Consider the following 72089-nt stretch of genomic DNA (forward strand, 5'->3'; position numbering starts at 1 on the left):
GAATGAGGAGAATCAGTGGGACGCGGTGATTCCTGGATATAAGTTATATCGGAAGGATAGGGAGGGAAGGGTTGGCTCTGTATGTCAGAGAGGGTATACAGTCCAGTAAGACTGAGGTCAGAGAATTAGATGTAAAAGTGATTTCATCGCTTGGGAGCAGTAACCATAATGTTATTGATTTCACCATTTATATAAATAGGGAGTTGCCCCAAAAGACCAGCACAACTAGGTTTAACTTTAAAAGGGGTAAATTCTCTGAGATGAGGAGGCATGTGAAGAGGAAACTGAAAGGAAAGGTAAATACAGTCAAAACCTTTGGGGAAGCTTGGAGGCTATTTAAAACTACAATCCGAGGAATAAACAATTTTTATTAGTAACATATGGCAGCAAAACTATATCTACATCTTATAAAGACTTAAAATAAGATAAATTCTTCTACCCCATATCTTACTTCCCCCCCTCTCCCCATTACTTGACCCCCGCCAGAGTTATTTACTTAAAAAGAACAAATATTAAAGGTACCTTTAACTATTAAAAAACCAAAAAATTATACTTATGATTTTAAAAAAAATAAAAAGAACTTAATCATTATCAAAAATTGTCCAATGTCCTTTTATTTTCCACTCTTTTTCTACATATCTTCTTAACGTCTTCCACTCCAACTTAAAAAGCTCCAAATCATAGTCTCTTAATTTTCTTGTTAATTTATCCATTTCACTCCATGACATAACTTTTACAATCCAGTCCCATTTCTCTGGTATTTTTTCTTGCTTCCACAGCTGCGCATACAATGTCCTAGCAGCTGAGAGCAAGTACCATATTGAAGTTCTATCTTCTTTTGGAATTTTTTCCATTTGTAATCCCAGCAGAAAAGTCTCTGCAACTTTGTTAGATTCATGTCCCAAAATCTTAGAAATCTCTTGCTGAATTGTTTGCCAAAACATTTTAGCTCTTTCACAAGTCCACCACATATGGTAGAAAGAACCTTCATGCTTTTTACATTTCCAACACCTGTCTGGCATCTTGTTATTCATCTTTGCTAATTTTTTTGGAGTCATGTACCACCTATACATCATCTTAAAACAATTTTCTTTAATACTGTAACATGTTGCGAGTTTCATAGAATTCTTCCACGAATATTCCCAAGATTCCATCTTAATTTCTTTATTTACATTAATTGCCCATTTTATCATTTGAGATTTCACTACTTCGTCTTCTGTAGACCATTGTAAAAGTAATTTGTATACTTTTGAAATTAATTTCTCATTATCTCCGAGCAGAACTCTTTCCATTTCTGTTTGTTCTTTCCTTATTCCTTCGGTTTTAATATCATTCTCCACCAAACTTTTTATTTGTTGCATTTGAAACCAATAATATTTATAACTCAATTCTTCAGCAGTTTTCAGTTCTATTTTTCCACTTTGTATTTTTAATAACTGATTGTATGATAGCCATTTTTCTTCGGCTGTTTTAGCCATTATCTTTATCACTTCAGCTGGCACTATCCATAAAGGTCTCCTCTCATCACCATATTTCTTATACTTTATCCATGTATTTAGTAGATTACTTCATATATAATGGTGAGAGAAAAGACCATCCATCTTCTTTTTTCCATAATACAAGTATGCATACCAGCCAAATTTATTTCCATGGCCTTCCAACACTAAAAGTTTTTTGTTTAACAACGTTATCCATTCTCTCATCCATACTAAACAAACTGCTTCATGATACAATTTTAGATCTGGTAATTGGAATCCACCTCTCTCTTTTGCATCTGTCAAAATTTTCATTTTAATCCTTGGCTTCTTCCCAGCCCACACAAATTCTGAAATTTTCCTTCACCATTTATCAAACTGTTTAGCATCCTTCACAATAGGAATAGTTTGGAACAGATACATTATCCTTGGTAGAATATTCATTTTTATTGCAGCTATTCTACCCAGCAATGACAAATTGAGCTTGTTCCATTTTAACATATCTTCCTCCATTTTAACATATCTTCCTCCATTTTATGCCATAACTTCTCATAATTATTCTTAAACAAATCAATATTTTTCATTGTTATCTCCACCCCTAGGTACTTTACCTTGGAAGTGACTTCACAGCCCGCTAGTCTTTGTAATTCTACAATCCTAGAAGCTAAGATAAAATATATACCACAAGTTAGGAAAGGCACAGACAGGTATAAGAAAAGGTCTGCATGGTTAACAAACAAAGTAATGGAAGCTGTAAAAGATAAGAAGGACTCCTTTAAGTGGTGGAAAGCTAGTCCAAGTGAGATTAATAAAAGGGAACACAGGCAGTAGCAAATCAAATGCAAGACTGTGATCAGGCAGACAAAAAGGGACCATGAGGAGCATATTGCAAAAAACATAAAGACCAACAATAAAAATTTCTTCAAATATATTAAAGCAGGAAACCAGCCAGGGAGGCAGTGGGGCCCTTGGATGACTAAGGGGTCAAAGGATTACTTAAGAAGAATAGGGAAATGGCTGAGAAGCTGAATGCGCTTTTTGCCTCAGTCTTCCCTGTGGAAGATGAGAAGTGTTTGCCCGCTGCAGAACCACTAATTTTGGAAGGGATGTTGAAAGACCTGAGTCAGATTGAGGTAACAAGAGAGGAGGTCCTACAACTGATGGATGAATTAAAAACTAATAAGTCACCAGGGCCAGATGGCATGCATCCAAGAGTTCTGAAAGAACTCAAAGTTGAACTTGTGGCTCTCCTGACAAAAATATGTAATCTTTCATTGAAATCTGCCTCCATTCCTGAGGACTGAAACATAGCAAATGTCACCCTCATCTTTAAAAAGGGTTCCAGAGGAGATCTGGGAAATTACAGGCCAGTCAGTCTGACTTTAATAATGGAAAAGTTGATGGAAACCATTACCAAGAACAGAATGAGTAGGCACATTGATGAACACGGGTTATTGAGAAAGACTCAGCATGGGTTTTGTAAGGAAAGATCTTGCCTCACTAACCTGTTACAGTTCTTTGGGGGGGTGAACAAACATGTGGACAAATGGGACCCAATAGATGTTTACCTTGACTTCCAGAAAGCTTTTGATAAAGTTCCTCATCAAAGGCTCCTTAGTAAGCTCGAGAGTCATGGTGTAAAAGGACAGGTCCTCTTGTGGATCAAAAAGTGGCTAATTAATAGGAAGCAGAGAGTGAGTATAACTGGGCAGTCTTCGCAGTGGAGGACGGTAAGCATTGGGGTGCCACAGGGCTCAGTATTGGGTCCCATGCTCTTTAATTTGTTCATTAATGATTTGGAGTTGGGAGTAACCAATGAAGTGGCCAAGTTTGCAGATGACGCTAAATTGTGCAGGGGGTGAGAACCAGAGAGGATTGTGAGGCACTCCAAAGGGATCTGTTGAGACTGGGTGAGCGGGCGTCAACGTGGCAGATAAGATTCAATGTGGCCAAGTGCAAAGTAATGCACATTGAGGCCAAGAATCCCAGCTACAAATACAAGTTGATGGGGTGTGAACTGGCAGAGACTGACCAAGAGAGAGATCTTGGGGGTTGTGGTAGATAACTCACTGAAAATGTCAAAACAGTGTGCGATTGCAATAAAAAAGGCCAAAGCCATGCTGGGAATTATTAGAAAGGGAATTGAAAACAAATCAGCCAGTATCATAATGCCCTTGTATAAATCAATGGTGCGGTCTCATTTGGAATACTGTGTACAATTCTGGTCACCACACCTCAAAAAGGATATTATAGCATTGGAAAAAGTGCAGAAAAGGGCAACTAGAATGATTAAAGGGTTGGAACACCTCCCCTATGAAGAAAGGTTAAAACGCTTGGGGCTCTTCAGCTTAGAGAAACGTCGACTGCGGGGTGACATGATAGAGGTTTACAAGATTATGCATGGGATGAAGGAAGTAGAGAAAGAAATACTCGTTGGCATTCAATGAAATTGCTGAGCACTCAGGTTAAAATGGATAAAACGAAATACTTCTTCATCCAAAGGGTGATCAACATGTGGAATTCACTGCCACAGGAGGTGGTGGCAGCTACAAGCATAGCCAGCTTCAAGAGGGGATTGGATAAAAATATGGAGCAGAGGTCCATCAGTGGCTATTAGCCACAGTGTGTATGTGTGTGTATATATATATATATATATATATACATACATATATATATATATATATATATATATATATATATATATATATATATATATATATATATATATATAGGCCCCTTGTGACACAGAGTGTTGGACTGGATGGGCCATTGGCCTGATCCAACATAGCTTCTCTTATGTTCTTATGTTCTTACTGAAGTTGTAGCAAATAATAGAGAGGGGTTTTAACTCCAGTACCTTTCCCAATAAATACCACCATTAAATCCTAGCTTTTATGCGGTCTTCTCTCAAGTGGTCTCTCTGCAAAAATATGGGGAGCAGAGCTGTCTGAAGAAAAATGTCGAAAGATCAAGGAAAGCATTCACAAATGTGCACTGCTATTAACTGGATGCTTTATCTGACACATAACACCTCAAAACTAGTTAACCTTTCATCCAAAAAAGTGGAACTAGTTGCTTTTTGGAAAGATTCCATTGATTTCATTGAGATGATAAAGAACTCTGCATAGAGTAAATAAAAATAAATGCAACACATAGCTGAAAGCACTTTTGGCAATCAATTTTGAAAGTACTCTGTGGAGATTGAAGAGTGGACTGAGCAGTGATTGTTTGTTGTAGTGCTTTCTTACAAATTAAAACAACTAATGCTACAGGCCTTTAAAAATATATGCTAATGCTTTTTATGGACTCAACTTTGTTTCTGAATACTATATTTTCTATATTTTCCATAGACATAGCCTGAACCATTGTGGAGCAGCTAAATGAATGTGGAACCATCTCACGGTCTCACGATCTCTAGGCACATTCCTGAACAAAATTTAAGTCCATTGTCTACAGCCAGGCTCTGTGTTACAACTGCATCTGTTTCAGTCCTACAGACAGAGATTCTCATCTGAGGGATCTACAACAAACCTTTTTGGGACAAAATATCCACCTTATGAATCAAGAAACAGATTAACAAAGCCAGAACGATATACAGAGAAAGCTTGTTAGAAGACAAGTCGAAAAGAGACAATAACAGAACACAACTGGTAGGCACATACATCTCTCATCAAAGACTTACAGCCTCTAGTATAAGGATACATTTACACATGAATCTCACATTTTGATATATTTGTTTGCTTCACTATGAGTATAAGCTACTGGAAATTGATAATCAATTTAATAGCAAATTCAGCACTTACATCACTATCCTCAAATAGCTTAAAACACATGAAGCTGTCTTCTACTGGTGCAGACCACTGTTCTGTATTGTCCCTTCTGTCTAGCACCAACTCTTCATGGTCTTATGTAGAGTCTTTCATATATTCCATTACTGAATCCTTTTTAAACTGGAAACACTGGGACTGATCATGGAGCTTTCTGCATGGAAATCAGATGCTCTACCACTGAGCCCTGACAAAGCAAAATCTCCAAGACACTCTTAACCTTACCAAGGGGGAAAAAACCCTATACCAACTATACTACTTTGGCACTCATGCCAAAGTGACCCCTCATTACTGTAAAAAAGCAATGGGAACCTGATAGCCCTTTCAGTCATGCTACAAGAAAAAAAATCAAGAAACTTCCTTCAGAAATAAGAACATAAGAGAAGCCATGTTGGATCAGGCCAATGGCCCATCCAGTCCAACACTCTGTGTCACACAGTAGCCAATATATATATATATATATATATATATATTGGCTACTGTATATATATATATATTGGCTACTACTATTGTATATATATATATTGGCTATATATATATATATTGGCTACTGTGTATATATATATATACACACACACATACATACATACATACACACACACACACACTGTGGCTAATAGCCACTGATGAACCTTTGCTCCATATTTTTATCTAACCCCCTCTTAAAGTTGGCTATGCTTGTAGCCGCCACCTCCTGTGGCAGTGAATTCCACTTGTTAATCACCCTTTGGGTGAAGAAGTACTTCCTTTTATCCGTTTTAACCTGACTGCTCAGCAAGTTCTTGTATTGTGAGAAAGGGAGAAAAGTACTTCTTTCTCTACTTTCTCCATCCCATGCATTATCTTGTAAACCTCTATCATGTCACCCCGCAGTCGACATTTCTCCAAGCTGAAGAGCCCCAAGCGTTTTAACCTTTCTTCATAGGAAAAGTGTTCCAACCCTTTAATCATTCTAGTTGCCCTTTTCTGGACTTTTTCCAATTCTATAATATCCTTTTTGAGGTGCGATAACCAGAATTGCCCACAGTATTCCAAATGAGACCGCACCATCGATTTATGCAGGGACATTATGATACAGGGGCATTATAATAAATGCAAGACAAAGGAGAGTAAAATTTAGAATTGTGGTAAAAAAAACCCCTCACTGAAAACGTTAAAACTCCACAAATGTGTAAATAGAGTCAAATTGACCCTACCATTTTAAAAGCAGACACTGTTGGGAATCTGTAAAACTGTTTATATTTAAGAAAACAAGCATTTTTAACTGTACAACATTGAAACTTTACATGACAATAGTAGAACAACAAATAAAAACAAAGGGAAACAATTAGCTCAGAAAGCAGGTGGCCAGAGGATCACAGGTGAACAGTTCAGTGCAAGGTGGCTATGAGTCATCTAGAGTAACTTCCCCCTGTAAAGTTGAGGTCACATCAGAGGTTTGGAAAATTTGAAGGTGAACAGTTCAGTGAAAAACCAGCTCAGTGGAAAGGTGGCTGGTGTCATCTGAAGTACTTCCCCCACCCCTGATATGTAAAGTTGAGAAGATCATTCTGAGGCTTGCAAAATTTGAAGGACAAGGGGAAGCAATTAGCTGAGGAAACAAGTGGCCAGGGGTCATTTAGAGTTCCAGGCTTCATTGCTCCTTCAAGACTGGAAAATGTGAGTTTCAGAGAATGCCTTCAAACATGTCCAGGCTTATCCTGCTGGGGGATAGAACCACCCCATCCCCAAAAGTGCAGTACAGTTCAATGTGAGCTTTTTCATGCGGCTTTGGGCATGAGGGAAGCTTTGACAGAGCACAAACAAAGGACTTTTATCTGCTCCTACTGTATACTCAACAATTTAGGTTGCAAAGACTGCTTTCCCTTGGGGGTCATTGCAACCCTCGATTCCAAAAGTGGTGTGTAGTGTAGTGAAGAATTGTGAGTTCAGCCTTGGGTAGATGCAACTCTATTTTATTTCGAACCAGGACTGGGGAAACATACAGATAGGCAGGGAATATATACTGTGGGAACACAAAAAAACACATCCACAACATGCCCATGTAGTCAGTGGGAAATAACCTTATTGGTCTCTCCAGGATCCTATGTTTTGCATAAAGTATTTACATGCCTGGCACCCCAATTTGCCGGTTCAATCTGAACGACCAATCTTGGTGAAGGCATTAGGATCCTGGAGGGTAGGAGCAAGCTCAGTTACAAAAACATATGTGAATACATAACATGGTGTAAAACCTCAAAGCCCCCCAAAAGTCTATAAATATAAATTGTGATCATTTGTTGCTGTTGTTTTCACAGCTTGCTCCACTTTTCAATAAAATTGAGATATTAGATGTTGGCCTATCTATTTAAACATGGGAACATTTTTCATCCTAGTATTTGTTGGGGAAAATAGAAACCCCATTAATGATTATGCATTGTGCTTTCATTTTCAAGCCAAGTCTATTGGGGGCAGATGGACCCCATTTACTATTTTGATTAGGGTTCCCAAGTCCAACCCCCAAAATATCTGGGGACTTTGGGGGTGGAGCCAGGAGACAATGGGGTGGAGCTAGGGGGAGGGGGGGAAACGGCGAGCTGCCCCTGCGCAGCTGATGCCTCTTCTCTGCTCGCCATGGTTGCTCCTCCGAGATGGGCTCAGGCTGAGCCCATCTCGGAGGAGCAGCCACGGCAAGCGGAGAAGAGGCCGCCGCGCCGCTGCCGCCTCGCCCGCTCCACCTCTGGGGTGAAAGCGGAGGGGGGGGGGGTGGAGGCAGGCCGGGGGTGTGGCAAGCCACGAGTCCGGGTCCTAGAAGGGCCCGGATTCGCGGCTCGCCATGCTCCTGGCCTGCCTCGCCCTCCCCTGCGCTGCTGCCGCCTCTTGGCTGCTCCTCTGAGATGGGCTCAGCCTGGGCTCATCTCGGAGGAGCAGCTGCGGTGGGAGGGGAGGGGGCAGCAGTGGCGCGGTGCGGTGGCCTCGCCGGCTCCAGGATGCGGTGGCTGGCCATGCTCCCCGGCGCCGTTTCCACCCCCTCCCCCCGCTTCCGAGTTTTGGGGGAGCGGGGGAAGAGGGTGGAAATCCTGGGGTCCCCCGCCAGGGCGGGAGGGTTGGGAAGCCTAATTTTGATGAAACTAAAAATTTAAAAAAGAAAGGCAATGGGGAGGGGAGAGAGAGGCTTTGGGGCAGTGTGGTTCATTGAGGAGAAGGCTCAATAGGAGTTTGGTGCCTGTTGAAAGCTTTAAATGGGTAAACCATTTTTTCCCCATGACTTCATGGATCAAAAAACAAAAACCAGATTGCTTGGATGGGTTAATTAAAGGGTGTTGCAAAAATGTTCACTGATGCTCTGACAGGTATACAAGAAAAACAGATTCCAGAACTGGGAGATGCCATCTGTGCTATGAGATATTCTTGGTTAACTTTAGAAGTCATGCTAGGTGACCTAGAAGCTGAAGTAGCCCTTTAAATAAACCCAGGTTAACCCATAGAGATTGGATGTAGGCCAGTTTTATAAGTTACTTCAGTGGAAGGCAGGTATATATATACAAATTAAGCTTCTATCAGTCTGTGGTAATTTGGGTTCACTGACAGCTAAATAGCTTATACATTTATAAATGTAATGGGTCAAAATGTATACATAAAAACCAAACCAAACCAGGGCTTTGCAACTGATCCTCCAACAAACTGGGATGGAGTTGAAGTTTAAACATGTGATCTGACATACTTACGGACAGAGCTCTTTTTTTTTTTTTTTTAAGCAGGGACACAGTTCCAACTGGCTTGGTGCTAGGGGGTGTGGCCTAAGAGGCAAATAAGTTCCTGCTGGGCTTTTTTTTTTACAAAAAAGCCCTGTGTGGAGCAATGGTGATGTCAGGGGGTGTGACCTAATATGCACATGAGTTCCTGCTGGGCCTTTTAAACAAAAAAAGCCCTGCTTATGGGTTTGGTGAGTCACAAGTTGTACAGGCCTGTACTTTTTAAACATTTTATAGTTCAAGAAGGATGAAGTCAAAGCGAATGGTGGTAGATTATGTGGATGCAAATGTTCTGGCACAGCGCTTGTGCATATATTTAGCAAAGCAAAGGTGTATCTATTAGTATGCTAAGCAGCAAAAATGAAATGTGTGACTCAAATAATGCATGGCCTTCATTTGCTATCAACATCCCATTGCTCTTTCCCCAGACTTGGCTTCTATCATTGCCATGTTTCATTTGATTTCTTCTGTTAACTGAGTGTGTAAATTGAAAATAGAGAACATTAAAAAACACAGGTTTGTACAATAAATAAATCTTTTTTCCCCTAGCACTTATGCTAACATATGCAAGAGTATGCAAAAAACGCACAAAAATTCAAATAAACTAGCAAAATAATTTCAGATAGTTTAATGAAAAAGAATGAATACTATAGAGTATTGTAGAACAGTCTATAACAAATTAAGTGCCAATTTATTCTGCACACTTGTTTAAAGATTAGCATAATGGATTTTCAATGTGAAATTACATTAAATGATACTGGCATGGAGTAGGCAGGTGTGGTTGATGAATTCTAAGATACATTAGGGGGTCTCTGAAACCTGTCCCTTTATTTCCATGGAATGCTCACAAGGATCTATGAAATGTCTGTGAAGTGTTTTAGGCAACCTTGCTTTCCCAAAATACTTTGGTGAAGTTCTTGTTTCTCCCTCACACTTGGGGAAAACAACAACTGCATTCAAATGAGTGTACAATATAGCCCAAGCATGGTGACATTTTACAAGCACAAATACATGTACAACATTGCACAACTGTTTCTGTTAGAATCATAGAGTTAGAAGGGAACTCCAGGGTCTGTTCCATTTTGCTGCCTTGGCATGCATGCACAGTTTGAGAAGGAGAGAAAAAAGAAGCGGATGTATGAACATTTGCTTTTCGACCACTGGACAACATCAGTGATAGGCTAAACATTATTATTCTGCTTCTTTAGGTTGCTCTCTGGGCTTTGTTCATCTATATCCTGACCCAGATTTAATTGCACTTAATTAGTTGCATTTGTTTTGGATGGGGTTGGACACTGAGGTTGTTACATAGCAGTGCTGACAGATACCTGCTCCTCAATGTGCATTTCTTTTTTTTAAAAAATAACCATTTTTAATTTAACATTTAATTCAATTAGGTTTAATTTAATGTTTCTATTAATACCCCACCCTATCCCGCAAGTGGGCTCAGGGTGGCTGATAGTACAACATTAATGTAATTATATGGTAGTTCTAAACAATGGACATTCATACACATCTGTAAAAAGTTCAGAGACGTTTGAAAAAGAAATGATTAATCCAGTCCATATAAAGGTGCAAGCACCTGTCGTTTTCAACTCTGGGGTGACGTTGCTTTCACAGCATTTTCATGGCAGACTTTTTATGGGGTGGTTTGCCATTGCCTTCCCCAGTCACACCCTTACAAATCAGAGAGGCTTTTACTCATGCATAGCCTACTGCTATTTTATGTCATTTAACTTTTGCTGGTTTTTTAAGGTTTTATTATATTCTATAGTGTCACTGTTGGTTTTAAAGTATACTGTATTCTTGTATTCATGCCAATAAAGGTCTATGGTATGGCCTTCCCCAGTCATCTACACTTCCCCCCCCCCACCTCAGCAAGCTGAGTACTCATTTTACCGACCTCAGAAGGATGGAAGGCTGAGTCAATCTGGAGCCGGCTACCTGAACCAGCTTCCGCTGGGATCGAACAGGTCATAAGCAGAGAGCTCCAACTGCAGTACTGCAGCTTTACCACTCTGTGCCACAGGGCTCTTGTCAATCCATATTCTGAGAACCCATTAAAGTCCTATGATCTAAACAAACACGGGAATCTGGGGCCTGCCTGACATGATGCTGACCCTATTAACTGGCTCTGCGGTGTTTGAGGGGGCGGGGGCACCCAATGGCTATTTACCTGTCCATGCTTATGTTAATTAGCTACCACAATAATTTGCATCACAATTACATTACTTATTACCTTGTTAAACTTACTGAGGAGGAGAGAAGAAGAAGAAGAAGAAGAAGAAGAAGAAGAAGAAGAAGAAGAAGAAGAAGAAGAAGAAGAAGAAGAAGAAGAAGAAGAATTGCAGATTTATACCCTGCTCTTCTCTCTGAATCAGAGACTCAGAGCAGCTTACAATATCCTTTATCTTCTCCCCCCACAACAGACACCCTGTGAGGTGAGTGGGGCTGAGAGGGCTCTCACAGCAGCTGCCCTTTCAAGGACAACTCCTATGCAAGCTATGACTGACCCAAGGCCATTCCAGCAGCTGTAAGTGGAGGAGTGGGGAATCAAACTCAGTTCTCCCAGATAAGAGTCTGCGCACTTAACCACTTCACCAAACTGACTAAGAGATGCAAAGCTACTGACTTCAGTGACAGCCACAACTCCCATTTAGGTGGGCACCATTAATGGGTGGGGGAAACTTGCAACTTGTGTTTGATTCCAGTTTTATCCATTTTATCTTTCTACCTGGGAAAGAGAGGAGACACAGGGCTACTGAGTTCAACAGCAGTACCATGTCCTGTAAGAAGTTTTGTTCAGTCTCACCAAATAGGAAAGGATCAAGCCAACACGATGATTGGAATTATACTGAATATTAGTAGAGAAAAGCAGCACAGTGTTACCAGTTTCAGCCCCAACAAGACACCCCTATTTTTTGTTTGTTTCATTCTTTAACTTCAGAACACCAAGTCTTGTGTTTCAGCCTTCCGGCCCCTGGGCTGTTGGTCGTCTCATGCCAGGTTTAATTTTGTGATCATTATTCATGTTCAAGATTTTACTGCACAAAGGGCCAACCTCTCTATTTTTTCATTTCTGCTGTACTGATTTTATTCTGATACAAACCCCAAATCTATTCAAATCCAGTATAGCTATTTATGACATACAGTGGGAGTGAGAGCAGAAGAACTTGTTGGTGCTTTCTCTATTATAATACTCTTCACAGAATCAAAGCATTTATAGTAATGTAAATGTAAAAATCTCACATCCTTATAATATGCTAAATACATTAATAACCTATTATCTTAAATAAAATTTAGTTAACTGTCAAGATTTGCAATAAATAGCATTCTGGTAATTAGATGCTAATATTATCACACTTTCAGCTCTCTCTCTCTCTCTCCCCCGTTTCCAGACTCTGCACTTGAACAATCACAGGTTTTCCTATGCTAATAACTTGCTTCTCAGCATGAATTCAGCAGAGTGCATGGAGTCAGAGCCTTAAACAAGTCCATGGGTTGTACTGAAACAAATGCTTGCTGCAGCACAAAGGTGATTTAATTTAAAACCAACCTCAGAAACCAACTTGCCTGAGTAAGTCCAATGCAAATGCCATTTGACAGGTTAAAAATAAGGCAGTTTTATTTGTCCCTAAAACTGTGGAAAGTGTTACTGAAAGTCCAATAGCTAACCATAACAGGAGAGTTCCATTTGTCCTGTTACTGGCTGGATCCAGCCTTCTTCTTCTTCACTCCAACTCACCCAGTTCCTCTCATTACAGCAGCTCAATCTCCATGGCTCTTGTCCATACAAGTCCCATAATTCCCAGCATAGCCATTTTTGTGGTCAAAGGGGACTTTTTCCTACCTTTTTCACCAGTTGAAAAGCTGCCTGGGTCCAACCCACTGTAAACTAGCATGGTGGTTAATTAAATCTTCAAATAAGAAGAAGATATTGGATTTATATCCTGCCCTCCACTCTGAAGAGTCTCAGAGCGGCTCACAATCTCCTTTACCTTCCTCCCCCACAACAGACACCCTGTGAGGTGGGTGGGGCTGGAGAGGGCTTTCACAGCAGCTGCCCTTTCAAGGACAACCTCTGCCAGAGCTATGGCTGACCCAAGGCCATGCTAGCAGGTGCAAGTGGAGGAGTGGGGAATCAAACCCAGTTCTCCCAGATAAGAGTCTGAAGATTTAACCACTACACCAAACTGGCTCTCCCAAGGATGTCCTGATATGCTATTCATTTGTAAAGGCTGGGTTATTTAAGAAAACAGCTATTGCATTATGGATCACAGCCCAGTCTATTCAATCCAGTATTTTGCCATCAAAAGTGGACATAATTTAATAGTCATGCCTTGCTTGCCTATAACCAGGGATCATTTTGTAAAAAAATAGATGGTGGATCTCATCCAGGGATTGTTATGCAGCTGCACCTACTATTCAATGGACAAGGAGGTGGAACTCTCAGAAGGAGGAGATGGAACTCTCATAAAGGTTCAGGGCTTTCCTATAACTGTCCAAAGTCTGAGGTACATGTTGTCTCTAATCACAGATGCTCTATTTGAATAGTTCTGGTTAGTAGATCTATTGGTAGACTATAACTATCTTCCATAAAAATTATCTTAAACCAGGGGTGGCAAACTTGCTTAGCATAAGAGACACATAATATAAATACCAAATATTTGAGAGCCACAAGACAGAAAGGGAGGGAGGGAGGAGGTGGTATTGGAAGAGGAGGAGACTGGATTTATACCCCACTCTTCACTACCCTTCCTTTCCCTTCCCCTCCCCACAACAGCCACCCTGTGAAGTAGGTAGGGCTGAGGGAGCTCTGACAGAAACTGCTTCTGGCAGAGTTATGACTGACAAGATCACTCCAGCAGTTGCATGTGGGGGATCAAACCCAGTTGTCCCAGATAAGAGTCCATGCACTTAGCCACTACACCAAACTGTCAGGAAGGAAGGAAGGGAGGGAGGCAGGAAATAGATAGGGCAGGAGGGAGTTAGAGGTGGAAAGCAACTTTAACTTTAAATGCATTCTCCAAGCTGCCAGCTGGATTGGCTTGGAGAAGTGCTTTAAAGCAGAGGTCCCCAACCCCCGAGTCGTAGACCAATACTAGTCCATGACCTGTTAGCAACCAGGCCATGAGTTGTATAATTATTTCATTATATATTACAATGTAGTAATAATGAGAAGAAGAAGACGATGACATTGGATTTATATCCTGCCCTCCACTCCGAATTTCAGAGTCTCAGAATGGTCACAATCTTCTTTACCTTCCTCCCCCCCACAACAGACACCCTGTGAGGTGGGTTGGGCTGAGAGAGCTCTTACAGCCACTGCCCTTTCAAGGACAACTCTTTATGAGAGCTATGGCTGATCCAAGGCCATTCCAGCAGCTGCGAGTGGAGGAGTGGGGAATCAAACCCGGTTTTCCCAGATAAGAGTCTGCACACTTAACCACCACACCAAACGAATAGAAATAAAGTACACAATTGTTTAACCTGAAACCATTGCACCCTCCCACCCTGGTCTGTGGAAAAATTGTCTTCCACAAAAAAAAAAAAAAAAAAGGTTGGGGACCACTGCTTTAAAGAGACAAATGCCTTCTCCAAGCCGGCCAGTGGGGTGGGGGTGGGGGGCTTTGAGAGCCACACAATATGTGTGAAAGACCTACATGTGACTCCTAAGCTGCAGTTTGGCCACTCCTGTCTTAAACTATTTAAGCTAGTGGTCACCACCACATCTTGTGGTAATGGATTTCATGTGAATTGTACACAGTATGACGAAGCATTTCATCCATCCAACTGAGTTCATGGGGTGCCCCAATTTCTAATGTTGTGATTGAGAAAATGAAAAAGTACCTTATTTATTCTCTCTACACCTTTCATAATTATATACACTCATCTTTCATTAGTCATCTCTCTCTGTCTTTTAAAAAGTGAAAAACCTACTTAGTTTAGCTTTTCCTTTTAGGAAAAAAAATGAAAGGGCCAGGGAAGCTCCATGTGCACGTTATGATTTAAGGAACATAATGCAAAAATGAATGCTATAACCCAGGTTCAGAAGGCCATTGATAAGTGTGAACAACACTGTTTTAAGGCACTGGCATGCTGTACTATGAATAATAACAAAACAAAGTTGGAATCCAGTAGCATCTATAAGACCAACAAAATTTTATCTGAATAAAATATTCTGGGTCTTAAAGGTGCTATTGGACTCCAACTTTGTTCTATTGCTTCGGACCAACACGGCTGCCCACCTGGGTCTACCTATATGAAATATAAGAGCAATAGTAGAAAAATAAAACTCCCATTCAAACATGGCAGCCATTCCCACAGAGCCCTTATCAATCAAGATACTACCACCCAATAAGGACATCACTCCTGTTGATACTCCGACCGCTTTGCATAGAAGGCCTCCAGACAATCTGCAATGCAAAATCCCCCTTGGCTGGAGGAAGTCTCTTTAATGATACTGCCCAATCTACCAGGTAACAGTTTCAAAGGGTAGTTGTGTCAGTCAACGTTAGAAAAAAAACGAGTCTAGTTACGCCTTAGAGATCAATAAGATTCTGGATGTATAAGTGTTCTGGGGTCAAGATTCCCTTCATCAGATTTCTGTATCTGATGAAGGTAGCTTTGAGTCTCAAACGTTTATACCCCTCAAATCTTGTTGGTTACTAAGGTGCTACTGGACTCAATTCCAGCTGTCGTGTAGCAGTGGCACTCAGTCAAGTGCAGCAACAGTCCCTAGACTGTCTGGCATCCTAGGCGAGGCTAACTTCTGGCACCTCCACACACTGGTAACATAACTGAGTCACATGGGGAGCACCCAATTTTGTGCCCCCAGAAGGCTGGTACCCTAGGCAATCACCTAGTTTGCCTAGTGGCAGGGCCAGCCCTGGTTGATGTTCACCAATCCAGGCAGGAAGCATCTAGAGCCTACATGCAGCTTTTCAAAAGTTATAAAAAACATCCTGTTTGTTAAGGATGAGATAAATATCAATCAGATTACAATGCTCGGGTACTTCAGCAGTAGGGTTGCCAAGTCCTCTTCAAGCCCCAGTGGGGGACTTGAAAGGTAAAACTCTATGGTACCTATTGTACCATAGAGTTTTACCTCCCAATGGCAAGAGCATCCAGGAAAACCATATAGTTTTCCCAGAAACACCTAGAGCGGCCTGCGGGCGAGCTGCCATTTTGATGATGTCACTTCCGGGGGAGGTAATTGCACCAACGACACGGGGAGGTTCCCCCTGCCAGCCCAATGTGGGCTGGCGGGTTGGGAGCCTCCCGGGTGGCCTATTCAGCAGGCATATATGGGTGAAGTATGGAGGAAGAATGTACACTCCTTAAGAGAAGAAGGGATCAAGTCCTGCTGTGGAACTAATGAAACATACAGAAAAGCAAGGATTAAGAATCCACTACAGCAATCAATAGTGTGAGCTATCTAGTTTCAGAGGGTAGCTGTGCTGGTCTGCAGTACCACAGTTAGACTCAAATCCCTTCGAGACCAACTTGATTTTTTGTACTATAAGTTTTCAAGAGTCAAAGATGCTGTTTATCTCTAAGGTGCTACTGGATTCAAATCCAAGTGTGAGCTATCTAGTAGTTCAGTGTGTGAGGAAATAGGAGACATAGTAATATAGTAATATGCCTCTACAGGTAAAGCTACATCTTGAAAGGCTAATTAGTAATAGTGGCCTATGTCCTACCACTCCGCAAAGCGGTTTGAAGTCTTCCTCCAGACATTGTCTAATGAAAAAGCCCCTTTGGCTGGAGGAACTCTCTTGAATGATACTGTTCAATATTTAAAAATATACCAGAGATATTGGAAGTATAGGATCCCAATGCCCACTCCACCAAACAATACTTATAGAAACTCTTGAGTTCGATGAGATTACATCACACGTTTCAGTAGACATCACAGGGGAACAAAAGGAAGAGGTGTAGTCAGCATCAGCCACAGTAGCAGAAGTTTCTGCATTGTTGAGCAGATGGATAAATGTGGAAGAAAATGTTCAATCAGCAGTAACATCAGTTCCAAATGGATGGATTCTATTGTGTTATTGATATAATATCTCCCTTCTTATGTTTTAGGATTCCAAATGAGAGTATTATACCCAAAACATACATTTTCTAAAATACACTAAAGTACAACTGAGTTAAGCTAATATCTTGCAAGAATTTGCCATATATTACGTTTTGGATTTGCTATTCACTCGGGCATGCTTTCAAGACTGGTGTGAATGCTCCCAAAAGGAACATCCTCAATTTATATACACATTGCTAAAAGTATCTATTTGGCTAGCACTATTGGCTTTATCACTTAAAATTTAAAGTAGAACACATAATGAGAATTCAAACCATCCATGTTTGCTTTTTAAAAACTGATTTCCTGCATGAACTATTAATTTATTATAGTACCCTTAACTATCCAAGTTCATAATAGAGATGGTAAGAACCACCCAGTTCCCATCTGCAGAGTTTGGGGAGGGAACAGTAGAGTGAATTAATTTTGCTCCACCTGAAGAGTGAAACATAAATGCTGAAGTGGCTTCTGCAATTGACATGTGAGACAGTGGTAGTGGTATATTATTTGTGACCTTGCTGCATCCATATTAGGTTCAGTAGTTCTCTTTGCATGTTCGAAGTCTCTGGTGACTGCTAGCACTCCACAGCCCAATACATATACAGTTAACTGTTGATTAAATATAGCCTGTATGCAGAGGTGTGGGAGGTGGGGTGAGAGTGGAAAAAATAGCATACCATGAAGTTCTATGCAGGGTTGCATGTCCCCTGCTTGCTCCCTGCCCTGAGCAAACTTGACAGCCGAGAACAAGATGGTGACAAAGGCTAATGCAGAATTGGTCAGAGTCTTCAAAGACAGTTCTAACCACACCAAAACAGATTTCTGCACTCTACAAAACTAACTTCCTCTTTGACTGCGTAGGGAAATTCCCCTCTCACTTTAAAATCTATCCCCTTTCTTTGGCCTGAAATTCTAACTATCCATTCATCCTTGCCAACTTTCCACAATTCTCCTGTCTGTTTTAAACTGCTTTCAGTCAAGGCTGAAATCAGACTGAATCCCCCTCAGCATCTTTCTCTGGTCAGATTGCTTGGAACAGTTAGTCACTCTAGGCTCCCTGGCTCTGTGAAGAATTAACCCTTCACAGTCCTTTATCTGTTACCACCACACTTGTAAGCTTTTATAAACACAGTCTGTCACAGCTGTCTTGTATTGACAAGCATTTTTAGTGTTCTCTTAACATTTGACAGGAACAGCTGTGAAAGATGCATCAACACTGAACTCCTCTTACATTGCAGGTAATTTAAGTCTCATTAATTTAGTGTTGTCAGTGGTATACCTAACCTATTTGGTTCCTTGGGTGGATAATTTTTAACATCCCTCCTCTATTGTTTTCATTGTCACAGCTGACTTATGGCAACCCTGTAGGATTTTAAAGGCAAGAGAAGTTCAGAGGTGATTTGCCATTGTCTTCCTCCACATCAGTCCTGCATAGCTTCTGAGATCTGGTGAGATCAGGCTAGGCTAGGGCAATCCAGGTGAGGGTCCCTCCTCTATATAACACAAGTACTTTTCTTCCTTTCTCACAATACAAAAACTTTTGGGCTTTCAATGAAATTGCTGAACAGTCAGTTTAGAATGGATAAAAAGAAGTATTTCTTCAGCAAAAAGGTGATTAACACATGGAATTCACTGCCACAGGAAGTGGTGGCAGCTGGAAGCATAGACGGCTTCAAGAGGGGATTGGATAAACATATGGAGCAGAGGTCCCTCAGTGGCTGTTAGCCTCAAGGTATAAACTGAACACTGTCTGGGCCAAGTGATCTGCTGTATTCTTAGTGCTGGGGGAGCAACAGTGGGAGGATTTCTAGTGTCCTGGCCCCACTGATGGATCTCCTAATGGTACCTGCTTTTTTACCACTGTGTGACAGAGTGTTGGACTGGATGGGCCATTGGCCTGATCCAACATGGCTTCTCTTATGTTCTTAATGTAGGGCTTTTTTTGTAGAAAAAGCCTTGCAGGGACTCATTTGCATATTAGACCACACCCCTGATGGCACCATTGTTCCCCACAGGGCTTTTCTGTAGAAAAGGCCCAGCTGAGAGTCATTTGCATATCTGGCCACACCCCCTGATGCGAAGCCAGCCAGAACTGTGTTCCTGTGCGTTCCTGCTCAAAAAAAGCCCTGGTTTTCAGTAATAACCATGAAATAAAATGAATAATACTAATGGCTGTGTTGATCTGAAGCAGCAAAACAAAGTTTGGTCTTAAAGGTGACACTGGACCAAGACTTTGTTTTGATGGCCAGAAGAGAAACATAGTAAAAAAAAAAAGAGAGAGAGAGAAACATAGTAAAAAAAAATCATGCCAGTTCAAAAAAAAAAAAAAATCAAATTCCAACATGCTATTCTATCACGAGAGTCAGTGCAGTATAGTGCTTAAGGTATTGGACTAGGATCTGGGAAATGTATGTTTGAACATGTGCTAGTCAGCTTAGCCCTGACCCGGATAGCCTGATCTCATCAGATCTCAGAAGCTAAGCAGGCTGACAGGAGGCAGGCAATGGCAAACCACCTCCACATGTCTCTTGCCTTGAACACCCTACAGGGTCACCATAGGTCAGCTGTGACCTGATAGCAAAAAAACAAAGAATAAAAAAAATCCATCACATCCCTGGTGTTCTGAGCAGGGAGGGACTTGTTCTCTGTTTTGAAGCCCATGAGCTAATGATATTGATGATGATAAATTTATATCCCGCCCTATACTCTGAATTTCAGTTTAAGAATGGTCACAATCTCCTTTACCTCCTCCCTCCCACAACAGACACCCTGTGAGGTGGGTGGGGCTGTGAGAGCTCTCACAGCAGCTGTCCTTTCAAGGACAATTCCTACGAGAGCTATGGCTGACCCAAGGCCATTCCAGCAGCTGCAGGTGGAGGAGTGGGGAATCAAACCCGGTTCTCCCAGATGAGAGTCCGTGCACTTAACCACTGCACCAAACTGGCTCATCCCAAACAGCTAGGCGTCTGCCTTTGTATTAATGTTTACTAACTAACACTAGCCAAAGCATCACACAATAGTGTTTGCAAACTTCACCAGACTGGATATTTAGAAACAAAATACCCTGCAAAGAAGGTGTGCCTCCTATTTTTTTCCAAAGGATGAAAGTCAGGTGTGGAGGTGTTTTTGCAAGCCATGCTGTTTCCCAGTTAAAACAAGCAAGAATGTGTTTTATTTATTTATTTACTTTTTAAAAAATCAAAATGTTGTTGTTTTTCAGGTTTGGGGCAAGGTGAGCAGTGGTGAGCTTTAAGGGAAATTGAGGAAGGAGCAGAGGGCTCTGGGATGACAAAATGCTGGGAAAACAAAAACAAATCATTAGGAAATGATCTGGAAAGAAGCCTTGCATCCCCCCTCCTCCCCCCCCCAAAAATAGACTGATGTTGAGATGTCCAACCTGAACAATTTGCTTCAGTAGGAAAATCATTTGCAGCGTTCATCCAGTTTGGTGAATACCTAGTCCGAGATCCCTTACGAAGCAACAAATGGATTCATTTTTGATATTTCTGCAAATAAAGTCTGGGCATGGCCAGAGGCGTGAGGAGGAGAAATGAGTAGTCATCTAAACCAGCAGAATATGATCTGGCCTGACCATTCATCCCTCCCATGCTGGATGTCAAAAAGAAAATGTCAGACAGTTCCATGAACCAAAATGGCTGACATACAATGAACTAATTTTGTTTGAAGAGCAGGACCGTTTAAGGAACTCTTAAATGCTATGCAAGAGCTGAAGCCACATGGATTAAAAAGATCAGCCGGTTCTCATTACTCCCTGGACTTCCTTTAACAAAGTGTCTTTGTTTTTCTTTGAGAACATTTCCTGAATGGAAGTGAAAGGAGAGGGCAAGTGTTATTTCTTGACTTTATTATGAAGAGAGTCTGGTGCAATATGTACTTGACAGATTAAATAGGTTCTTGACTAATAGCCATAAACTGTAAAATCTCCCATTTCAGAGCATAAGGCAGCTTGTTTCTATTACAATGAAAATTAGACATTCTTCTATTACACTGTTTGTAGTATTTTATGCTCAGCTAGAGAAATGTAAAGTATGTTAATTGGTGCCAACTGATGATCAGAAATTTGGGAAATAAAGGAATGCTAATTGTACAGTTATTTAAAAGTTTGCTCTGTAACAGAGAAAAAGAAAACAACAGAGATTACAAATGGAAAACATGTGCTTGTGCATTTTTATATCTCATGCTTCTTCCAAAGAACATGTGGCTATGGATGACATGGGAATTTCTTTAGACTGAAGGGCAGGATTTCCACCTATTACCTTCTTCTGCAGACCTTCATGTTAGAAGAACGGACTGGTGATGTCTCTTGCTCAGTCCTCCAAGACTACAAACACCATAGAGCAAGAGGGAATGCCACTGCTTTCCTTTCCTGAATCTACTACGCAAGGAATCTACTAGATTCAGAATGTGGAAGAATGATTCCTTATATTATCTATATCCTTCAAAATCTGTTCATTTTTTTTTCCAGGTCAGTTCTTCAGGTAAGTAAAACTTTGAATGTAGCAAAACTGAGAAAATTTGCCAAAAAGAAGTTCCTCTGGGGGAAAAAAAGAGACCTCTAAAACCTGCACTCAACATGACTAATTAGTGTTGTTAGCTTTTAAGCTCCCCCTCCATGAGCACAAACCCTATTTCCAAACATTCACTGTTGTAGACTGCTCACACGCCAGGTAGGCTCTGAAACATCTAAAGTCTTTTCAGCCTACTCCTCTAAGCTAAAGCCCTTTCTAATTTAAGATGACAGTGTAACTAATTTTTTTCTCTCTCACTCCCCTCTCCCATTTGGCATCTTCAGCCATCCATTGGCCCTGCTAGCTGCTTGGCACACACACACACCAAACAAGTTAGGGTTGCCAATCCCCAGGTGGGGGCAGGGGATCCCCCGGTTTGGAGGCCCTCCTCCCACTCCAGGGTTGTCAGAAAGCGGGGGGGGAGGGGAGGGAAGTGTAGCTGGGAACTCTGTTATTCCCTATGGAGATTTATTCCCATAGAAAATCATGGAGAATTGATCCGCGGGTATCTGGGGCTCTGGGGGGGGGCTGTTTTTTGGGGTAGAGGCACCAAATTTTCTGTACAGCATCTAGTGCCTCTCCCCAAAATACCCCCCAAGTTTCAAAAAGATTGGACCAGGGGGTCCAATTCTATGAGCCCCAAAAGAAGGTGCCCCTATCCTTCATTATTTCTTATGGAAGGAAGGAATTGAAAAAGTGTGCTGTCCCTTTAAATGTGAGGGCCAGAACTCCCTTTGGAGTTCAATTATGCTTGTCACAGCCTTGATCTTGGCTCCACCCCTAATATCTCCTGGCTCCACCCCCAAAGTCTCCTGGCTCCACCCCCGAAGTCCCCAGATATTTCTTGAATTGGACTTGGCAACCCTAAAACAAGTATAAAGAGTGGCTAACAGAAAGGGGCACGACTTTTGCCCATCGATCAAACCACCAATACTCCCAGAACATTCAGAAAATAACCAAATATTTTAGAAGATAACCATTAGTTTCCTCTTACCCAGATACAAAGTTTCTGTCAGTTAATTCATCTTTCTAGGAAAGCAGCAAGCATAATCAATTTGATCACACTTTACTCGGTAATGTCTGTTGACTGAAGGTTTCGCAAAGCAGTCCAACTGGAGGTCTAATTTACCAGTGTCTCACCATGTATCCTTTTCAAAGAAAATCCTTTCTCAGGAAACTCTGGATGTCTCAGAGTTTGTCTTCTATGAAAAAGCAGGCTAACATAGTGAATGCTTTAGGAAGAGACTGTAGCTGTCTCAGGGCCCACTTTCTGGGGGAATCTGGTTAAAGATTTGTTTCAGAGGATAGCCATGTTGTGTCTGCATTAGAAGGATTAGATCTGAGTCCAGTAGCCTTTGGGAGACCAACAAAATGTGAGCTTTTGAGAGTCCAAGCTCTCTCCATATCTGACAAAGGGACCTTATACCTCGGAAATCTTGTTGGACTTGAATGTAGCTCTGGCTGAAGATTTGTTCATTGGAGGAGCTCACATTTACACAGAGTATCCTGAGATTGAGGGAAGTCCGATATTCACCTCAAGAATAAAAGCTTGGCTGCTAACTGTTCTCTGTACTCTGGTGTTGCCAATTGAGACCTTATAACTTAATGAGTCCGTCAAAAGTTGTATATACTTCTAAGCCTTTTTACTAAATATTCATTTTTCCCTACCTCTTGTAATGAATAAATTACTTTAAAAACTGTTTCCCTTAGTGTCTCATATGAAACAACTATATTTAGAAGCCCACTTTAGTTCAGCCTGTTCGGGCTGGGGTAGAGGCCACTCTGGTCAAAATGCATAGCACATAACACACTACCTGTTCTTAAACAGCAGTTAAACCCCCAATCTTCACAATGATATCCTACCTTAAGATGTAAATTCCTCCAACCTGAGGAGACAAGTGGATCTTCCACTGGAGGAAGAGGTGCTTAAAAAACAGACCACTGCTTAGTAGGGAGGGAGGCTTCACACTGTGATTTGTGGAGTGTGCTGATCTAGGTCAGCATCTCTCTATCACCAGTGAGGAGCGATGAACAGATAATCGTTTGCCCAGGATTGTACAGAAACTTTGTGGCTGACTGGAAATATCATCAAGGGAATTCCTAATGAACAGCTTATGACAATTGTGGCATATCATTCAGTGATTATGAGAATGAAATTGTGCAGCAATGCTAATGAGATTGTGAAGGTCAATTTCCATTTCCCGTCTACCTCAAAAGAGCAAGATAATTAGACATATTGTATTTATATACTACTTTTTAACACGAGTGTTCTCTAAAGTTTCCTTTTAAATAATTAAAATCATAAAACCAAAAAATAAGGGATCCTCAGACAGAGCTTAGTCCAGGCACAATGGAGAGATACCCACTGGTGACCGCTGTTGCTAATTAATGTGACAAAATCAGAAGACCCCAGGTTCAATTCCCAGCATCTCCAGCTATGGGGATCAGATAGTAAGTGATGTGAAAGACCTTTGCCTGAGACACTGGAGAGCCACCGCCAGTCTGAGTAGACAGGACTTTTTTGTAGAAAAAGACCAGTAAGAACTCATTTGCATATTAAACCACACCCCCTGATGTCACCATTGTTTCATACAGGGCTTTTTTGTTTTAAAAAAAGCCAAGCAGGAACTCATTCGCATATTAGGCCACACTCCCTGATGCCAAGCCAGCCGGAACTGTGTTCCTGCCCCCCCCCCCCAAAAAAACCCTGTGAGTAGACAATGCTGAACTTGATGGACCACTGGTCTGATTCAATGTAAGGGAGCTTCATGAGTTCAATAGTCATTGAGAACAGTTCGAAGCTGGAGGAGTAGACTTGAGTGCAAGCTTAATGGAGGGGGCTGGTGATGCCTCCTGTTGTTTTGTTGGTTTATCCATGTGCACTACATGACTGTATGATGATATGCCTTACAGTACATACTGCATCGTATACATCAGGGGTGGCCAACGGTAGCTCTCCAGATATTTTTGCCTACAACTCCCATCAGCCCCAGCCATTGGCCATGCTGGCTGGGGCTGATGGGAGTTGTAGGCAAAAACATCTGGAGAGCTACCGTTGGCCACCCCTGGTATACATGATTCTTCTATATACATATGAGATTTCCAATTAGCAATTGTGTAGCTCACCTCTTATTAACCTTACCTTGGAGTTTTGTGGAGTTGCAATTTACTTGACGCAAGTGAGCCACAGAACACATGCCACTCTCCTGTAGGCTAAGGAATCTTGAATAGCAGTTATATAGAAGAAGGTGTTTTGCTAAATGCAGCTTTCCTCATCTCTGCAGCAACAGACAGTATACCTGCTGATTTATTTTTTTTGGGGGGTGGGGATGGAATGGGATCTAGAAACCAGACAAACTGGAGTGCTTAAATCAAATTGACTTACCAGGCTTGCAATCTGAACTGACACCAAGGGCAGCCTCATATTTTCCATGGTATTCTGATTGCTGATCACTAAATAATGTTCCCAAGATCCATCTGCATGACATGAGAGATTACACCAGGGCTTTTTTTGAGCAGGAATGCACAGGAACACAGCTTTGGCTGGCTTGGTGTCAGGGGGTGTGGCCTCATATGCAAAGTAGTCCTCCTGGGCTTTGTCTACAAAAAAAAAAGCCCTGGATAACACCAAAGTCTGCACTCATTCAGCATCTCGTTATGCTTGCCTTCAAAATGGAGTGAGCACTATAGCCACCCAGTTACTTTCTGATTTAGATCTGAGCCAGGGGGAAAAAATCCCTATCCATCTCTTCCTCCTCCACTCTTTGCAAGATACCTGTCATAGTGGTGGAGTTTCAATGGCAAGAGTCACCAGGCTGGGCAGCTGGCCTGCCATGTGACATGCTACCACAGGTACATTGGGGTAGGCATTGGGTTAGGGCATACAGAACCTCCTGGTGTTCTGCTGATATCATTGAAAGTGATGTGATGTTCTATATGGTATTCTGTTTGGAACTGAACTCAAATTTACCTGAGCTATTCACCAAGTTATCAGTAAATAGTACAGTGTGTCTGTACATGGTTCTGGAAAAAAAAATTGTGTGTGTGTGAAAGAGAGAGAGACAGAGAGAGCTTGCATGTCACCACATGCCACATCCACTGTTTTATGCTACAGTTCCTCAGTGATTACATGACTGGGGATTTTTAAAGATAAGCAAACTGCAGAGATGAAAAACAAACAGGAATTTCCAGAACTTCATACATTTCCAAGAATTTGGGATTCTAATTGCAGGCTGTCTGGAGTGCTGAGTTAGCAAAGGGAGAATAGGAAAGCTTATTAATTCACCATTAGCTGCCCTCTTATTAATATCGAGGCAAATTATTTCATTTGTACAGTAATGGGCATAATACGAAGGAACTCCATTTTTCTTTGCCAATAATTCATGGCTTGTTGGAATAAACTATTCAGCCCACAATTTCTCAGTTTATCCACTTGGGAACCAATTATTGACTCGTAAAATGGAGCACACCTCCTAATATGGTTTAAATAATTCAGTCTCTAAAGCCATGCATATTCATCTAACCACAAACTTATGCATCAATATTAATGCATTGTAAAAGACTGCTGTTCTCTGTGATATCCCCCCCTTATCAAAACGCTCAGTCATTTCGGTTCTTTTTCTAACTCCCCTATATACACATATGGAGATTGTTGGAAGTTGCAATGACAATATACATAAGCATGTACTTTTTTTATAAAAAAAATGACACATTCATTTTTAATGTACACAACATGTACACAACCTATTTTATTTTGATTGCAGTCTTATCTGTGAGTAAGGCCATTGAATACAGTCAAACTTATTTCTGAACACTGTAAAAGATTCAATGGTTTATGCACAGCAGGATGGGACTGCAAAACAATTATGTAAATGTTTTTTGAAAAAAGGTCTTTTGGATTAATAAACAGAACTGTCATTTTGTGAATATGATAAATTCCGGAGAGGAGGTGAGTCTGAATTCTGAAAACATTCACACATCCTGATGATCATGACAAATCTTAGAATATGCTTTGATTATTCACTTGGCATGCATGCGCAGCAACTAAAGGCTGCAATTATCGATAAAAGATTTTATACCTGCTTCAACTGTTTCCAGCACGAACTGGGAGGCTTTTTAAAGAAACAACATTTTACTTGGGGCTGGTGAGGTCTCATGAATAAGACAATCTGCCTAGAAGTGTGCTGTTTACCACATCTATGCTTGACCCTTGTCCTTTGTGGCTGATAATATCAAGCCAGGTTGGACTGATCAAGTGGACCTAAAAGGTAATGAATGTCTTCGACAGGAGCAGTTATGATAGCCTTTCTGAAGGAAGTGTTTCTCAGTGCAAAGAACCTAAGGCAGGGATATTAAATATGTGGCCCGGCGGCCAAATCAGGGCCTTGGAGGGCGCCTATCAGGCCCCTGAGCAAGTGGCTGCATCTGCTTCCTTCTCCCTATATCTTGCTTACTTCTGCATAACAGCTTGGTTTGCAAGGCTTGTTCAATTGCACAGGAGCTACAGAACAAGGTCGCTATTTTCTCCATTGGCTGAGGCTCCTCCTTTGGGAAGGAAGAGGGCAGGTAGAGCTTGCTTTGCCAGGCTTTCTCGATAGCCCAGCAGAGCTACTGAGTCAAGCTTCTCTTCTTTCTATTGGCTGAGGCTCTTCCCTCTCCAGGGCCCTGTGGAGGAAGGAAAGAGACACCTTTAAAACTGAGTACTAATGTTTTAAGCATGTTTTAAGTGCTCATGTTTTAAGCATGTTTTTATTTTAAGTTTTTTTAAAAAAAAATCTTTGTGTTTGTGTCCTTTATAAAGTTTATATCTCTGCTACCTAATCTTAAACAGGAACACACACGGCCCGCCCTGACATGGCTCAGCCCAACAAGGTCTCATTTATTATGTCAGATCTGGCCCTCATTACAAATGTGTTTGACACCCCTGTCCTAAGGGTGGTCTGCCTTCCTGGCAAGATACTTGAGCAGGTGATAGCTCTGCATCTTTAGGCAGTCATGAAGACAAATGATCTACAATTGGGATTTAGCACTGAGTTTGGGATGGGCTTGGTTGCTGTCTCTGCTGTGAGAATGACAAAGGAAGTGTGTCTGCTGTTGTTTTGCCTATATCTCTTGGCTGTTTTCAATGCTATCAAACAGGGGTCATTTTGTAGAAAAATAGATGGTGGAGCACATTAGCATAACTCATTAGCATATGCCACCTCTCTCCCAGCCAAAAGCAACCCAATGCAAGAAAATAGAGCCCTGGGCGAGCGAGGCCTGTTGGGCTGGCTAGAGATCACTCACTGGGGCTCACCTGGGCCACCCCCACAGTCAAAAGGCCAGCAAGCCACACACCACCCCAAATCACATAAGAAGTGGAGAAAGGGTGATGCGGGCTTCTCCAAGTTAATGGCTGCTGGGGGTGTGGCAAAGCCCCTGGTGGCTGGCTGGCTGTTCTCCTAATCCAGGGATTGTTATGCAGCTGCATCTACTATTTAATGGACAAGGTAGGTGGGGAGCAGGAGGGGGAACCATCAGAAAGGTTCAGGAGCTGTGCTCCTGTGAGCTCCTGCTGAATATGAGGCCTGCTATCAAGTACGGTATCAGCCAGGAGAGGTCATCTGGGTTGACAGTGAGGACACTGGTTTCATTCTTACTTGACCAGCCAATTCCAGAAAGTGGTACTGGGGGACTAGAGATCCAGTCAGCCAAAGCAGGCCTCGCTCACCGGGGCTCTCCTGGGCCACCACCCAGTCAAAAGGCCAGCAAGCCACACACCACCCAAAATCACATAAGAAGTGGAGAAAGGGTGATGTGGGCTTCTCCAAATTAATGGCTGCTGGGGGTTTGGCAAAGCCCCTGGTGGCTGGCTGGCTGGCTGTTCTCCTAATCCATGGATTGTTATGCAGCTGCATCTACTATTTAATGGACAAGGTAGGTGGGGAGCAGGAGGGGGAACCATCAGAAAGGGTCAGGAGCTGTGCTCCTGTGAGCTCCTGCTGAATATGAGGCCTTCTATCAAGGAGAGACCATCTGGGTTGACAGTGAGGACACTGGTTTCATTCTTACTTGACCAGCCAATTCCAGAAAGTGGTACTGGGGGACTGCTGCTTGGCCCTCTGGCAATTGTGCTGTGCTTAGGCTTCCCAATCCCCAGGTCCCAGTGGGGGATCCCCTGTTTTTACAGGCTTCCCCCCACCCCCAGCCAGCTGGCCGATGGGGGAAGCCCCGCCCCCACAGTCACCATTTAGTTTTAGAGCTTCTGCAGGTTTAGAAACCTGCAAACAGGTCCATTTTTAAAATGTGTGCCTTTAAGGCTGAGCAGGAAGCAGGAAACAGGAATGGCTTCATGGGAAAGGATCAGTAACAGTTTCCTCAGAGAAAGGCCCCTCCCTTTGTTTTGCTTTCGTTTTCAGAGCAAGCAAAGTTCTGCAGGAACAAGACCCAGTAAGTATTTGTGTGAGAGAGGGAGGGGGCAGGGGATTCCCCAGTTTGGAGGCCCTCTCCCCTCTTTAGAAAGCGTGGGGGGGGGAACGTCTACTGGGCACTCTATTATTCCCTATGGAGAATGATTCCCATAGGGAATAATGGGGAATTGATCTGCAGGTATTGGCGGCTCTGGGGGGGGGGTATTTTTTTAAGTTAGAGGCACCAAAGTTTTAGTTTAGCATCTAGTGCCTCTCCCCAAAATACCCCCCAAGTTTCAAAACGATTGGACCAGGGGGTCCAGTTCTATGAGCCAAAAGATGGTGCCCCTATCCTTCATTATTTCCTATGGAAGAAAGGCATTTAAAAAGGTGTGCTGTTCCTTTAAATGTGATGGCCAGAACTCCCTTGGAGTTCAATTATGCTTGTCACACCCCTGTTCCCAGCTCCACCCCCAAAGTCTCCTGGCTCCTCCCCCAAAGTCCCCAGATATTTCTTGAATTGGACTTGGCAACCCTAGCTGTGCTAGGTGTAGCCAGTTTGGTGTAGTGGTTAAGTGTGCGGACTCTTATCTGGAAGAACCGGGTTTGATTCCCCACTCCTCCACTTGCACCTGCTAGCATGGCCTTGGGTCAGCCATAGCTCTGGCAGAGGTTGTCCTTGAAAGGGCAGCTGCTGCGAGAGCCCTCTCCAGCCCCACCCACCTCACAGGGTGTCTGTTGTGGGGGAGGAAGGTAAAGGAGATTGTGAGCCGCTCTGAGACTCTTCGGAGTGGAGGGCGGGATAGAAATCCAATATCTTCTTCTTCTTCTATCTCCCGGGAGTTTATTTTGCCCCCAGAGCCATTCAACTTCTATGTGAAATTTCTAAGACAAATGGAAGCCAATCAACTGAAGCTGTCCAGATAAGACTGAGGCTGTTGAGCAATAAAACAATGGAATGGAACTTCAAGCCTCTCATTCCAACTGAGTCTACTGATCACTTTGAAATGTAGCTCCTGCAACTGAAGGAAAGAATAAATGGAAACTGCCCATGTCCTTTTAATGCAAAATGGAGTCTGGATTTCACCCTTTGTTTTAAATAAATGCTTGTCTAGGGATGGACATGAACTGACATTTTATGGCTTGTGAACTGGGCATGCCATGAGCCAAAGTGTGCTTTCTCAGTTCGAATTGCTCTATACATGCCTTGGAGCATAGGTGTCTTTGAGAGCCAACTGTGAGCATGCAACGGCAGCAGTGGCTGTTTAATATGAAGATGAATGACCAGTGGTGATGATGATGATGATGATGATGATGATGATGATGATGATGATGATGATGATGATGATGATGATGATGATGATGATGATGATGGATTTATATCCCGCCCTCCACTCCGAATCTCAGAGTCTCAGAGCTGCTCACAACCTCCTTTACCTTCCTCCCCCACAACAGACACCCTGTGAGGGGGGTGGAGCAGAGAGGACTCTCACAGCAGCTGCCTTTTCAAGGACAACCTCTGCCAGAGCTATGCCTAACCCAAGCCCATTCCAGCAGGTGCAACTGGAGGAGTGAGGAATCCAACCCAGTCCTCCCAGATAAGAGTCCTCACACTTAACCACTACACCAAACTGGCTCTCTCATAGTCACGTAGACTTTATGGTTGCAGAAGCAGTACATAAACTTAAAATACATTTAGTTTTAAGTTGCATAAAAATACAGACACACACACAAATTTTGGAGTATGGAGAATTAATTTTGAAGAAAAATGAGCCCTAAAAGCTAGGAAAATTAGATTTTTGAGCGCAATGTTTGCAGGCTTCACAGAAACTTTGTCTAAACTGAGTTTAGGCTTATTTTCCTTTGTATAGTCTGTTACCAATTCCAGGCATGTATTCAGAGATACCTCACCTGAAACTGATGCAAACTGAGAAACAGCTAGGGGTCCTGGACTTTCTGATGATACTGTTTTACATACATCTGGACAATCTCACCCAGTGGTGTCATATAGATGGTAAAAAACATGGAATACAAAATGGAACCCAGAGGCAATACATGGTGTACAGGGACATGGGCTCTGTAGGTATTCTGCCACTGAACTACACCTCATTGCCCAGCTATCACTTCCCATACAAGCAAATTTTATGTCTTATCTTTTACTGTTATCATGCATCATTTTAAGTCTGTAATAAACTCCTGACCTTACTACAAATCATACCTATTTACATCCTTGTCCTCCTGTTTAATCACTAGGGATTCAGACATCATCACAAGTTATAGGCTACTTAGTATGCATTGCATCCCTTCAGTCATAATAATCTTGTTAATTCCCTCTTGCTTGCTACCTTACTTATTAATTTCTACTATTTTAAACTTTTCATGAATCACAGTAAAATACACTCACTTCCTTCCATGCCTTAATTCAAAGCTCCTATATATTGCCATGTATTCTCATAAGAAATACATACTCAGTGTTCCGATTGTTTTTCAGATGACGTATTCTAAAACTTCTGGAGTTCTTCTTTCATCAAAGACGGCTGATAAAAATGAAAAGTCATGGGAAAATTGGGGAAAAGATACAGACACTCATTTTAATCAAATAATGAAGCCAAGATAGGCAGAGGAAGTGAGTTGAAAGAATGAATCATCAGACAGGAATAGGGGGAAAGAAAGATGAGAGAGATTAATGCTGCAAGACCATAAAAAACTAAATGAAGAATATAAATACAAAAATATCAGGAAGACCTATGCCACAGCTTAACCCTCTAGTTCCTCTATACTTTATTTATTATTTTATATCTCATCATCGTTGGCATCATCATCATCATTTTCACCATCACCATCTCCTTATTTTATACCCTGCTTTTTCCTCCAGTAGATACCCAAAGTGACTTATTCTCTTTATTTTATTCTCCCAGCAAATCCATGAGGTTGGCTATGCTTAAGTGTGTGCAACTGGCCCAATCAAGCTTCCAAGGCAGAATGGGGATTCAGACCTGAGTCTCCCACATCCTGGTCTGATACTTTAATGGCTGCTTGATATGGTTTAACCCATGTTATCTTAACAACATTTCTGTAATGTCAGACAATATGACTGATTTCACACTAGGGTTTGTTCCGAGTGGAGAGCCCTTTGAATCCTGGCACTTCTCTCCACTTTCGCACAAGTTGCCCCAGAGCTGCGAGTTGGTGTGCCATTCTCCTGTAGCAAGCAGAAACCACTTGGAAGAGGAACCTGCTTGTGGAAGAGCACAGCGCCGACTCACAGCTCTGGGGCAACTTGTGTGAAAACGGAGAGAAGCTCCAGGAGTAAAAGGGCTCTCCACCCAGAACAAGCCTTCTATGAAACTGGCCTATGACTACCCCACGGTTACCCACTGGTTTTCATAGTGAATAGGGATTCCTATCTGGTCTACATCCAACACTGCGGTTACTACACCACACTGTCTCAGTGCCGTATCAGTTCTATTTTGACCTTTGTAGTAGGGGCACCCTGAAACACTGATGAAGTAGGAAATCATTCTAGTGACAGAAGGGGTTGGATTCAGCCAACTTTTCCTCTAGTGAAAAAGACTGGCGGTGTCTCATCTGACCTTCCAATAAGGCTATGCTGAGGATCATGGGTGCTACATGGACTCCCCCCCCCCCCAATCAATGTGCTGAATGCCATATGAACTGAATGTCTCCTCTCCACTTAATTCCTACGTTATGTGGAAATATATTACTTGCTTCCAGAAGTCTCCCATACTTCAGAGCTCATCAGTTTAACTACTACATTATGGAGATCTGTTAAGAAGTGAGGGGCGTAAACAAGCACAGAACAATTTAATATCAGTGTAATGGATAAAAGCAGAATACATCAGATAAAGTAAAGGGAAGGACCATTATTAATGTATTTGGCTGAGACAAAATTAGGAAGCCCTGATAGCTTGGAATACAGCTTTAAGTGCCTTTGACATTTGCTAGAACTTATCAGTTTAAGCAGGGACCTGAAGGCGGGAGTGTCCACAAGAATTCACTGATTAAAAGAACCACAATCTTCCAGCTTCAGAAATAAGCAGTTTTGATCAGTTAGCTGAAATTGCATGAAATCCTGCCAGCATTTAATAACCTTGGAGTGGAAAGGCGTACAGGACCAAGAAAAGAACAACCATGATAGAGCACCGGCAAAGGTATCAGAGCTTTGCATTCTGATTTTCAGCACAAATGGTACAACCAACACAGTCTTAGAAAACTCATACTTACCCTACTCTCAGGGAATGCTTTCTTTTGAGGTCAATGCCTCATGGGATTATGATGATCATTGGGTTGCAATTTAAAGCAAGCAATGGTGGTTGTATCTATGAGCAGCTAATGGCATTCAACATGGTGACCGGTCATGTAGCCCCTACTGGCACATTTCACAAATTACTGGACTGCTGTATTTAGCATGTTCAGGCTCATCATGAAAAGCATTTAAACCAGCTACATTTTAAGAGCGTCGGTTGCTTTTGTCCTGGTACAGTTCACAACATTAATCAATCGACTGCGTTCATTAAGGGAACGGTTGTGGCTCAATTGCAAAGGCCACAGGTTCAATTCCCAGCATCTCCAGTTAAAAGGATCAGGCAGCAGATGGTGTGAAAGCCTTCTACCTGAGGCACACTGGAGAGCCACTGCCAGTCTGAGTAGACAATACTGGCCTTGATGGATTAAGGTCTGATTCTGTATAAGACATCTTCATGTTGTCATACGCTCAGATTTTTATTGGATCAAAAGCGTACCTGTGGGACCGCCTTTTCTCATATATTCCCCAAAGAGCACTACAGTCAAGTTCACAACATCGTTTGTCTCTGGACCGAAAGGTGTAAGGCTGGCCTCGACTAGAACCAGGCTTTTTCATCGCTGGCCCCAACTGTGAAATGAAGTGCCGGAGGAGATCAGGGCCCTGTGGGACTTGTTTGCAGTTCTGCAGGGCCTGTAAAACTGAGCTTTTCCGGGTGGCTTTGGTTAACGTCTCAAGGCCACTGCCTAGAGTGATCTAGCTCTTCTGCTGGTGATATGGCTAACAAGAAACCATCTATGCTAAGTTACGTTATGCTACTGCTGACTGTAGCCTGTAGAGTACTGATGCCTCTTTATTTGTTATGTTATATGATTTTGTCATGTGTGTTATTGTATTTATTGTATTTATTGTATTGCATTATTATTTTGATGTTTTAACACGTTTTGTTGGAAGCCCTCCTGAGCTGTTTGTGGGAGAGGTGGGGTATAAATCAACAGAAATAAACAATTTGTAATCGCATTTGGAACACACAGTTAACACACTGGGTTTTGAGAGTCAGGCAGATGTGGGTGAGGCAGAAGACTAGAGACACAAGCCACAAATCTTCTTGCTCCTACTCCACCACTTCGGGACAACCAAGGAAACAGCTCTTTCCATCCTACTTTTGTATCTCTCTTTGTTTGACGCAGATAGTAGAGGGAGAGGGGAAGGAAGTAACCACAGGAAGGCAAAAATCCTACCAGCCCAAGACATTTGTAATGTGATTAGCCAATTTCAAGTGCTCAATAAAAAGTCAAGCATTTTTTAGAGTGTTTAAGAGAAACACATACACGGGAGAAACATCCAGTAGAATTGAGAAAAGGTGAATATTCGCACAACCTGTGTTATCGGTATGAAAAATCATTTCCACCAAAATTGCCAGCTTTTACTAACTTGTCTGAAATAAATACTACAGAAGATTTAGCACAAGTCTATTCCTCAACTCTGTTGAACTTTGGCATGCATTTATGCGCAAACCTGTAGATAGAATGAGCAAAAACAGATTTTGCTGATGCTGCTAAGCAAGAGCTAAAACATCTTTTGCAATTAATTGGAATGTCATAGGTGGCGCGGAGTGTTAAAGCTGCAGTACTGCAGTCCTAAGCTCTGCTCACGACCTGAGTTCGATCCCTGGCGGTAGCTGGTTTTTCAGGTAGCTGACTGGAGGTTGACTCAGCCTTCCATCCTTCCAAGGTCAGTAAAGTGAGTACCCAGCTTGCTGGGGGGAAAGTGTAGATGACTGGGGAAGGCAATGGCAAACCACCCTGTAAAAAGTCTGCTGTGAAAACGTTGTGAAAGTAATGTCACCCCAGAGTTGGAAATGACTGGTGCTTGCACAGGGGACCTTTCCTTTCCATAGGTGTTAGATTATGGTAGGGTGAGCACATGCTAAGAAGGAGGGACTCATGCACCTTAATGATTGTTCAGTAGAGAATAGTATAGCATAGGTGTCTCCGTTCTATTGCTTGTGTGAGTGATGAAAATTCTTAAATGAAGATTTTAAGTCATCAGGTACAATATATAAATCCAGTTTGTTTTAGCATGAGTTGCTTACAGTGTCTACACTGCAGCACAAAAAAATAAAAAAAATGTTTAAAATCCAAGAATTTTAAATATTGTTCTTTTTTTTACTACTTTGAGTTGTACAGTTTGAATGAAATGATCTTTGATACTTTATTATGCAATGCTATAGATGTGTTTTGCAGTGTGTTACCAACGATGGGCCAAACGACAAGAAAATAAGAACCCTTACTGGATCAGACCAATGATCTATTTACAGTGCAATTCTGAGAACACTTTCCCAGGAGCAAGTTCCATTGAATAGACTTGGAGTAGGACAAGTCTCTACATCTAATAACCTGTTTCACGCAGTGGACCACCAGTTGTTCTTGCGGGGGGGGGGGGGGCAAAAATAGGGTGAAGGAGAAGAACCATAGATTTATACCCCACCCTTCTCTCTGAATCAGAGCCTCAGAGCCGCTTACAATCTCCTTTATCTTCTTCCCCCACAACAGACACCCTGTGAGGTAGATGGGGCTGAGACAGCTTTCCCAGAAGCTGCCCTTTCAAGAACATCCTCTTCAAGAGCTATGGCTGACCCAAGGCCATTCCAGCAGCTGCAAGTGGAGGAGTGGGGAATCAAACCCAGTTCTCCCAGATAAGAGTCTGCACACTTAACCACTACGCCAAACTGGCTCTCGCGTCTTGCCTCCTAGTACTGGTATTCAGAGGTCTGCTGCCTCTGAATGTGGGGTTCCCTTTAGTCACAATGGCTACAAGCCATTGATGGACCTATCCTCCATGAATCTCTCTAACCAACTTTTAAAGACATCCAGGCTAGTGGCAATGACTATACCCACCATAGTTGAATTGCTCATTCAATAAAGAAATGTTTCCTTTAACATTCCTAATCTTTCCTTCCTAATCTGGGTGCTCCTGATTTGTAATATTATGGCAGAGAAAGAAAGAAATCTCAACTTCATTCATAATTTTATAAACCTCTGATATTTTGACCTTCAGTTATCTTTCCCCCTATCTTTTTCCCAGTCTGTCAATCTTTTATCATAGGCAAAGTGTTTCAGCTTCATAATCATCATAGGGTGTTCCAGGGGCAGGCTAGAATGAGAATGAAGTATTTCATGAAGCCTCTTGAGGCATTTCTGAAACGTAGAAGTTTGTTGTTCTTGAGGAACATGTAGGACCCATAATCAACACAAGAGTACTTCAGTTTGGTAAATTCTGCTTCACAAGCCACTTCCCACATGAAGTGTCTCTAGTGTGCAGAGTTCTCTACGCAGCACACTATACCAGCACTACTGAGTAAACAACATAGGTTTTCAGTCTTCCAAGTGATAGACTTCTGTGAACTCCAGCACCTGCATTTCCTGTTTCCTGAAATTCACAGAGCAGTCATCAAACTAGTAGAGGGATGGTGACATTCAGTCATCATCATGTCCATTTCTTTCACTTATAAATAGATTTCATGCCACAGTCCTGGCAAACTGCCACACAACTACATTCATGAGTAAAAAAAGAAGAACAACATGACTCTAACCAACATATTGATTTATTTCTATCACGGCATTCAAGGTAGCTTGCAATTCAAAAGAACACCTGCAATATAATTCATACTATTCAGTAGGACAAAATGAAATAGGAGCAAATTCAGATACTATTCTTAAATAAGTTGTAGAATTGATCCAGAACAAGCAGGTGGTATGCAGAAGCAGGAGAAGAGTTGTGTTGTTGTTGATTTTAATTGTTAAATTGTTTTTTTTTAATTAATTGGGATATATTTATTCAGGGCCTTTTTTGCAGAAAAAGCCCAGCAGGGACTCATTTGCATATCAGGCCACATCCCCTGACAGCATCATTGTTTCACACAGGGCTTTTTTGTAGAAAAAGCCCAGCAGGAGCTCATTTGCATATTAGGCCAAACCCCCTGACACCAAGCCAGCCAGAACTGCGTTCCTGTGCTTTCCTGCTCAAAAAAAGCCCTATGTTTATTTAAAATGTTGCCAACGACCCTGAGCCATTTCAGAGGGAGGTTGGTCTAAAAATCAAAATTAATAAATAAATAAATACCTCATTTTTCTCTACCTTAAGGAATGTCAAGAAACTGACCTTCTCTACTGGTCATTTTGTCTTTAAATGTTTGGTCTTGTGTTGAAAGTGCTGCAGCCTTTTCACATGTAATATGACAGCATCCCACAGTTAAGTATTTACTGGGTTGTAACCAAGGTATCTAAGGCAATTGGTAACATCAGATGTTAGCAGTTGTTTCTATGTGTCCTTGCAAGTAAGATACCCCTGACAACTGTCAAGTAAACTGGGTTTGACAGTAACCCAGTAGACCTAGCGACAGTTGGTCATCTAGATTCATCTTGTTGAAAGATCTAGATTAGATGGGATTGGGTAGCTAACTAGAACATGACAGCTGGGATACTATGCGTACTTTCACACAAGAGATTTGGCCTGACCTAGCCCTGCCTCCCATTCAGATTAAAAGTGCATGATCACACAAGCACATCTGCCCTCTGAGCCACACCCATTCTCACCCTGTCCCCGGATGCCTCCTATCCACATTAAAAAGCTACCTGGATTTTCCTGGTAGCTTCCCCCTGATTTGGATGTAGGTCGCATAATCGGCTGCTGTCTGAATGCCCTGGTACAACTCATGAGTGGAAGAGCTGTGTGATCATGTGAAGCTGTTTCCAGCACCCCTGGGTGGTTTTTTTTCCCTAACCCCTCTCCAAGGTGCTGTTGTACGCTTCTCTGTGTGAGCACATACACGGGGGACATTTTTTTAAAAAAAATCATCCTTTCCATGAGGGTCCATGGTTGAGCCACACTAGCAGTGTGATCCCGGAGGGCTGCCAGGATCCCCCTGCTTCAATGGTGGCTGTCTGATCCCTCTAAAACAGACCTGACTGAATTGGGGTTTTTTTGCCTTGAGATATTATTGCGTCAATTTCCCAGTGTGATAGCACCCTATAAGTGAAGCCCAGGTTTAAGCTCAGTAGAGATATCAGTCCAGGAGGCTAGGTTATAGCTATGCATGATGTCTGAAGATGCCTTGAGGAAGACACCTTTAGAGGTCTTCAGGACTTCCACTCTGCTACACTGCTGAAGATGGTGCCTATTGCGCTTCTCCTGCTATTTGAAGCTGTATGCTGGCAGGAGTAAGTTACTGGTGAGCTAGTTACTTTTGAACATATGAAGCTGCCTTATACTGAATCAGACCTTTGGTCCATCACCACTTTTCTTTGTTTTATAATTTTTGTTTTGGTCTTCTGTACACCCTCATTGCCTAACTTCTATGTTTTTATCTTTGTTGTTTGTTGTCAATAAATTCCTTTATTATTATTTTAAATTGGAGTGAGCCCCTGGACTGAACCCAGGTGTTTAGTGCCTTTTCTATGCTACCAGAAAGAGAACCTTCATTTTAATTGGCACTGTTACTTTTTCAAACACACTTGGCCAAAACAGATATCAGTTCAACTTCTAGGACTGATATCTTGACAGGAGTCTCAAGGCAGTTTACAATTGCCTTTCCCTTCCACTCCCCAAAACAGGCACCTTGTTAAGTAAGTAAGTGGTGAAAGTTCTGAGAGAACTGTGACTGGATCAAGGTCACCAACAGGATTCATGTGGAAAAGGGGGGAATCAAACCCAGTTTTCCAGATTAGAATCTATTGGTCTTAATCTCTATACTGCTCTAGCTCTTTGTAGAACAGAGTTCTTGCAAGGGAGTAGGAAAATGGCAGTTGGTCCCAGGCAGCATGATGGATGAGAAATTTTGAAGGACAATTATGGTTACCTCCAGGCTAGATTATTGTAACTCGCTCTGTGTAGGGCTTCCCTTGAAGCTGATCTGAAAAATGCAACTGGTCCAGAATGCAGGGGTGAGGGTCCCTACAGGTACACCATTTAAAGCACATATCCAAGGCCAGTGTTTAGAAGTAGGCCAGGTAGATAGCTGCCTAGGGTGCCACCTGGCCTACTGGGGTGCCAGGTGCCCCCCTCCCTCTGAGTGTGCACTCTTTCAGAGTACATGTGCTGCCCTGCTGCTCTTACCTTCCTGGGACTGCACAGACCTAGGAAGGTGAAAGCGGTGGCGCAGAACATGCCTGTGCTCTTTGGAGTCTGCCTTCCCTTGCAGGTGCCAAAGACCAGAGGCCCCACACTGACACTTTTGCCTTCCTGAAGGCGAAAGCATTGAGGACGGGTGTGCCTGCACTCCCACTCTCTCGTGTTAGGAGGGGCGTAGGGTGCCAGAACCCCTGGTGCTGGCCCTGCACATATCCAACCAATGCTCTAAGAGCTGCCCTGGTTCCATATCTAGGAACAGATCAAATTCATGGTTCTGGTCTTGACCTTTAAAGCTTTTAATGGTCAGGGAACAGCATACCTTCAGCATTGATTTTCCTGGTATGTCCCCCATACAGCACTTCACTTGAGTAACCAAAATCTGCTGTTGGTTCCCAGCCCAAAGAGTGTCCATCTGTCCTCAATCAGGGCCGGATGGAACGTTCTTCCAGGAGAGCTCAGGGCCCTGCAGGATTTGGTACAATTCCGCAGGGCCTGCAAAACAGAGCTGTTTCACCAGGCCCATGGTTAAGGGCAGTATTGGATGCCTAGTTGAGAGGTGCAGCACATTTTTGCCTCCCCCGCCTTCCCTTCCCTTCCCCCCTTTCTTCCCTTCTCCAGATGTTTTATGCTGCCCCCTCCATTTGAGTACGCCAGGTTAAATTGTAAATCGTATATTATTGTTTTATTGATTTTATTGCTATCGATTAACTTATGCTGTATTTTAGGTTTATTGTATAATTTGAATTGTTACCCGCACTGAGCTGGTTCTGGGAGAGTGAGCTAGAAATTAAATGAAACAAACAATAAAATAAATAACAAACATTTCAAGCACTGTGTACGCTTTCCATGAAAACGTGATGCATGGTGTGTTTTATAAGCCTCAGTATCTCCAGGCCATATTTTCAGTAGAACTTTGTTCCATGTAAGTAGGCAGAGACTCACTGCCAATGTTTTGCAAAGTGTTAGACAGTAAATTCTTCCTTTATGAAACCAACAATGACCAAAAAAAACCCCCAACAACAACCATACAAGCCCATGTAGACATTCTTGGGCAAAAAAGTGAGCTAAACAGTGATAGCAATTTTGAACAAGACTCAGGGGATGTTTAAAAATAAATTAAAATTACAATATCTGCAGATGAAACCGGAGAAACCGAATGTGCTACAATCTCACGACAAGCACTCAGCAAATTAAAGTCATAAAGGGCTGCTGCAGATACCGACGCAGCTTAGATTAGGAGGATTTCAGCAGTAAGCATAAGAGTTTGTTTGTTTCTATAAAAGAAAATGTAATTTTTTGAAACGGGAAGTCGGTACAAGCTGTACGAAATGATGGACTGCAAATTTGATTGCCGGTAATAAAGAAAGCAAGTCTGTGAGAGGGCTATATTTTTAGCACCTTACACAAGCAGCACGGGGGCAGGACGCAATTCACTGGAGCTGTAATAGTTCCCCTCTTCCCCTTTCTCAACCATGAGTTTATATGCTGCATACCAAAAACACAGCTATTGCTTTCAAGATATGTCCTCTGGTTGTTCTCCATGAGAGAGATTAAATATAAGCAATCAAGACAGGTATTGCATCATGAAACAGTAGAATGTTGTTTTGCAGCTCACATTCCAGCTAATTAGAATCTCATTTGATTCCCAATGATTATGGACCTCACTCTCCACTCAGAGATGAAATCACTCTTCAGGCCTGCAAAGGAAAACCGTGAGTTGATTCATTCAGATGGTGCCAGACAAGACATCCTCAAAGGATTGGCAGGAGGCTTCCTAGCAAATACTGTCTCAGCAGGGAACAGCAGGCCCAATTGCCATCACCAGGGCCTTTTTTTTTTTAGCAGGAAAGCCCAGGAACGCAGTTCCGGCTGACTTGGCATCAGAGGTATGGCCTAATATGCAAATGAGTTCCTGCTGGGCTTTCCCCACAAAAAGCCCTGTGTGGAAAACAATGGTGACACCAGGGGTGTGTGGCCTAATATGCAAATGAGTTCCTGCTGGACTTTCCCCACAAAAAAGCCCTGTGTGGAAACAATGGTGACATCAAAGAATGTGGCCGATATGCAAATGAGTTCCTGATGGGCTTTTTCTACCAAAAAAACAACCCCTGGCCATCACAATTATTTTCACAGTGGTAAAGTCAGTTGGTTATTCCATTGGACCATTGCCACTTAACTGTTGATTCCTTCCCTAAGTCTCAGGGGGTAACAAAAGAAAGGAACCCATGCATTTATTAGGGTACTTTGAGGATCATATGAAGTTTTATAGACTAGTGCTGGCATTAACCAGTGGGGCTAGTGCGGTATAGGTCAAGGCGCTCTACAGCAGATGAAGCTTGAGGTAGCCATAGATAGAGCCAAGAGTATGAAGAGCCAACTAATTCTAGTTTTGTCCCCATTTTGCCTTGCAACACTGCAAAAAATGATGCTGCCTTTACAATAAATTGCATGAACATTTCTCTAATTGTATAAGAGGAAAATTCAGATCCTTACCCAATCTCTCTTCTTGCTACTGTGGTTGCAATGATGGTAAAAATAGCAAATGCTGGGGAGAAACTGTAACACATCCTCTTCTTTCCTACAGTTTACTACTCAGAACACTAATGGGGGGAAAAGTAAGGTTTATGAGACAAAGAAGCGAGCTTTATGAGCACTGTAGGTCTGAATCTGGTTCAGAATTCATGGAAACTCTGGAACATGAAGAGAAGAGGTGATCAGAGAGGTAGGGAGACGGAGGGAAGTGTGTATGTGAGAGAGAGAGAAAGAGAGTGAGAGTGAGAGAGAGCTTTTCTTTTGCCCAGCTGATCAGTGGAAAAGCATGAGAGAGGAAAAATGAAGAATGGACATGTTCTTCTCTTGCATGGATGTACCGGCCAAGCCAGAGACAAATTTAGACTCATAATCCTCACATTCGTATTGAATGTCAGCAGCCCTTCTAGTAATAATCTAATAATTGCAATGCTATATTAGCCCAAGATCAAACACAAAAGCTTGCCTATCGGCAAATGAAACCTGCAGGTTTGCAAAGAACAGGGTATGTCTTCCTTTCTTGATCGCCTGTCTCTGAACACAAGAAGCAGGTAATTATCTGGTGGAGCATTTTGTCATCTTTTAAAGAGACCCCTGTATGTTAACAAGATGCCACAGAGCCATTTTTTAATATATATACCAAGGAAGTTTAACAAGATGTTTTCAAGGGATCCTGAGACAAACTGGGCAGGCATTGTACAGGGCCTTTGCGGTCTAGCTTTGTCATTATTCATCCTCATTACCGGAAAGGTCATTGTTTTGCCATTGATTTCACATACCGAAGGGCCAGCCTTGCAAGTTGAGCTAGCATTTGTACCAAAATAGTCCCAATGAAGTTAATGACACTGCTCCTGTGCAGGCAGCTTTTTGTATCCTTGATTGGTTCTAATGTAACGATTAACAAGAGTAGAACTCCCAATGCAAACAAGTGCTAAATATGCAACAGGGGGAAAGCTGTGCACTTGATTGGAGGTAGCCGCTTCAAAACCCTGAAACAGATTCTTCTGATAATATGCCAGCAGAAGGAGCTCTGTTTCCCAAGTATAGCTCAGAGTAACCACCTGATTAAAAAGGCGCTTGCAGAAAGTTGAATTCCTTAGATTATTTGTTGATTCATTTATTAGCCACTTCTCAGCTTCAGAATCTCCCAGAGTGACTTAAAAAGAGGCAGGATCTGTGTTAATCAGCTGTGAAGTCTATCACCCAAGAGGCAGGGGTGGAATTCTAGCAGGAGATCCTTTGCATATTACACACCCCTGATGTAGCCAATCCTCCAAGAGCTTACAAGGCTCTTTTTTGTAAGATCTTAGAGGATTGGCTACATCAGGGGTGTAGCCTAATATGCAAAGGAGCTCCTACTAGAATTTCACCCCTGCCAGAGGTATCAAATATTGGACCTGTTCCAGTTTGTCTATATCCTTCTTAAAATGTGGTGCCCAAAACTGAACACAATACTCCAGGTGAGGTCTTACCACAGCAGAGTAAAGCAATACTATCACGTGAACTGAACACTATACTTCTGTTGATACAGTCCAAAATTGCATTTGCCTTTTTGGCCACTGCATCACACTGTTGACTCATGTTCAGCGTATGATCCACTAAGACCCCTAGATCCTTTTCGCATATACTACTGCTAAGACAGGTCTCCCCCATCCTATAACTATGCATGGGATTTTTCCTACCTAATGCAGAAGTTTACATTTATCCCTGTTAAAATTCATTTTATTGGTTTTAGCCCAGTTTCCCAGCCTGTCAAGATCATCCTGTATCCTGTTTCTGTCTTCTACTGTATTTACAATCCCTCCCAATTTAGTATCATTGGCAAATTTAATAAGCATTCCCTCTATTCCTTCATCCAAATCATTGATAAAGATGCTGAACAAAACAGGTCCCAGGACAGATCCTTGAGGCACTCCACTTGTCACTCCTCTCCAAGAGGATGAGGAACCATTCACAAGCACTCTTTGGGTGTGATCTGTCAACCAGTTACAGATCCACCCCTAACAGTAACAGGATCCAAACCACATTTTACCGACTTGTCAACAAGGATAGTATGTGGAACTTTATGTGTGAACCTTATCAAATCAAACACACCCATCAATGTAGGTAAATCCAGGTGGGCAGCCTTGTTGGTCTGAAGCAGTAGAACAAAGCAAGAGTCAAGTAGCACCTTTAAGACCAACTAAGTTTTATTCAGAATGTAAGCTTCCGTGTGCTAGAAGCACACTTCACCAGACAAAAGTATGCAATGGCAAGCAGCCCTAAATATAGAAAAAGTGGGCGATGAGTAGTATGCAGAGTCATGGAAATGTTGTTTTAGCAGATTAAAAGAATTGCAAGTTGGGAGTTTGGTGTTTGTTAGTTTATGTTAACTGGGCTGAAACAGCAACAATTAAGTTGGAAAAGCAGATTGATGTCCATGTACTAAACCTATTAACTATCCTGGGTGTGAATTGTAATAAATGAGAGTCTGTTGTAATGTTAGCTCTGGGTTAAAATGAGGTCACAGGTTTCTCAGGGGTTTAACTTAAACATGTAATACACATATAAATAGGGTTGCCAAGTCCAATTTAAGAAATATCTGGGACTTTGGGGGTGGAGCCAGGAGACATTGGGGGCGGAGCCAAGAGCAAGGGTGTGACAAGCATAATTGAACTTCAAGGGAGTTCTGGCCATCACATTTAAAGGGACTGCACAAATTTTTAAATGCCTTCCTTCCATAGGAAATAATGAAGGATAGGGGCACCTTCTTTTGGGGCTCATAGAATTGGACCTGCTGGTCCAATCTTTTTGAAACTTGGAGGTATTTTGGGAAGAGGCACTAGATGCGATACTGAAAATTTGGTGCCTCTATCTCAAAAAACAGCCCCCCCATAGCCCCCGATACCCACGGATCAATTCCCCATCATTCCCTATGGAATCGTTCATGGAGGTGCATGATGGCTCTGGGGGTGGGGCTTCCCCTGCAGGCCAGCTGGCTGGGGAAGGGAGGAAGCCTGTAAAACCGGGGATGCCCCTCTGGGACCTGGGGATTGGGAAGCCTACATATAAACATAATTGTAGTTTGTCATTAGAAAAAAAAGAATACATTAAAATATAGTGGGAGATGTAATGAGATAAACAGCCAGTATCCCTATCTGAGTTATGTCAATACAAAAAAACATTCTGATGCACTATTCTAAAAGAGAAATACATTGGAATACGATGGGGCTCCTTTAAAATTTAAGTGGCTCACAAACTCATGTGAACCAATTTGGTTAGTGAACCAGCATACAGGTTCATGGTTCAGTTTGTGGTTCAGTCACAAATCATGAACCGAACTGCAGAAATGGAGTTCATGCCCATCTCAAGTTTAAAGCCCCCACAGTATGACCAAAGCAATGGTTATTTAGTTTTTGAAACTCCCAATTTATCTGACATCTTAAACTGTAGTTTGTACATAAATCCAGCTATGTTCCCATGCCCCCCCCCCAAAAAAATAAAATCCCCTCCTAAAGAAAACTAGCATGTTAGTGGGAAGACCAGGCAATAACCTTTTTTTCCCTGGACATTCTAGCTGCTTATTAGCAGGACAATTCAGGTGTGTATTTGTGTAGGTAAGAGAGAGAGACATTCAGCATTCTCTATCCTTCTATATCCTACAGCTATGGCAACCAATCCAATTGTTCAGATTCTAATGAAGTCTCTTAAAATATTACCTGTGATTCAAAACCTCATGTTGCTTTGACTGACTTTGTGCATGAATTTTGTTTGTCTTACTGTCTTCTATAGGACAAAGCAGGAGTCAAGCTGCGTATTTAAGCTTGGATCTGTCTTCTATAGACATAATTTTTGGTAGCAGGTCGAGAAGCACTGTGTTAATCTATAACTCATTTCACAGAGCCACTCTCTCATGCAGTAGAATCCCCCCCCCCCCCCGGTTTGAAATTCTACCCGTTCCAGTTTACAATGGAGTGGGGAAGAGGGAGTATAAGATTATAAAGGGGAAAGTGCCCTATAGCTAGTGAATATATTGAGGTATGAGGATTGCTGCTGGCCAGAGTAGGGAGGGGAGTTATGTCGTTGTTACATTAGAAGAAATCACATACCACAGAGTCTCATTGAACACCAGTAGATTTAATTACAATGTATGAAGGAAGGTAGCTTCATATTGTTTATTACAAGAGCATTTCCCCACTGCCTTAAATAGTAATTCAACATCGCCCTCTACTGTCCACGCATACCCATCTAAACCGGTCTGAAAATCGCTTTGTTGCTATGCCACAAAGCAAGAGCAGAGGGCTTGCACTCCAAAAGAAGAGTTTAATCTTGCATTCCTTCTGCACCTTTAAATATTTATACCTCATACTTGCAATTAATCTTTCATGTCCAAAAGCAAAGACGCTCCACGGAGGTTTGTTATTAACGTCTAAGTAATGCTGTGTAATCAAGTCTTACATTTTCTGATTGCAAACGCTGTGCAAAGCAACACCATTTCTCTGTTTATTCTTTGTGTGTGTGTGTGTGTGTGTGTGTGTGTTGGTAGCAAAAAGTTAAAAGGAGATAAATCATTCATCTGCAAGGATCTTTGTCACTCAGTCATTTGCTCACTCATTTTCTTATGCATAATTGCACAGACAGTGTATCTACATACACTGAGGTCAATTTTGCAAAGCAAACTTCACATTACAGACTGAACACTTTCACTCCTTTCAACAATGCTCTGCTGGTTTCCCCCCACTTAAAAGCTCACTACTTTAAAACCCTGGAATATGAAAGGATGTGAAATGTGAAATTTCATCTATATTTCTCAAGGCATTTATACCTCCATGTTTCCTTTTTGGCTCCAGGCGGCTTACAAAAAAAAAAGGTAAAATGTTAAAAAAACAGACAGAGTTTTGAAACCTCAATTTTAAAATTTATTTAATTTACTTATACCACACCTTTCTCCCCTGTGTAGATCCAAAGCTGCTTATATCATTTCTCCCCTCCTCCGTTTTATCCTCACAACAACCCAGTGAGGCAGGTTAGGCGGAGAGTGTGTGACTGGCCCAAAGCAGCTTACCTCATTCTCCTCTCCTCTGTTTTATCCTCACAAGAACCCTGCGAGGCAGGTTAGGCTGAGTGTGTGTGACCAGCCTTAGGTCACCCAGCAAGTCCCCACTGGCAGAATGGGGATTCAAACTCAGGGCTGGCCCTCCCACTAGGCCAACTAGGCAAACTGGGCACCCCCATATGACTTGGTGACATTATCAATGCAGGTGGGAGCACCAGACGTTAGCCTTACTTAGCGTGCCAGACAGCCTAGGGCTGGCCCTGTTCAAGCCCAGGTCTCCCAGATCCTACTCCAGAAGTATTAAACTAATGTTTAACTTATACTGACTCTCAGCAAATGCCTCCTTGCCAAAACTATGTATTTATTTACTTCATTTTTACCTTGTCTTGGCTCTGATCAATGCCAGACCAGCTACCCTAAGCAGGTGAACAGCTAGCAGCAAGGTTCACAAGCATCTCCAAAATGGAGTAAATAACCCCCTCTCTAGGGTCATTTCAGGTTGGGAAAAGGGCCCAAAACGAAGGCAGAAATGCCTTCTCCCATAGTTCCTAGCCAAATCAGCCCCCAACAAACTATCAAAAGATTGTCCTCTGCAGCTGCAGTGTGGCTACAGGGAAAGCAAGTTGGGTCTGGAGAGTGAGTTCCTGACCCATTAAAAAGTATCATGTAGTTTGGTTTTCAGTGATCTTTATAATGGCCCTGTAAGGCGTGCCAGTGTTATCACCCTCCTATGAAACTGAAACCGAGAGTGTGGGTTGTCTATGACTCACCCTAGATATAATTTACAACAAACACCAGCCTTCAAAAGTGAAGTCTGAAAGCTCAAAACTTTCATTCACAAGTGTGTTCTGAGACTCAGCCTTTTTGCACATGGGGATGGTGTTACCAGGAGCATATGTGGAGGTCAGCTTTCCCAACTCAACTTTAGCACCTATCAATGCCCTTGAAAGTTCCTGGGAACTCCATTCCCTTTGGCCAAAACTTGTAAGGCCATGTAGACTGTTAACAGGCTCTATTCAGTTCTAGATGTTGATATGAACATTTGGGATGGTGTTCGCTGCATTGGGAATTAGGATAGATATTTATTTAATTTACAAAATGTGTATGCTGCCTTTCTGCCTTTACAATGGCCACCAAGGCAGCAAACAATTTGAAACATATGTAATAAAACCATATTTTAAAACTATTAAAATCAATTTCCCTATGAAGACTTTCCCTATGAAGAAAGGTTAAAATGCTTGGGGCTCTTTGCCCCCCCAGTCGGAAAGAAGAGGCAGACACAATTGTTGGGTTTAAAACCGGGCCGCTTTATTAAAATTAACAAATATAACTGGCAGGGGGAGAGAAAACAGACCAGACAAGCCCTGGGGTCAACACCTGGACCCCGCCTTGTCCAAAGGGCGAGCCACCCTGCCCCCAGCACAAACCCGCCGTAATCGGGTTGTAACTGAGCGGCCAGGCCTCTAGCCATCACCCACCGGGCTGGAACAATCCCCATGGAAAGATCCACCCAGGTGAGGCTCCCTGTGTTCTGCATCACCGTACTGAGCCGTTTAGCCCATCTACGGTTCCTGCAGACCACCGCACCAAAGGTGCTAGGCCATAGGTGCTCCCCTGGAAAACCCTGTGGCCAAACCTAAACCAGCCAGCGACCAAACTAAAACACAACAAAACCTAACCTACTAGGCAGTACAAGGTAGGCGAAAAACACCCCCGCATAGGCCAATTGTGCGGGGGTGAAAAAATTCCTACCTGGCCCCAAAAGGCGACCGGTATGCACCTGTACTGCCAATGGGAAGGGTGGGCGGGCAGAGAGCCAAAACCGAACTGTGCGCTGAGGCGGGAGCCGGGGCTTATATAGCCCCGCCTCCGCGCCCAGCCTAAACACCCGATATCGGGTGATCCTTCTGCCCCTCCCTCCTTCCGGAGGAGCAAAGACGGCCCCCAGCCTATGGCCTGCGAGCAGGCTCGGCTGGGAAGGGGCCGAACCTTGCCCCCCCAGTCGGAAAGAAGAGGCAGACACAATTGTTGGGTTTAAAACCGGGCCGCTTTATTAAAATTAACAAATATAACTGGCAGGGGGAGAGAAAACAGACCAGACAAGCCCTGGGGTCAACACCTGGACCCCGCCTTGTCCAAAGGGCGAGCCACCCTGCCCCCAGCACAAACCCGCCGTAATCGGGTTGTAACTGAGCGGCCAGGCCTCTAGCCATCACCCACCGGGCTGGAACAATCCCCATGGAAAGATCCACCCAGGTGAGGCTCCCTGTGTTCTGCATCACCGTACTGAGCCGTTTAGCCCATCTACGGTTCCTGCAGACCACCGCACCAAAGGTGCTAGGCCATAGGTGCTCCCCTGGAAAACCCTGTGGCCAAACCTAAACCAGCCACCGCCAATGCCAAGCCTCTGCTTAGGCATTAGCGCCCCACCGGGTGGCCTAGAGCCAACCGCACCCCCTGCCTGAGTTCGTCCAAAAAGGCCCGGTTACCCAAATTAGATAAATGAACGCCATCCGGCCGGTACAGGTCGACCTGATCGACCCGTATGGCCGGATGAGGGAGATATACTCCCAATCCCCCCTCCATGGCCTTCTGAATGGCCCTATTGGCCTTACGTCTGGCCCGCTCGATTCCACCAGGCGAAATGGCGTACCTCCACACCCTGCGCGGCAAAATTGCCGACCAAACCAATATGACCCCAGGCCACCTGCGACGAATCTCGCGAAGGTCAGCCAACGCCTGCTGGGAAAGAGCCTTCCCCTGCAGCAGCCCCAAGTCGTTCCCACCCAGGTGAACGACAAGAATGTGTGGGGGTAATGCCTTCCGCTCAAGGAACAAGAGTGGCATGATGCCTGGCCAGCGCAGCCCACGACGACCCAGCCACTCGACAGTGGCCCACTCACTGAGACCCAGCTGGGTGCCCACAGAAGACCGCCTGGAGAAATGGGCAGCCCAAAAAACCATGCTGTGCCCGCAGATGAGAACCCGCCGTCTCTCACCCCGAGCCACAGCACCTGAAAAAACAAACAACAGTCAGCAACATGTCCAACAAGTAACCAACCCCCCCACCTACCTGCTAGGCGACCAGGGGGCGCACATAAGACTTATAGGCCGCCGAGCGCCATCGACCAATGTGCTGAATGGCCGAGGGCGTGTAGCCCATAACCGCAGCTGTGGAAGCCGCCCCAATCCGGAATGAATGCGTCCCAAATTTGACGCCAGTAAGACCCAATCGGGCCAGGGCCTTACTTGTAACCGACCAAAACTGATATTTGGTAAGAGGAGAACCATCATCGTGCCTAAGAAAAGGACCTTGGGCCTCGCCCCTGAGTTGGGCGTAACGGCGAACGGCCCTGACCGGACATAATTCCTGCAAATCGCACATGCCGATCGTGATGACGGTTCCCCTCTGCCTCTGATCAGTCTTGGACCTACGAATCGTCAAAACCAGTTGACTATTGGTGATTTTTATATCTCCGGATTGGAGCGCCCTCCCAGAAGTGTCCGCCTTTGACTGCACTACGAGCTCGCTTACCCGCAGGGCCCCAAAGAAGGCCAACAACGAGGCAGCGTGGAATAAGGCCGACTCAAATGGGGAAGAGCACACCCTGGACCAACCCCCAAACAACCCGCGGAGGACAGACGGGGATATGGGCTGTCTGTCATCCACCTGACGCCCCCGCTCGCGGGCCCAACCCTCCAGCATCTTCCTGACCCTAAAGTCTCCGGTGGGCTCCGCGAGGCCACGAGCCTTGCTTTCGAAGGCCAACGCTGCCAATTGTCCCCTTATAGTTTTTAACCCCAGGCCTCTTTGACGTTGATGCACGCAAAATTGCATGATGTGCTCCACGGGGATGGGCCAGGAATCAGGGAGTGCTACAGCCCCCCTAAACTCACCAAACTGGGCGGTCGCCCTGGCATATGCCCTCCTTGTACTAGGTGCTAGCGCCAACTGAATGGCCCTACCGGCTTCCTGTTCCCAAGCCTCCAGAGTTCCGCGGGCATTTCCGCTGGACATGAATCTGCATCTGGGGCCAACTGCCGGAAACGCTCCATCTGTCGGCGAGACAGAGCATCCGCCACACCATTACAAACCCCCGGTACGTGCCTGGCCAGGAATAAAACATTCATCCAGAGGCAACGCAGGGTAAAAAACCTAACCAAATTCATGACCGCCGCCGATTTTGAAGTCAAGGAATTGATAACATGTACTACAGCCATGTTATCACACCAAAACAGAACTGAGTGGTTGGCAAGCTGCTCTCCCCACAGGCAGACGGCCACCAAGATGGGAAAAAATTCCAAAAACGTGAGATCTCTGCAGAGACCGCTATCCAACCACTCAGCAGGCCACTGCTCGGCACACCAATGGCCCCTAAAGTATACCCCAAAACCACTAGCACCGGAAGCATCAGAAGAAATCTGAAGCTCTGCCTCAATCTTAAGGTCCTCCCTCCAGAAGGAAACCCCATTGAAGGAGTCAAGGAACTCCTCCCAGACCTCCAAGTCCGCTCTCATTCCCGCACTAACCCGGACCCTATGATGGGGGAGGCGCAACCGGCCCATGGCGTCGCAAAAGCGTCGCAAAAAGGCCCTGCCCGGGGCCACCACCTTGCAAGCAAAGTTAAGGTGGCCCACAACCTGCTGTAATTCCAAAAGGGAAACCTTACACTGCCCCTTCAAGGCGGCCAACCGACTTCTAAGATCGGAGACCTTGTTCTCCGGTAAACGGGATGTCTGCTGGAGAGTATCCAGCTCAATACCCAGAAAAGTAAGGACCGTACTGGGGCCCTCGGTTTTTTCGTGCGCCAATGGCACACCGAGCTCGAGGGCCAACCCCTGAAAGGAGCGTAACAACATGTCGCACTGACCCGATCCGGCTGGACCTACCAAAAGGTAGTCATCAAGGTAATGCGCCGTGTCGTTAACCCCCGTCCTAACCCTGAGCGCCCATTCCAGAAAGGAACTGAAGCGCTCGAACACTGCACAGGAGATGGAACATCCCATCGGCAAAGCCCGGTCCATATAGAATTTCCCCTCAAAGGAAAAATCTAATAACTCAAAATCATCGGGGTGGACAGGCAAAAGGCGAAATGCCGACTTAATGTCGCATTTCGCTAACTCCGCCCCCACCCCGCATCCGTGAACAACTTTGACCGCTTGGTCAAAGGAAGTATAACGGACTGAGCAAAGCTCCTCAGGAATAGCATCATTAACCGAAGCTCCCCTAGGATAAGACAAGTGGTGTATAATCCTATACTCCCCGGGTGCCTTCTTGGGTACCACCCCCAACGGGGATACTCTCAATGTGGGCACCGGCGGTACATCAAAGGGTCCAAGGACCCTGCCCTCCTGGCATTCTTTAGCTATTTTTTCCCGAACCACGTGTTCGAGACCCACCACCGATTTAAGGTTAGAAGCTACAAAGGGGGCCCTACGCCCCCTGTATGGAATCCGAAACCCCAACGTAAAACCATCCAGTAAATAACTAGCGTCAGCCCTACAGGGATATGCGGCCAGCAACCTACTGAGAACCGGCAGGCGGATGGGGCTGGGCCCCTTTTCCAGGTGGCTGTGCGCCGCCGCCGCCTCCGGGACGCTTACCGCCCGCTCCAGGCTTGGACCTACTGCAGGCCGACAATGCGTGGGGGCCGCTGCACAGGGGACATTCGTGGCGGAATTTACAGGGCTTCCTGGGACAAACCCCCTTGGAAGCGAATTCCCAGCACAACAGCCGGGTTTGAACCGGCTGGCCCGCGGAAACGCGGGCCGCTGGAGTGGTCTGCTGTTGCTGTGCTCTCTGCACCAAGTGGCCGCTGTCGGACCTATCCCCAGCATTTGGTTTCGCTGGAGCCATCAGCTGCAACCACAGCTGCTGGTTTATTTGGTCCCACGGCATTGCCGGATTGACGGCAGCCCGCATCCGAAAGGCTTCGTCGTACTGCAGCCAGGCTGCACCGACGAAGTCCGTATAAGCCCTGTAAATTATGTCTACATATTGAAAGAGGGCGGCCGCCCTAGCCGGCTGCGCTCTTGCAATGACCCCCGCGTAGATCAAAAATCCGGGCAACCAGTTTGCCCAGGACCTGTCGATCTTCCTGCGCTTTAGCTTTTCTTTGTCCCTGTCATCGAGCTCGTCCTTGCTTTTCTTCTCGAGCTCTCTAAACAGGAGACCAAAAACATCCACGTATTCCCCGCGGAGGATTTTCTCACGCGTGGCAGCCGTTAGATGATCGCCCAACGGCAAGGAAGTGTCGCCGTAGGGAAAGGCGTGAAAGGGAATATTGGCATATGGGTTCGGGGGGTAGAACCACCCGCCCACTTGAGCTGCAGGCCATGCCCCTGGCAACTGAGCCCCCAACTGACCCCCCCAAGGCAAAAAACCAGGTGTGGGCAATGAGGGAGGGGCTGAATGCGGCGCAGCGGCGCCCACCTGTTGGCCAATAGGGGCAGGAACTGCAGTCGAAGGCAAACTGGGGGTATGCGACCCCCAAGCCCATGACTGAGGGGGGCACAACTGCTCGCTGGTGCCAAACCACCCGGGACCCCATCCTAACCCACTCGACCCCGGCACATGAGGGGGTGGCTGGGCGAGGCCCCAGGGCCAACCCGGAACTGGCAGTGTAATGGGCTTACCCCCGTCACCAGGAAAGGCGCACGGACCTCCAGGAGGCAGCGACCCACCGCTTCCAGATGCCCCTTCACCCGCTGGCATGCCCGATGTTCCTTCACCTGGGTCCTCATCTTGATCAGGTTCCAAAGGCGCTCCGGGCTCCGGCTGCCCGCCCTGTAAAGCAGACAGCCTTGCAAGTAACTCAGTTTCAAAAGTCAGCCGCGCCGACCTACCAGTGGCGCGGCGACGGCCTTCCCAGATGGGTGCACCCCTGGCGACCCGTTCTTGTTCAAGAGCCTCCAATTGGTTGATAATGGTGAGGCGAACTCGCTCGTCCTGGCCCTGGTCCTCAACTGGGGCTCCTTGCTGACCACGCCCACGAGGAGGGCGAGCAGGCTGCTTGCCCTTAGACTTACCCTGACCCTTTTTAGGAGCCATGCCTAACGGGTGACACTAGTATACCAAAGCGAAGCTAACCGTCCAATCCAAGGCCCCCTTTTCACACCACCCCCCAACCACAGTGGGAAGAGATGAATGCGCCCCTGCACCGAGGTAGCGCCAACCACCACTCCCCAGCACCACCCGGGCACCAAATGGTACTAATGGAAGAGGCAAGGAAAAGCTTGGTGTCTCCTGCAGAAAGCGGAGACTTTATACCACCCCTTGCCCTCCCAATCCCCACAGGTAAGGGAAAATGAGTAAAGGGGAAAGTTTCCCAGCAAGCACGAGGCCCAACCCCGGCCCTCGTTACGGGAAACCGGGGGGGGGGGGGTGTTGTAGCAACAGGAACCCTGCCAACCCCCGCGGGAGAAAACCCAGGCGGAAGGACCGAAGAATGTGCCACCAGCAGCCCAGCTCCTTGAACTGGGACTGCTTCGCGCCGCCTCCCTGGCCTCCCAAAACCCTCCGATACTGGCCAGTCGCAGCGCAGTTCAGCCGCCGCAAGCGCGTCCGCGTCTCCTCGGTGCGCCCAACAGCTGATTCCCCGACGAAGCCTCAAATCGCCGCCGCAAGCGCGCCTCGCCGCGCCAGGGACCCGACGAACAGCTGGTCCCTCAGAAACTCGCCGCGCCTCAACCGCCACCGCAAGCGCGTGAGTACGCCCCAACGCTGCCCAGGCCTAGTCCTGCAGCAGCGAACGAACGTGGCTCTTCGACAGAGAGCCAAAACCGAACTGTGCGCTGAGGCGGGAGCCGGGGCTTATATAGCCCCGCCACCGCGCCCAGCCTAAACACCCGATATCGGGTGATCCTTCTGCCCCTCCCTCCTTCCGGAGGAGCAAAGACGGCCCCCAGCCTATGGCCTGCGAGCAGGCTCGGCTGGGAAGGGGCCGAACCTTAGCTTGGAGAAACATCGACTGCGGGGTGACATGATAGATTTTTACAAGATTATGCATTGGATTGAGAAAGGAGAGAAAAAAGTACTTTTCTCCCTTTCTCACAATACAAGAACTCGTGGGCATTCAATGAAATTGCTGAGCAGTCAGGTTAAAACAGATAAAAGGAAGTACTTCTTCACCCAAAGGGTGATGAACATGTGGAATTCACTGCCACAGGAGGTGGTGGCGGCTACAAGCATAGCCAGCTTTAAGAGGGGATTGGATAAAAATATGGAGCAGAGGTCCATCAGTGGCTATTAGCCACAGTATATATATATATATGTGTGTGTGTGTGTTGGCCTGATCCAACATGGCTTCTCTTATGTTCTTAATTGTCCATCTTTAAAACAAAAACAGTTAAAAGACATACAAACCGCAATCAAAATGCTGGTTAGGAAGGAAGAATGACTGGGGGAATGCCAAACAAAATGAAAAAGTCTTCACCTGCTGGAGGAAGATGGCAATGGAAGGGAATAATCAAACCTCTCTAGGGAGAGAGCTCCAGAGCTTTGGTGCCATAACTGAGAAGACCCACTCCTGGGTGGCCACTCATGTAATCTCAAAAGAAGAAGAAGAATTAGAGTCATATCCTGCCTTTTGCTCAGAGTGGCTTACAATCTCCTTTCCTTCCTCTCCCCACAACAGACACCCCGTGAGGTAGGTGGGCATGAGAGAGCTCTGAGAGAACTACTCTTAAGAGAACAGCTTTGAGAGAACTGTAGCTTGCCCAGGGTTGCTCAGCAGCTGCATGTACAAGAGTGGGGAATCAAACCTGGCTCTCCATATTAGAGTCTGCCACTCTTAACCACTACATCAAACCTGCTCAGAAAGAGGGGCACTCCAAGCAGAGCCTCTGAAGATAACCATAGTGGTTGGACACTATGGTTATTGACATCTGGTGAGATAAGGGGTTGTGGAAAGTCATTGCTTATTAAAGGAATGTATGTCAATGGCATGGGACTTGCCTTCCCACTATAGCTTCAAAAGCTCCCTCCCCCCCCCCGCCAAAAAAAAAAAAATGCTGATCCTGGAGGACACGGAGTTCCAAGGAAGAGTATGAAGGTAGATTGTGATGCAGAAGGGAGGAATTACTGAAAATCTCTACTCACCTTCCATTAGAAGAAATGTCTTCTGGATTTCAGCCCTACATCTCCTTCATGTGTGCTGCCTCTAATAAACTACTTTTCTCATGGGGTTCCAGATGACCTGGCCATTGCTGCAGATATTCACCACAACATTAAGAATCACTGGAAAGAAATGTAGTTCATGTGGGTGCTCATGTCTTGCTAGAAATGCCAAGAACTGTGAGAATGACACCATGATCTTTGATGTTCTGCATGCTGCCACAAATGCTCATGATATCGTTTAAAGGGGGATCCATTGTAAGACCTCTGTGTCACAAACAGTAGTTAGGTTTGCTGTGACAGAAAAATGGACAGCCAGTGTGGTAGTGAGGAATGAGTCCATGAGGACTAAGACTGAACTCTGAAGAAAGCTCAGCCCAACTGGCAATGACTTTGTCCTTAGGGAGCTGGTAGCCAAACACTAAAATGTCGAACTTTTCCATGGAGTCCAACCTGAATCTCCCCAACAAAAGATTTCCCAGTGTTTTCCAATAACTAAGACCATTGAAAGCAGTTTCCTCAACAAGTGTTTTCATTCGTTCGTTTGTTCGTTCGTTCTCTCTCTCTCTCTCTCTCTGAATCAGCCATTAACCTGATTAAATATAACTCAGAGGTTCTTACAAGATATCAACTTCTTCAAGAAGTTTGATTGGTAGCATGTTAAAGACACAGAAAGCAGTTTCAGAGAATCTCCTTCTATATTTATGTTTTTGAGAAAGATTCCCATTAAAACTATTCTTCCCCCCCCCCTCTTAGCATCTTTTACACATATGCTTGACATTTTTATCCATCTGTTGGTGATAATACTCCTAACACATCAGCAAGACATCTGTTTATGGCTCCCATTTTACTCACACCATACACTCCTCCCCTGCCGCCTGCTTCTTGGAGAGGAGAGGTAAACCCACATTTTTTCCCCTCAATTTGCCATTTGCTGGTGACTATTTTCCGTTGAATGTCCAGAATGTATTTCCTTCTTAAAATGCCTTCCAGTGTTCTTCCTGCTTTGTTTACATTGAATTTATTTCATGCCATGTGACTATCTGAAGCAGTTATCAGACACTCCCCCCCTCAAAAGAAAAACCCTCCCAATATGTTTTGTATGGACCTTTATACTGTTCCCATATCAAAATTTGAGACTATTAAAAGAGCAGTACTTCAAAAGGCATAATCTTTTTTTTTAAAGCACTAGTTTTTGTTGATTACTATTTCCCTGATTGTTTCTGATTGTGCAGCTGAATTTTTTTTTCAAGAAAGCTAAGCAAAGGGAAGGTCTAAATTAGGACAGGTTATGGATTAGGAGAGGTTATGGATTAAAGATTCTTTAAACTGGATACAGATGGGCAGCTTGGGGCTGCAGCCACCTGTCTTGAAACTAAGCTGGCATAAAGTAAAGCGCCCCTGGGTGGTCAGAAGCTGCATGGTCCACTGCCAGAATGGGGATGGGCCGTGCAGGCCCTGGAGGACTGGTCACAATACTTGAGTGTTTAAATGCCGCTTTCCTGGTGCTCCCCGGCTGTTCAGAAGGCTAGAAAAGATGCCCCAAAACTGCTTTGGCAATTTGCTACCACTTCCAGTGTAGCTTTTTGGAGTGGCAGGGCTCTATTGCAGCAGGAACTCCTTTGCATACTAGGCCACAAACGTCCTTGATGTAGCCAGTCCTCCTAGAGCTTAAAGTAGCCCCTGCACTAAAAGCCCTGTAAGCTCTTGGAGGATTTAATCATAGAATCAGGGACCTCCAGGGTCATCTAGTCCAACCCCTGATGATTGGCTACATCAGGGGGTGTAACCTAATATGCAAAGGAGTTCCTGCTACAAAAAAGTCCTGTGGAGCAGCATGGCAACAGTGGGGACTGAGGTAAGGGCGGGACCCAGATGTGTGCGTTTGTCCATGCCTTTTTTGGTCTGGCCCTGGGCCTTTCCTGTGGTGGACCAAATTAACCATCTGACAGAAGCCTTAGAGTGTAATCCAAAAGAAAGAATCTGTTTGAGCTCAATAAAATAATAATTTTAACACTAGCACATCAACATGCACAGGGACGAACTATAACGACTGCTATTGATGACTGCATACGGTCCACAGCTAGAAGCCTTAGCTGGAAGGAAGGAGGTTTATAATCGCCTTCTCTTCCTTGAGCCCATCTCACCTTAAATTTGGAGTTCTAGGGCAAACAACCCCTTGGGTCTTTGTTGTTAAATACAATGCTCTCTTCCACCATCTGGAACCTCATGAAGGTGTGGAAAGGCATCCACATTGTGAATCTCATTGTTTGGCAGTGGCCCTGCCTCTTTATTTCATGGCTTCAGACAATTAAATAGCTCTTCCCTATAATGTACCTGTCTTGCTTGGTCTGCTGATTCAAGAGTAGTTTGACTATCACTAGGGCAGTGGAAGGAATTTGTAGTATTTCACCAAGTCTGGAAAACTAGTCTAAAACCAATAAAATGATTTTAACAGGGATAAATGTAAAGTTATGCATTTAGGTAGGAAAAATCCAATGCATGGCTATAGGATGTAGGAGACTTGTCTTAGCAGTAGTATTTGCAAAAAGGATCTAGGGGTCTTAGTGGACCATACGCTGAACATGAGTCAACAATGTGATGTGGTGGCTAAAAGGCAAATGCAATTTTGGACTGTATCAACAGAAGTATAGTGTCCAGATCATGTGAAGTGATGGTATCACTTTGCTCTACTCTGGTAAGATCTCACCTGGAGTATCGTGTTCAGTTTTGGGCACCGCATTTTAAGAAGGACAAGCTGGAACAGGTCTAGAGGAGGGCAATAAAGATGGTGAGGAGTCTTGAGACCAAGTCCTATGAAGAAAGGTTGAAGGAGCTGGGCATGTTTAGCCTGGAGAGAAGGCAGCTGAGAGGTGCTATGATCACCATCTTCAAGTACTTGAAGGGCTGTCATATAGAGGATGGTGTAGAATTGTTTTCTGTGGCCCTAGAAGGTAGGACCAGAACCAATGGATTGAAATTAAATCAAAAAGAGTTTCCAGCTCAACATTAGGAAGAACTTCCTGACTGTTAGAGCAGTTCCTCAGAGGAACAGGCTTCCCCAGGAGGTGGTGGGCTTTCTTTCCTTGGAGGTGGTAAGCTCTCCTTCTTTGGAGGCTAAATGGCCATCTGACAGCAATGAAGATCCTGTAAATTTAGGGGGAGGTATTTGTGAGTTTCCTGCATTGTGCAGGGGGTTGATGACCCAGGAGATCCCTTATGACGCTATGATTCTATCATTCTAAGTCTGGAAGTGGCAAAGGAGCAGCTACCCATCACAGAACAACCAGACCAGCTCGTTCTTCCAAACTGCAATAACTATGCCATTCATTCCCAGGTCTTTGGTTCATGCAGCCAGCCCAGCTGTTCCTCTTTGTCATGCTCCTCAGCCCACTGCCCATTCCCCTATATGAACCATCTGTCTTTTAGCTGATGCACTGATCCATTCAAAAGTTAACCTTAAATGAACATGTACATTATCAGCACTCCAACCCAAGAGCCTTTCTGAAGACCTGGAAGGAAATGTGAACTTTCAAACTATTTAGTAAGTGAAATCTAACCATCAGGAGAAAGGGCCGGTGTTACCAATTTCTGTTTGAATTCCTTGTTATGGTAGCATGCTGAGGCAAAATGACTTCCAAGCATGGAGCAAGTGTCTGCTTTTCTAGCAACCTTTCATCTTCCAAGAACATGGAGGGAGTAATGCATTTAATTGTTGTTAAGGCTGGCCTTTTTCCGTGTAGTGTGCTGATATGCTGCCCTCAATTCTCCAGTGTCCTCTCATGTGTAAGAGCTTGAACAAACATTGCCTGGTTGGATCCATTTCCAGTGTATGTCAATGTCTGAGTGTGGTTATTGTGGCTGCTGAGGAACAAGGGGAGGGCATGAGCACCATAAATTGTGTTTGTTCACCATACTGACCACACTTGTTTTAATTAAAGTTAGTCATGATTAGGGATGGACAGGAACCAACTTATAAACCAAAGTTTATGATGAAATGTACAGCTTGTGATGAACTGTGCCAGTTTGTTGGTTCATAAACTGCAATTTGGTTCATGAACTGCAATTTGTTGTTTGCAATCCACCCACGAACTGCCATTTTTGTGGCAATTCATTCAGTTCATATGTCTCTTGAAATGCCTTCCCTTCACTCACTGAGGCATGCCACAGTGGTTGTATAACTCAGTGAATGATGGGAAGGCATTAAAAATGCTGCCCCCCATGGTAACTCCGCCCAACTCACAAACCAACTAACTATGAACTGGTTCAGGAAACTGAAAAGTTTGTGGGGGTCCATGGTTTGTGGTTTCTCATAAAACATGGACCATCATGAACCCCCATTTTCCCTGTTTGTGCACATCTCTAGTCATTATGTCTGAATGCAGACAAAGAATTACTAAGGTCCCTTTCTCATATTCCTTTCAGAGCACAGAAGCCATGCTGGTGCATCTCCTTCCCACTTAAGTGGCATTAGGCCATGTGGCAAGAGTGAATGTTTCAGCTTCTCATTATCATTATCCCTAAAGGAAATTAAGACAAGGAAGGTGTGAGAAGAAGCTATCACATGATCTTCTCACACATGGCTCAGTGCTTTCACTTTCTCCTTGCCAATGCAAGAAAACATGAGAAGATGTCTCAATCAGAGGTGGAATAAGGCATACAACAGCCCTAAACTATATTAAGTTTAATAGGCACAATAGCATTATATTAAGTTTAATAGCAAAACAGCATTAATAGGCACAATAGCAAATGTGTATTCTTTGAAACAATTATGCAAAATTTGCAATGTAGTACTTTGTGTGTGTGTGTGGGGGGTATTTAAAGAGTTCCTTGAAATCAGACACCCTAAATGTAGCTTACATTTACTCTGGTCCCAGTTTGCAGAAATGAGTCCTTGACTACAAAGTATAATTTGTGAAAGCATGAAGATATTGGCCTGTCCTTCAAAGGCATTCTGACTGTAACTTCCCATTTTCTAATCATCTTGGTTCTTAACTCTAATTAATTTTTGTAGCTCTTTTCTGATGTCAGAATCTGACTACTTTGATGAATCTATGTCATGCAGTTAAAGAAATGTGAGCTAGTTTGTTATGGCTGGCATATTTATATCAGAAGATGATATGCTTCAGATTTTTAATGGGGGAACTGGGAGATCAAATTACAATGCTTAAAAAGCAGAATTTGAATTTCAGTATATAAACGAACCACTGAAAATTCATTTCAAACTAAATATCAGAGATGGGATGGTAAATTCTGAGATGGATCTATTGAAATGTGTTTTTCTTATATGCAACAGAACAATCAAATATTTAAACTAGAACTGTACCACAAATTGATTTGATTGGCAGATAAATCCATTATAGCTTTAGTTGATTAACAGAAATAAATTTTGGTTACTAGGTTGGGGAGACAAGTTCTCTTTCCTCGGGCACTAATGAGAATTAGGCTAGAAAAATAAAAGATGTCTGTCTGACCATTCCAAAGCATCTCCCACGTGAGATATGGGCGCTTTGCAGGGGAGCGTCTGAAAGGACTTCGGCCACTCCTTTTTGAACTGGTCCAATTTGGGATGCCTTCCATGTGCCTGAAACTGCTGGTCTGGACCCAGCCTTCTTGTAGCTGGTTACTTCTCCTACCTACGCCCCTTCAAAAAGACAGGGTTTGTACCTGGGGACAGGGCTGGGTTACAGTGAACGTTGCACAAACCATTTTATGTTGAAGGGAGCATGCCTATCTTGAAAACCATGCTAGCTTTTTATGTAGGAGAAATGTGTCCCTTTTGTGTGTATGTGGGGGGGGGAAGCTTATTGGAGCTTGTTGGATGGGAAGGCAGGAAGAAGAAGAAGAAGAAGAAGAAGAAGAAGAAGAAGAAGGAGAAGAAGAAGAAGAAGAAGAAGAAGAAGAAGAAGAAGAAGAAGAAGAAGAAGAAGAAGAAGAAGAAGAAGAAGAAGAAGAAGAAGAAGAAGAAGAAGAAGAAGAAGAAGAAGAAGAAGAAGAAGAAGAAGAAGAAGAAGAAGAAGAAGAAGAAGAAGAAGATGATGATGATGATGATGATATTGGATTTATATCCTGCCCTATACTCTGAATCTCAAGAGTCTCAGAGCGGTCACAATCTCCTTTACCTTATCCCTACACACATACACAACAGACACCCTGTGAGGTAAGAGGGGCTAAGAGAGCTCTTACAGCAGCTGCCCTTTCAAGGACAACTCCTATGAAAGCTACGGTTGACCCAAGGCCATTCCAGCAGGTTCAAGTGGAGGAGTGGGGAATGAAACCTGGTTCTCCCAGATAAGAGTCTGCGCACTTAACTACACCAAACTGGCTCTCCAAAAAAGATAAAAATATAAAGGACAGCCTGGAAAAAATCAAGATGGAACATGACAACCTAGCGATGGTGATTCATGCCACGGTCACCTCAAGAATAGATCACTGTAATGCTCTCTACATGGGGCTACCATTGACCCTGACTCGGAAACTGCAGCTAGTGCAGAATGCAGCAGTGCAGCTGTTAATAGGGCTCCCTCGATGGGAGCACATTCAGCCAGTGCTGAAAAAACTGCACTGGCTGCCTATTGTGTTCCGGGTCCGTTTCAAGGTGTTGGTATTGACCTTTAAAGCCCTATATGATCGGGGGCCTGTCTATCTTTGGGACCGCCTTTCTCCATATGTTCCCCAGAGAGCACTGTGTTCAGAGACGCAACATCTATTGACCATCTCTGGACCAAGGGAGGCCAGTTTGTGCTCTACATGGTCTAGGGCCTTCTCAGTGGCAGCACCTGAAATATGGAATGCACTCTCAGAGGCCATAAGAGCCCTGCGGGACCTCTCTCAATTCCTCAGGGCCTGCAAAACCAAATTATTTCGATAGGCCTTTGGCACCTAAACCGGGAAAGGACTGGCACTCTGTACTACTGAGAAATTGGAAACACTATGGGTTCACTGTTAGTAAAGTAGGATCCCAACTAGGTTGTGGCTTAACAGCACCATAAAATGTTTTTTTTTTTTAATGTTTAAAAAATGTTTTAACTTTATTTACTGTTTGAATCTTTGAAATTTTGAATAGTTTAATTGTATCAATTGTTTGAAGTTTTGAACTGATTGTAGCCGCCCCGAGTCCTCTTGTGGAGAGGGCAGGATATAAATTAAAGGTAATAATAATAATAATTCCTACCACAGATTCAATTGTGGAGCAATGGAGTAGTAATGGTGAAAAAATGTCAGAGAATTGAATGCAATGCAAAGTATTATTTCACATATGTCTGGCAATCTCTTGAACAGAGTAAGATCCAGATGGGAAAATGTAACTTTTTAATCTACCTTAATCTATTCTATTTGTGTTTTAATACCTTAAATATCTTTGCTGTTGGACTACGTTGTGTTATAATTAGTTGTACGCAGGGGTGCCATTTCAGATTTCAGTGAGGAGGCAACGAAAGATTTCAAAGTATGTGTTTGTGTAGGAGAATCTCAGCAATATTTAATGTCCTGCTGTTGAGTATAGTCAAAATTTAATTTAAAGGGGGAAGGAAATTTTAATCCCATAGTGACAAAAATGTGAATGCATTTTAAAAGAATGGTTGACTTTCTTTTGCTCCTAACTACAGAAATGTTATCAACACAGGCAAAAAAACCCCATCATCTTAGTTTTATGCAAAGAAGTTTATGCCTTTTGTCATGAATATTTAGCATACAAGCCAATTTAATGATCAGTGCCCTGTGTGTAAACCAATAAGATATATAGGCACAGTAGAGAAGAGGATTTGCAACATCAGTCTCTGTGATTGGCCGACAATATGAAGCCACTGGATTGGCCATTTTTAGTATGGTCAAATGCTGGGAGCCTGTCTTTCTGCTGTGATCTCATTAGTACAGCTTTTCAAGATTCCTTAGCTCCTTTGATCTGCTACTAGATGCCATCAACTGAAGTGCTGAGGTAGGCTATTGATAATCATGGATGTTGACAGAGGGTATAGGATTGCCAACCTCCGGGTGGGTGGAAGGAGAGCAACTGCTCTGTGAACAATGTGCCTCTTATCCAATTAACTATTCTTAAGAGTTCAATAAAGAATGCTTTCTCCAAAAAGATTGAAAATCCAATTTCTTTTACTGGTAGCAAAAATATAGAAGCATCCGGATTTGCACAATGTATGCAGAGGATACTTCAAAACAAATTCAAAGTACCAACATCAGTTTACAGGCATAACCGGTCTGTATTCCTGTTTCGCATTACTGCTTTATCCAAGCTATAGTTTTGTGCCACTGTTTTGCTTTACTCTTCGCACTAATACTCAGTTCTCATCCCATTTACTCCAACAACGGAAGCTTCAGAGGGGAAACTCTATAGTATATCATAGATTCAAAGGTGAAATCCCTCCTCAGAGTCCCTCCTCCTTAAGCATTGCTCCCAAATCCCTAGGAATTTCCAAGGCTAGAGGTGGCAAACTTAGCAGGAAAGTGCTTTCCCCCAAAGTAAAGATTTCAGGCAATCAGGTTTTCTGCAGTTACAATCTCAGTCCCCTGGATAATTTTTGTGGATGCTCCCAACTAGAATGGCTAAACAAAATTGTTCAGAAATAGAATAAAATTATGCACAGTAGCAAAAAAAAAAAAAGTGTGCCTTCATTCTCTAATTCTTTTCTTTGTTCATTTTCTTAACCGTCAATGTGTATCTAATTCTCTGTGTTGTCCATTTTCTTAACCATCAATGTGTATCTTTCAATTCCACCTTTTTCTCTCTCTCTTTCAGTGTAGATAATGGTGCATACTTGTGACAGAAGCAAGAATGGCAACGGTTTTACTATGTTTTTGAAGCTTTGAAATAATTGAACTGAGGCTCAATAGACTTTGTAAGCTGTCAGAAATTACCGCTATGGACACTGGCTGACTATGCGCATACATTTTACTGAGATTTTCAAAGCAGTCAGCCTTTAATCTTGACTTCAAATTCTGTGCCTGCCTTATGCATCATTCTTTTTCTTCCAGTGCATTTATTCTACAACTTTTTTTTTAAAAAAAACATTTTTCTAAATTGGGGTGGAACATCACTTGTGACATTTGGGGGTGGCATCCAAAGATTTCTTAAATTGTATGCAGTTGCCCTGTTGCAGCTGAGCAGGAGCTTGAACCCTGTGGTTCTGGTTTTGCTCATGCTTTTCAGCATTAGTTCATTGAATGAAAGGCAATAGAAAAAAATGCAGGCAAAGGGGGGAAACCCACTGTTGAAACTGAGCAGACTTTTTCTGAAACTGACCAGCAGTTGCCAAGCCCCATTTTTCATATTGCTGACCACAAGGGGATTCTCTGCTGTGTTATAGGCCACTGTGAAAAATGTGAAAGAGTCACATGATCTCATAATATGGGAAAATATGTTTAGTATACAAAATGCATAGTAGAACCCACTACACTGGCATTGCAAGCTGTGGTCAGTGGCAACGTGTGCAGATTTGGCTGCAGCTCCGCAACACTTTGCATAGGGCTGCAGTTTGTATGGGGAAGGAGTCCTCTGGCAGAAGCTCTGGGGAGTCTTTTTAGTCTCATGCCACTAAACTGGAAAAAAAAGGGCAGTATTTTCACTGATGCCCTAGCTTGGCTGCATAGTAACATTAATTTCCTGCCCTTCCTTGAAAATTTGTGTTGTTTTCCCTTTGTAATTCTTCAATAGATCCTGCACTCTAATTAGATCCTGCACACTGGTGATAATGCGGTGAAGTGCCGAATTCCTGGGGCTCTTTCAAGATTGCCCCCTTCCGATGATCAGCTGATTGGCAGGCAAAGCAGTGTGGAGGCCTGCAGTTCCTTTGCTGGCCTTCCAGTGCTCTCACCAGCACTGGGGCAGCAGCGGAAAGGACAGCAAGCCACTGAAAAAGTGGCTGCCACTGCTGCAAAAGCAAGGGCTGTTCCTGGGCATGAGTGGCTGTTGGCGGGATGGGTGAGTGGAGGACGTCAAGGGACAAGGAGGAGGTGGGATTCGTGGGAGGACAAAGGGAATCAGCAGGGGAGAGGCAGGACGGGTGACCGGAGGCCAAGACGCTTCAGGGAGGAGGCAGGGCAGGTGGGAGGATGAAGGGAATTGGCAGGGAGGAGGCAAGATGGGCAAGTAGAGGATGAGAAGGGACAGGGAGGAGGTGGAATGGGCAAGTGGAGGACAAGAAGCCATGGATAGTAGGCAAGCTAAAGAGGAGGGGAACGGGTGGACAGGTGGAGGATGAGGCAAGCTAGCAATTTGTCTAGGGCATGGGGAGGGGAGGAGGGCCAAATTTGGTGCCCCCGCCCTGCCAGCACCCTAGGCAACCACCTAGTGAATGGATTAATACCAAACAATTCTTTAGTTTGGCAGTTCACAGACGGTCCCTGTGGCTGAGCTTCCATTTTCATGGTAGGCTTCCAGAGACTGCCAAAATGGTTCATCCTCCCAAAGTAAAGCATTAAAGGGAAAATGTTTTCAAAGCTTTAGGCTTCCTATAAATCTCTCTCTCTCTTTACATCTCAAGTCAATTGCATTCTACACTTATGGGCCCTCCCTTTATTTTACTTACATGCAAAACTGGGCTTCTTCTTCTTCTTCCCCCTTTCAAGTCAATACCATCAAGGAACTAAACCTCCCACAGCTCCTTTTAAACTTCTCCCCCCATCATTTTAATTTTTAATTCAGTGATCTGAGACTAGCAATTGTCTCATGTTGCTAGACTCATGCTGCTTGTCAGTTCTTTAAAAAATAAAATGAAGGGAGAATGGAGCTTATACATCAATTAAGAGGGGAGGATGATGGAAGGTGCAGAGTGGGTGGAATGACCGTGACGTGGGCATGCTGGTAAAAGGATGGGGGGGGGGGGTCCCGAAGGGAATCTTTAACAAGGGAAAAATCAGAACAAAGGCACTCTGAAAAACTTGGAGAAACAGCAACCAGAAAGTGAACTGAATGCTGAAGGGAGGGAAATCATTTCAGAATGACAAGAAAACCCAATGGACATGCATGATGAAAGCAAAGGAAAACACCTGTGCATAACATGCCATTGTCTGTCAGTTTTTCTTTACTCCTTATTTGCCTAGCAAAGAAGAAGAGGCTCCCTTTGTGTCCAATAAAATGAATTTCAAATAGTAGAGTGGCTTGTGCAGATTGTTTTCCCAGAAGGTCAGGGGCTCCACCTCAGTTTTTCAGGTTGAGCAGAACTTTGAAGGCAGATGTCAGCTGCCGGTTTCAGCATATCTTTCAATGTGCCTATTAGACTATTCACTGGCTGTCAGGCTGCAATGAATTACTGCTCAGAAGGGCAAATCAAAACACCAACTCACTGATCAATGACTTCTCTCAGTGTAACTCTGCCTACCATTCCCCCCCCCACACACACACACATTTCTTTTTGTAGGACTGAATGCATACTCAAATTTTATTCTCAGCCCTGTTTTTTATACAAAAAGAGTATCCATGCAAAGCAAGAAACCCTCCAAAGCAGTGGGATGCTAGTAATTCTCCATTCAGACTTTTATGATTTGTAGATAAAGCCCCAGTTGTTTTCAACTCTGAGGTGATGTTGCTTTCACAACGTTTTCATGGCAGACTTTTTACAGGGTGATTTGCCATTGCCTTCCCCAGTCATCTACACTTTCCTCCCAGCTGGGTACTCATTTTACTGACCTTGGAAGGATGGAAGGCTGAGTCACCCTGGAGCCGGCTACCTGAACCAGCTTCCACTGGGATCGAACTCAGGTCGTGAGCAGAGGGCTCTGACTGCAGTACTGCAGCTTTACCACTTTGCACCACAGGGCTCTTCAATGACCCTAAGGCCACATAAAAACACACATGGACACTCAAGAGCATAGGTGGACCGTTCAAGAACAAATTAACAGTTTGGAAACATTCAGCTGTGCTGATTACAACTTGGAAATAGCTTGTGAACCAAACTATCAGAGTGATTAAGCATTTGACGAACCCGTGGAGTTAGCTATCAAAGACAGCCTAGCTTGTTGATAGAGCAGGTCTGCATAGTTTGTGATCCATCAAGCTAAACGTAGTCCATCAGACATGTTTAGCAACCTATGAGCAGCCCAACACAATTCTGCTTTATGCTGCCTGCCTGAGGCTGGGATTGAAAACAGTCGCATTGCTGAAGTTCTGGCAGCCACTGTATGATTGGCTGGGTGTAGTGTGAGTTTGGAATTGGAGGCAATTAAGTGGCAATATATTTGTATATAAGAATATAAGATAAGGAATGAGTACTGCATATTATACTGTATAGGATGGTGCAATTATAAGAAATGTGTATTTGTAAGCCAAAGTAAGAGTTATAAAGAGATAGAATGTTATAAGAGACAAAATGGAAGATATAAATTGTAAATTATATACAGATTGAGAATTAATAGAATTAGATGTATTTGTAATAAGAAAGAAAATGTAAGCAAGAGAGAGATTTGTTCTCCCCCTCCAACCCTGATTTCCCCATATCTCCCTGCATGACTCTTCCCTTTCCCTTTTCCCTGTATCCGAAATTCAATAAAACTTTTAATTTGGAGGGGGGGGCGGGAGAAAACAGTTGCGTTGCCAAACACTTCACGGGCCACAATCTATGGTGGATGGGCAGCCTATTGTGTACAACTGTGGCAGAGCACAAAAGAAGTGGACATCCACTTTCTCCATTGAAAGTAAACCTGAAGACTACACTATTCCTGTTCATCAGGGCATCAATTCAGTCCATTTTTATGGGAATGAAATATGCCAAAGACTGCATCACAACCAACCAAATTTAGGTTATTTCTACCCTACAAACAGTCCCCTACTTATCATTTGATTGATTAGAAGCCTCCAGCCAAAGACTGGCAGGTTACCTTCAATTTTTGGAATTCAGTCCCCTGCCACCACGTTTTCTTGGCTTTTGCTGATGTTACAGCTGTTGTGCCACATGCTGCACTGGCTATCGAAGCCACAGATGGCAGAATCTCCCACTAGCACAAATTTTAAAGCAGCTCTGTTGGGCTCTCTCTACATCCCTTTGTAGTCAGCCTTCAAGCCAATAGTGTAAGCCTCTCCTTCCCTTGCCCTTTGTGAGGTTTTGCCAGTTTTTCTCTCTATTTGGTCAACTCCTAGCTACTATTCTGGTTTTTTTTCCCAAAGGTGCCTGCTTTTCAATCCTCTGTAGACTATGCCCCGCTCTATTTACTCACCCTTTGGCCAACTTGCATAGTGCTGCTGTCTAGGGTTGCCAAGTCTTCCCTCCCAAAATGCTAGAGTGTCCAGGAAAACCATAGAGTTTTCCAGGAAACGCCTAGAGCGGCCAGTGCGCAACATCGCCGGTGCGATGGTGTCACTGGCGGGTGCCATCATCACGCCGGCGATATTGCAGGAGGTTCCCCTGTTGGTCCAATGTGGGCCGGTGGGTTTGGAACCTCGCAGGTGGGAGAACCCCCACCCAGCCTGGGGGCTTGGCAGCCCAACTGCTGTCCCACTTCACAGCACATAGTTCTCCTGACCTCAAATACTGTGATGCTTCATTAGAGCCCCTTTTCTCTTTAGTCTTCTTTTCTGCATCTCCTTTTCTTCGGGTCCCTTCTCCTATATAACCTATCCTTAGGTTTCTGTTTCTTGGTCTTGCCTACTATGTTCCCTTCCTTCAGTCTCTGGGCTTCATGGCCTTACCTTCCTAACTCCCAAATCAGCTTGCACCATTCCTGAGTTTTTAATCCCAGCATATGGACAACCTCCCCCCTTTCCTCACAGAATCTGGACGGCAAACATTCCAATGACAATGTTGTCTTGGTATTTAGCGTCTTCATAAACATCCCTTGCTGTTATACCTGCTCTCTCAGTCAGCCTCTGAGGTTCACTGGCACAAGCAGAATATAACATGAAAGAAAGATCAGAGGAAATGCCAAGCTGCTTGATTTGGCTGAATCATTCCCAAAACTACATTTTTCACAAGTGCTATCCTTTTTAAACCTGTATCATTTTAAAGGATGATGGTTCTCCCAAATTTGATTGTTCTCGCTATGTGCAAAAGGATGAAAATAATCTATTATATATTGCTCTTTAAAATGAATGCAGTTGGAGCTGCCTTGGTAAGTGCTTTCATAATTATCTGAATTTTTTTCTCTATTGGAGATTTTAATTTGCTCTATTTAAATTCCTTTAGTTTTGATTGAGTGAGTAAAATTGTAACTTCTGGTGCACTTGTTCTCGTGAAAGCCATTTTGTACATGAATTAGTGTTAACATTAATCTATCTTTTGGCCTTGACAAGAAGATTTTCATTGGACACCATGAGGTAAAAATAACATACATGTGAAACATTGTATAGCTCTATTTTTGAAGTATTTGCAAAAGTTACATAAATGCTTTGAAATTTTCCTGGGGAATAAAAAAAAGGAAGATATATATACCAATATCTTGAAACAGCCATCTTATGATAAGTTCTGCTGCTTTTATAGCACAACTAAAACCAAGAACCGCCCTTGAAGAAGTAAATGCACAATCTTCTTTCAAGCACAGTTTTTCATCAAGAGTCAAATCTATGTAACTCATCATGCAATCTGGCCATCGAAGGGAGGACATTGATGCCCAGTCCATTATGCATTAATCAACTGAGAGTACCCCTCTCTCTTCAAACCACCATCAAATTTTGATCCAATATTGAGCATTCAAAGTATGAATATGCCCAACCCTGGCATTCAGGCAGAAAATGTTGGCAAGGCTGGATTACTAGAAAGCTAAACCCAGGGCCTTTTATGTAGAAAAAGCCCAGAATATTAGGCTGATGCCAAGCCAGTTGGAACTGTGTTCTTGTGCGTTCCTGCTCAAAATAACAAACAACCCTTGATAAACCATTCAGGTTTCCCAACATTATTGCCCCAAGAGAAACAAGACAACAAGGGAAGTATGCTGGCAGAAGGGTTTAAGAAACAATGAAAAGCACAAGGTAAAGTACAGTGACGCAATTTCAAGATGACACAGATGCATGGAAGTAAGAGACGGATTAAATAGTTACAGACTCTGTATCCTACACGAAGCTTTCAGCCAACACGTGGTGAGTAAATTAAATAAGATGAAGGAGAGGTGAGGCAAAATGGAATGGAAGAGAGTTGTTGGAGTAATTTCACAGGGAAAGAAGTCCCATAGGCAAGATTAGTCATTTTCAGCCATTTTGAATTAAAAATAAACTGAAGTTTACAGACAGACCAGAAAAATATGCTTACCGAAATTGCATTGTATATGTCAATTGATTGATTTACTATGATGTTTCTGGAGTTCTTGGAAGCTCTTGATTTGTTCTGGTAGCTCAGCCCTGGCAATGTTTATGCTCATACCACTGGCCTCTGCAAGAAGGAAAATACAGTACTTTGGACTAAATTGACTGCAACCTGAGGAGAGATCAAAGGGGTAGAAGAGGTCCAGAAAAAAAGGGGGGGGCTCTGTGCTAGTTACAAGGACTGGTCTTCGTTTCTTAGCTTCTCAGATATCAATTACATATTTAACAAAATTCATTTTGTGTGTAATTGCCCTTCCCCCAGTTTTGGAGTTCTTCATTCTTCTTTCTTTTATCTGAAGCAGAGCTGACACATTATAAAATCCATCCATTATTCTGTTTTTTTTTCTTCTTCTGACTATTAGACAAAGAACTGTGCATATGCAATTGGCTTCGATACTGAGTTCCTTCCATTCACTTCCATCTTTTTTTTTCACCTTTCTGTTCCCTGTGTGCTCACATGCACTGGGGAGGAAAATGATAAAAAAGGGATAAAAAAGATGTGTTTATGTGACTGTTTAAATACTGTTTTCTATGGTGTTTTACCAATGCTAGGGGTCACCAATGATGCTGCACAAGAAAAAAAAAACATTAAAGCAATCCAGTCTACCATCATGTCCAGGTTGTTCCTTCCCCTTGCATTTTTCGGCCTCCCCCCCACACACCCATAGTTTAATGGGTGCATCTCTGATATTGGGGTGGGGTGTGTAGAAGAATCATGAAAATGAAATGAAAGCCATGGCAAA

The sequence above is a fragment of the Heteronotia binoei genome, chromosome 3, assembly GCF_032191835.1.
Source record: "Heteronotia binoei isolate CCM8104 ecotype False Entrance Well chromosome 3, APGP_CSIRO_Hbin_v1, whole genome shotgun sequence".
Taxonomy (NCBI): Eukaryota; Metazoa; Chordata; class Lepidosauria; order Squamata; family Gekkonidae; genus Heteronotia; species Heteronotia binoei.